The 72,089-nt window shown below is 43.8% G+C and overlaps 1 protein-coding gene across 1 annotated transcript; it reads right to left on the minus strand.

Annotated features, from left to right (window-relative positions):
* Positions 1 to 16,213: 16,213 nt before the first annotated feature.
* LHX2 (LIM homeobox 2) lies at positions 16,214 to 42,878 on the minus strand. Its single transcript, XM_020967508.2, has 5 exons — positions 41,616 to 42,878; positions 38,604 to 38,806; positions 37,107 to 37,519; positions 26,879 to 27,084; positions 16,214 to 17,100 (listed from the first exon to the last, which is right to left on the minus strand). The coding sequence occupies exons 1-5, from the start codon at positions 41,733 to 41,735 to the stop codon at positions 16,813 to 16,815; spliced, it is 1,230 nt and encodes a 409-aa protein (XP_020823167.1). The 5' UTR covers positions 41,736 to 42,878; the 3' UTR covers positions 16,214 to 16,812.
* Between the last annotated feature and the right edge of the window lie 29,211 nt (positions 42,879 to 72,089).

Below are 72,089 nucleotides of genomic sequence, written 5' to 3' on the forward strand. Positions count from 1 at the left end.
TTCTGATCTATTTCCAAAGTCCTCAAGTCTTTCTTCTTTCTATTCAGGTAAGCTGCACTATAACTTGAAGACTTCTATTTCTCCACCCGCTAATTTCATCCAAATGCTTTCCACCATACTATTCCTGAATTTCCTTACATGAACATACTATATATATATATATATATATACATATATATATATATACATATATATATATATATACCCTTCTCTCACTTATCCTATTTTTTTTCTGAATAGAGTATACCATACACTCATCCAGAATACAATTCTAGTCATCGTTTCTCTCCTGCCAAGTCTCAATGACACCAGTGAGATCAAATTTGCTTTTTTACATTAGGAAGGCTAGTCATGCTAGTTTATTGCTTAAGCTGTGGTCACTTGTGTGTAGATATTTGAATCCATTGGTTTTATTATGGTCCCCTGTAAATTTGTGAATATCTCTGCAGCTATTCTTCTTTCATGGTAGCTACTCATTATATTATTTAGCTTGGTGGATGTACATAAGTAATTTTGATTGGATTTTCAGGAAAGCAAATAAATACATCCTCGTTAGCCTTTGTAAGGTTTACTTCATCCTGGCCAGGAGTCTGTCATCTCTATATTTTAAATTAAGGTCTAGAAATCCTAATGAAGTTCTCAAACACTGCCTTCTTAGCCAGCTATTTACTTCTTAAATCATTTTTTTCCTTTTGCATCCTTCGTTATCAATGGATAGCACTGAGGAAAATAAAACCTGTGTCCCTGTGGTCTACAGTTTCTTGCCTAAGACTTCATAATCTTTGGCAACACTTTTGAATATCATTTGTGCCCACATGAATCACCAAAAGTGGGTAGTCATCTGTTTCGACAAGTCTTGGGAGGTCTCTGTTATGTCTTGAATGTATGCCCTAGGAAGACAATAGACCTCTATTGTTGTTAGCAGGTTGACAGATAACTGCTTAGTTATCTCTTATGGAATCACAAACCACCACTACTCTTCTCTTCTTCTGATTCTTACTAGATAATTTCTCACATGATAGTTTCTGTGACTCTATTAGTCCCCTCAGGACAAATAAGTGCTTCCTCCTCAGAGCATCCATCTCATTCTGCTTCAGGAAGAGCTCTAAATTTGCTTTTGTTTTCATTTTATTTATTTATTTATTTATTTTGCTTTTAGGTAAAGCAATCAGGGTTAAGTAATTTGCCCATGGTCACATAGCTACTAAGTGTCAAGTGTCTGAGGCTGGATTTGAACTCAGGTGCTTCTGACTCCAAGGCCTGAGCTCGATCTACTGTGACACCTAGCTGCCCCTGTTTTTGTTTTTAGCTACTAGAACACTGTGGTTCTTTTCTTTCTCTTTTTGTGTGTGTGTGTGTGTGTGACATTATTGCACTATCTAATTTCCTGATAAAGGGTGAAATTTCCCCTCTACTATTTTGAATGCTTTTTTCCCTATTAAGGCTCATTTCCATTTTATTTTAAGGAACATTTCATTGTCTCTCATAAACTGTAAAGAGGTATACCTTGGGTCAATGACCTCCAAGGAAGGAGAACCCACCAACCCTCTAGATTGCCCATTTCACTTTTGGACAGCTCCAACTGTTAGGAAATGATTCCTGACAGCTAACCCACTGGGGCCAAAGAGCTCCTCTATAGAACAGCTCTTCAAATACTTGGAGACAACTAACATGTTTCCCCCAAGTCTTCTCTTCTTTTTGAGCACAGCCAGCTAACTGGTCCTGAATTCATCTGATTATATCATCCAATCCATATCTCTCCATTTCTCCACAAAGACAGTATGAGAAACTTTACCAAAAAAAATTGTTAAAACCTAGGTAAACTATATCCACAGCAGTTTCTTCATCTACTAGTTTAGTAAACCTGTATGAAAAAGGCATTTTTTCCTTTTATCTCAATAACTTTATAATCATACCTTATTTCTTTTCTTTTTATCACTGACCTATTTGCTCCACCATTTTTCAACTTGCATTTTCTTATTTACCTTGCCTTTCTCTCTTCTCCTCCTTAAGTCCTTCTCTTTAGGTCCTTACCACTTAAATATCCTTCTGTTGCAGAAGCTGGAGGTAGAATCTAAACTTAAGCTGGTCATGTTGTTTCATGCCTGTGATCTCTACTACTGGGGTAGGCTGAGAGTGAAGGATAACTCTAGCTCAGGAGTTCTAAGATGCAGTGGGGCTGAAGTTCATCAACTGTCTTCTCCAAGTCCAGTGTCAATGTGAGCTCCCAGTAGTGGAGGTCCACCAGGCTGCCTAAGGAGGGTTGACCTAACCCAAGTAAGAAAAATGGAACATGTTAAATCTTCTGTAACAATCATCTTGGAATTAGGTTTATGAGGCTACTTATTTCTTTCAAGAGTAGGAGAGACTGTAAGAGAGATAATAAGAGAGACTGAGTCTCAAAAAAAAAGGAACCTATAGACATCTCAACTTCAAATTTTCCTCAATTTGTCCCAAATTTCTACTCCCCAAATTCAATCCCTGGCCTTTTTCACAAGTCTAAAGACCTGCAAATCACCTTTACAATTTCCTTCTCTCTAGCGAGCTCAAGTTCTTTTCTGTTCTGCTCTTTCTCTCACTACCTATTCCCACAGAAGTATAAAGTTGGCTGTCTCTATAACCACCTAACTTCACCCTCTCTCTCCTTCCAATTCATCCTTCATACTTCTTCTAGAATGATCTTTCTGATACATAGTTCTGATCGTGTCACTCTTGTGGTATCCCTGTTGCCTATGGAGTAAAGTTCAAATTCCTTGGTCTGGAATTCAATGCTCTCCACAGACTGGCACTGCAGTACCTTGCCATTTTTATTTCACATTGTGTCCCTTTGTGTACCCCATGTTCCAATCACATTAGTTTTATATCTTTCCTCTAATCAGACCATGGCATGCATTATCCTCTCTGTACCATTACACATGCCTTTCCTTATTCCTTACCATTTTTGCCTGTTGAACCTACATCCATTAAACCTACCATTTTGCCACCTCAAATGCCATGGAAAGGCTTCCATGAATATTTCCCTCAGCTCCTTGGTTGATAATAAACTCCCACCATCAAACTCATGTAGCATCTTTTATAAAATTCTCTCATGAACTTAGCATTGTCATATTGAGAATTATCATTATCTATGTTGGTGTTTTATCCCCTACTAGACTGAAAGTTTCATGAGATCAGAGACTATGCCTTATCAAAACTGTGTATCTTTCTGAGTCCCTAACATATTGCTCTCTATATACAGTCAGTATTTAATAAATATTACAGTGACATACATGAATTATAAATTATTGATCCTTATCCTGTCTATCTCACAGGGCTGTAGTGAAGAAAGTACTTTGCAAATTGTATAATACTGATGAGTGTGGTGGTCAATGTCTATAATTTCCATCACTAGAGAGGCTGAGGTTGGTGGATCACTTGAGCCAGGGAGTTCTGAGCTGCAGTGGGCTAAAGTCAGCTGAATATCCCAAAGTAAGTCCAACACTAAAGCTTCAAGTTTCTGGGAGTAGAAGGCTACCAACCTGTCTATGGCAGGGTGAACTGGGCCAGGTCAGAAAAACAAACAAATTAAAAGCTTCTGTGATGATCAAGGCTATATATGGTCCGGCCCGTAAGTAACTGCTGCTTTTCCAGCCTGGGAAAGATAGGAAAACCTCATTTTTAAAACATTGTATGGCACTGTAGAAATGGGAGCTACCATTTTAATCAGTAATATAGCAAGAATTTTGTTTTCTCTAAGTTTCAGCTTATTTATACTACCTACCTCACAAATACATGATGAGGAAAAGTATTTTGTAAAACTTGAAACACTAGAGAAATGGCAAAGATAAAAATCCGTTTTATTTTGGTAAGGTGAGAGATGTCAGGTCCTTGCTTGCTAACTGGTAAACAATGTCCTAGTCCTACGGGTGGGGAACCTTCAGCCTCAAGGCCACCCGTGAGCTTCTAGGTCCTTGGGTGCGGCCTTTTGACTGAGTCCCAAGTTTTATAGAACAAATTCTTTTATTAAGGGGATTTGTTCTGTGAAGTTTGAATTCAATCAAAGAACCGAACTTGAGGACTAGAGGGCCACATGTGACCTCAAGGCCAAAGGTTCCCCACTCCTGGTCGTAGAGCTGGGAGGGACCTCAGAACAAAGAGCAAGCAGAAGAATGTTAGAATATAAGATGCAGGGTTTAGAGCTAGAAGGAATCAGAGACCATTTCATCCAGCTCCTTCATTTTACAGATGAGGAAACTGAGGACCATGGGGTGAAGAGACTTGCCCAGGTTCACACAGGCAGTAAATGGCAGTTAGGATTGGAACATAGGAGTCCTGACTCCAAATCCAATATCTTTCTGTGTACCTGGCTCTTCTTTAACACACTCATTTAAAAAAAATGAACAAACAAATAAAACAGAGACTTGTTGGAGCTAGATACTTAGAATCTCCTAAGTTTTACAAATGAGGAAACTAAGGCTAAGAATGTGGGAATCACTTGTTCAAGGCTACATGGGATATTAGTAGCAGAGCCACAGTGTTAGAACCTAGAGTTTATAACTCCCAGACCTCATGACACGACACTATTAGTAGTTCTCAGGGTATCTGTGCCCATTAGCTCTATTGCTAGAGGGTTGTTGGGGTGAGAGACATTATTTTCTGGTGGGAAGTGACCCCTGCAGTCTGGAAACAGACCACTACTACAAGGTGACAAGGATAGAAAGAAGTACAAGGTCTGAGTTACTACTTACCAATCACCTCCTCCCTCTTTCAACTCCCTCTCCCCATTGTTTCCCTCTGTCTTCCTCCAGGGCCATATCCTGCCCAAGCAGAGATACTACCCTGCCCTGACTGGTCTCACATTACCTTCTCTTACCTGGCCAGGTTCTGGGGGAAATAGAGAGTGCGTAAACAGAGAAGAAGGACAGAGGTGAGGATTGCCCATCTTGGGACAGAAAGAGGTATACAGGTTGTCCAAGCAATATTCAAGCAGAGAATGAATGATCATTTGACAGGGATTTTGTAGGGAGGCTTTATGCTTCAGGCAGGGCTTTTGGATTCGATAGTTTTCTTTATTCTAACATTTGATTTTGTTCCAAAGTCTCTTCCAGTTCTAATATTCTAGATTCCACCCAATATTTTATGAGCTATTTTTTCCTCTCTAGTACTATACTTCATCCTTTATGTTCTAACATTCTGATCTCTGTATATCTCTCTCTGCATGTGTGTTTCTCTTTCTGTCTCTCTGTTTCTGTGTGTGTCTGTGTCTCTCTTCTCTCTATGTCTGTCTTCTCTCTCTCTTTCACTTTCTCTCATGTCTCATACCTCATCTCTCTCTCTCTCTCTCTCTCTCTCTCTCTCTCTCTCTCTCTCTCTCTCTCTCTCAACTCTGGAAGGAAAAATCCCTCTTTATACCCTCCCCCCATCTCTAACACACTATTACAAGCTTCTAGCCATGTTCCTTTGTTGAGAGTGTGGGGAAGGGGAGGGGGCACCCCCAGGCTGTGTTCCAAGAACCAGACTCATCTGTGTGGCAGTGCTGACAGACAGAGATAGAGATCAGGCTCTGTCCAGGCCTGAGCAAGGGGCATAACTCGGCTGTCTCTGTGCATGTGTGTCTATATCTTTGTCCATGTGAATACTTCTGTATGTGTACGTGTTTGTGTCAGTGCAGGTGTCTCTGAGCATGTCTTTGTGCACATATTTCTCCATCTCTGCATGTATGCAGCTGAACCTCTGAGCATGCATATTGTATATATTTCTGTGTATATATTTATGTCTTTGAATGTGTCTCTGGAGTGTGTCCGGACACACCTGTGTGTCTTTCTGTGTGTACCACTGTATGTATGCATATGTATGCGTACCTTGGAGAGGGCTGTTGTTGGATGGCCATGTCTCCAAGTCTGTGTCATACCATGAGAGTTAGTGATCTTACTGATGAAGGTTCTCTCTCCAGCAGTAAAAAAGCACTACCTCCAGCACAATTTTTTGTCCACAGTCTCCCCTAAATGCTATAGAGCATAGGATCTACCCAATATGATAGGATTTGCCAGAACATCACTCAAGCTATCCATCCCTTGCTCTTGATACGTGACTATTTCACCTTATTTTGTAATCCTACATTTTCTTGATGACATCATTTCTGGCAGTTCTTGTGGGCAGGTCATCATTGGTCATATGTAACAGCCTCCTTATACCTACCATCTGTCTTTCCATTGCTCTTTGAGATGGCCACAGTTTGGGTTCTTAGAATGTTGTGGTGTTCCATTATTCTTAGTCATATGACACTACTAGAAACACATGGATGTTTTTAAAAAGACAGGTTTGGGGGCCTGGTAGTTAGAGAACACATTGAGGTCATAGAATTAGATCGTTATGTCTTGAGGGCAGAGAATGTCTTTTGTTTCTTTTTGTATTCCCAGTGTTTAGTTCAGCGTCTGGCATGCAGTAGGTACTTAATAAATGTTTATTGATTGATCTGCTAATTGATAAGAAAGTATTGTCCAGTTTCCCAAAAGCAAGCCAGCTTATTCAATTCTTCCCGTTTAATTCTGGTTCTCACTCATTACTGGCTTCATTTCTCCGCCAGGACCTGTTCAAAAAAAACCTGAAGATACAACTCATTGGATTATCCCTTCAATTACATATCATAATCTGGGCTATATGTACTCGCTAAATGCTGTTTTTATTTCCCCTGTATGGATCACTAAGATAATCTCCACTGAATAACTGAGGATCTTATTGAGGAGGTCATCTGAAAATAGGAGTGACTGTAGGACCTTATCATACAGAGGAATTTGGACTCTGAGAAAGCCATTCGTCATGACACTGTCAAATGCCTTTGGCAAGCATATGCCTTGTTTGGTATTAATAATCAGGGAATGGTTGAGCAAAGTTATCTCTGTGGTTACATCTATCAGGGAATCTTGTATGATTTCACCATGTGCGTGGGAGAAGCCATGTTGGAAGAGGCCTTTAAGGTTGCATTTTGCTCTGCAAAGGCAAATTTTTTAAAAAATCAGCAAACAACAAACAGTAGGATCTTGTATTCACTATACTTTTTAATCCCACTACATGCAGCAACACTGGCTTCCTTGCCATTCCTTGAACATAACACTCCATCTCCTGACTCCATGAACTTTCCCCAGCTGTACCCAATGCCTGGAGCTCTCTCCTTCCTCATCTCTGCTTCCTGGCTTAGTGCCTTCCCTCTGAAATAATCTCCAATTTATCCTGTGTTTAATTTGTTTACACATAGTTGTTTGCATGTTGGCTCCCCCATTAGACTTTGAGCTCCTTGAGGGCAGGGACTGTCTTTTGCTTTTCTTTGTATACCTAGCATTTAGCAGGGTGCCTGGCACAAAGTAGGCACTTAATCAATGTTTGTTGGCTTATCCTGAATTGTGTAACTATGAGGATGTGGTCTGGGTAACAAAATAATTTGCCAAAGCCTTATGTCTCCTCATATATTCAATAAGAACAGTCTCCACATGTGTAAATACTATTCTCACAAGGATATTGTAGATATGAGAAAGTCAGCATGCAAGTTGGTAGTTGCTGAAGTCTTGTCACCTTTTAGGAGTAATATTAACAGCCATAATTTTGTCTATTCTTTTGTTTTTTTACCATTTCATATATCTTGAAAATCAGTTATTGAGCACCTTATTATAAATTAAGAGCTAGAAGCTCAGAGACAATCTAGTCATTTTACAGATAAGGAAAATGAAATCCATGGAGGATAAATGACTTGTGCATGGTCATAAAGGTAGTAAAGATCAGAAGTGATGTCTGAACCCAAGTTCTCTGGCTCCAGAGTCAGCACACTTTCTTCTAGAGTGTAGCTCAGATTTCTTCTGGGTGTTTTTGGAAAAGTCCAGCCACTCTTACCGGCTTCATCTTTTAGACATCTGTATGTAGCACAGATAGTTTTAAGGTTCATCTCCTTTTTATGTGACCTCTTAGAATCTTTTACATCCTCCTAGGCTTAACTCAGGTGCCACTTCCTATATGAAAACTTTCCTGATTTTGCTAGGTGTTAATGGTCTCTCCTTGCTCAAATTATCTTATATTTACTTATCTATTTATATATCACTTGCTCCAATAGAATAAAAGATCCTTAAGGGCAAGAACTCTCTGGTGTTTTTATCTTTGTACTCTAACATAGTGCCTTGCATAAAAATATTTGTTGAATTGAATTGAATTGAATACAGTCCAAATGTAGTGGTTCTTCTATTACTGGCCATGAACACAGATCACTAGAGAAACACTGGCAGATCTGTGCCATTTTATATCTATCTGTTGTCTTCTTTCCAGTTACATCTATAAATGCATTTAAGGTGATTTGACCTGGCTGAATCTCTCATTAAGCTTTCTGCAGGTTAATTTTCTTCTTCAATATCTTTCAATGTTCTGTGAGGTGATATTGCTCATCATCTTTTGTTATCATCCTCTATATGGTCATACATGTGACCTTATACTCTAAACAGATGTTTCCCCTAGCTTCCAGATCTATTCTCTTGGTAAAGATATCAAGCATTTGCTAGGTTGGCTCATTTGGGAACTCTTTTGTTCTCCTCAGTGTGATGATAACTTTGCCTCCATTAAACTTCTATAATAAATAATAATCACAACCAATGTATTTACTTTTGTTGGCTTAATATTTTTCAAAGTCAGTAGCTCACTTAAATAGATTGATTTGCATGAAATGTGCTTTCTCATCTTTATCCTTTCTTCTAATTTGGTACAAAGTTTGACTTTTGGCCTAACTGATCAATGGTCTGACTGTACATAAACAATTGATTCTGGAATGACTCCAAAGCAAGTCGAGTCTCAATTTCTTCATCTGTAAAATAAGAATAATAATATCTGTACCAAAGATGACAAAATACAGGACAGTCAACATTGGAGGTGTTGTAAGAAGACAGGACTTAGAGGGGCTGTGAAATAGTCCAACCATTCTGGAAAGTAATTCGTAATCATGCTGAAAGAGTGACTACAATGTCCATATTCTTAGACCCAGAGATCCAGTTGCTAAGCATATATTCTAAAGAGGTCAAAGGCAAAAAGAAAAGTCCCATATATACCAAAAATTTTATAGCAACACTTTTCATAGTATCAAGGAACTGGAAATAAAATAGATGCCCATAAACTGTGGAATGCCTAAACAACTTGTGGGAGCATGCAGATTAAAGCATATTTTCCCTTTATTTTTCTAGCTTTTTTCCTCCTCATAACATGGCTAACTTGGAAATACGTTTTGCATGATTTTTGTATGTATAATAGGCATTATATTTCTCCCTTTCTCAATGGCTGGAGGAAGAGATTGAAAGAAGAAGACAATTTGGAACTGAAAATAAAAATAAATTGTGGTGAGAAACCTAATGGAACATTTAACTTCACATAAATTTATTAATTTAAAGAATTCAGAAAAACAAGAGAAGACATATTCACTGATGCAAACTGAAGTAAACAGAACCAAAAAAACCCAACATACACAATGACTTATAACAATGTAAATTGAGAGAACACCAAAATAAAAAAAATTTAATGCTGTGTGATCATGGTGGCCATGCTTGGCCTCAAAGAAGATATGGGAATGCTTCTCCTCCTCTTCTTTGCAAAGGATTCTGAATGTAGAACATAGCATGTAATGTCTGACTTGATTTATATGTTGGTTAGTTTTTCTGAACTGCTTTTTCCCCCTTCTCTCTTTTTTATTCCTTATTATATGGGATGGCTCTCTGGGTGAGGAAAAGGGAGAGAGAAATTGAGAAGTAAAAGTGATATCTCTGAGTGTCTCTGCATGCCTATGTCTGTATGTTTATTTCTCTGGGTGCCTACGTCTTTATGTGCATATTAGTCTGTGTTTATGGAAATAATTTATGTGCAGGTGTATGTGTCTGGATGTAGATGCATGTGGTATATTCACTCAACAATATTCATTCAACAAATGCTTATGGAGAGCTTACTTTCTGCCCAGTTAAATCGAAGATCTTAGTAGGTGCTGAATAACAATATGTTGAGGTGAAATGGCATAGGATCAGGACACTGAGAACTATAATTTCAGTAGCTGTGTGAAAGGGCCAAATGATTAGTACAGAGGGTAGGGGCAGCAAAGGGGTGGGGGGATGCTACGAAAAGTGTGCTGGTTCTGTGCATGGTTTTACCGTTGTTTGTCATTATCTGTTCTCTGCTTGCAAAATGTCCCCCATTGAGCATTTCCTCTCTACCTTCACTCCCCCCACCCTAGACTTCCCACTTGCACTTTAGTAGGGGAGAAAGCACTGACCCTAGAAGCATAAGACTTGGATTCAAATCCCAAGTCTGGGGGCAGCTAGGTGGCGCAGTGGATAGAGCGCCAGCCCTGAAGTTAGGAGGACCTGAGTTCAAATCCGGCCTCAGACCAAACACTTGACACTTACTAGCTGTGTGACCCTGGACAAGTCACTTAACCCCAATTGCCTTAAAAAAATGTTTCAAATCCCAAGTCTGATACTTAATAGCTAGATGACTTTGCCCAAGTCACTTCCTTTCTCCAAACTTTAGTTTCCTCCTCTGTAAAACAGAAACTTCCTTAATTTAACAGAGTTATTGCAAAATATTTTCCAAACAACCTGGTGAAATAACTAGTATTACTTATTATTTCCACTTTACAGATGAGGAAACTGAGGCTCAGGAAGTTTAAATAATTGCCTGTGGTCACAAATGGATTAAGTTTCTGAGTCAGAACTGGAATGTGAGTTGTCCTCATCAAGTTAACAACTTAAGAACTAATTTCTCTCCCTCTAGTCTCTCCTCTTCAGTTCATCCTTCATGGAGTTTCCAAATAATCTTCCTAATATATAGGTAGCCCCCAAAGAATGAGGGTCCCCCAATCCCAAAGTCCCTCCTTGAGACCTGAAATCATGCCTTCACAAACTTCTAAATCCCCATAAAGAAAGTAAAGGTCAATTCCTGGACCAATGAATCCACTTGCATCACCTCTCTCCCCTCTTCTCTCTGAGCCACCAAAGGAGGGGAGCCAAAAGGTCATTGGCATCCCAGCAGATAGGTGGCCCTGTAACAACCCTGCCTCTCCACCTCACCCCCCCTCAAAAAAAGGACATTCCCAGGACAATAGCAAACCAGAAGACCCAGAGGGAAATGGGTATGCAGGGAGGAAGAGGGCAGAAATGGGGGACCTGAAAAGTGTCCTGAAGCTGGAAGAGGGAGCAGAGGGATGGTAGAAAGGGAGAACTGAAAAAATGGGTGTAATGAAAAATGTATTGATGAAGGGAAGAGAGAAGCTGGGATTTACGAAAGGAGGATTGGAGGAAGTGGAGGAGTGGAGAAGCAAAGAATGAGGAAGGAAAATTGGGGAGGGTTTGGAACAAAGGAGAGAGCCTTCAGAGAGGCTTAGAGAGCCAAATCCTCTCACTCAAAGTCCAGGGCTCCTTCCACTCCGCCAACCTCCTCACTATACCAACCAGGCTGCCTTTGGAACATCGGGAAGAGCATAGCAGCTCTCTGCAAGAGGAATTTGTCCTCTCTGTGGGGCAGAGCCAGGATATGAGAATGATTGAGCCAGGATCTGAGAATATTCATATGCAAGGCTGCATGGGGTAGCTGGAGGAGGAACAGGTATAGGAGCTCTGACAGTGGAGCAAGCAGACCTGGGGGCCAGTCCCCGCTCTGCCACTTACACCTCCGTGATCTTCAGCAGCTTAGTTCACCTCTTTGGGATTCAATTTCCTCACCTGTAAATTCAAAAGATTGGGCTAGGTGACCCCTAATATCCCTCAAGCATCCAACTCTCAGTCTACGATCCTCTTGTCTCTCTGAACTCGTCTCTTCCTATGGAAAAGCTCTATGTGAATATGAGCTAGTATTAATATTCTAGAATACTGGGCTGGCCAGATGAGCTATAGGGAAGACGGTGGGAACTGTAGTCCCAAAGGTTGGGTCGTTGGGGGAAGGGGAGCTCTCTAAACTCCAATCTGGCGCTTATCCTAGGGGCCCCCACTCGGCAGGTGATTTTTGTCTTTTGCAATTGCCTGGAAGCCAAGCAGCATAAAAAGTGAAAGGATTCTCTCATCGAATTTGTGGCAGAAACTTGAAGTTCCCCATGGGATTGAAACTCCCCACACCTACGCTTACACTTTGCCTGGCTGCAGGCTATAGTGGAGTAAAGGTAAGTTTGACCCTAGACTCTGCTCCCCCTTTTCTGATATGTACAACCAATGTCCTTGAGCTAGTCACTTTCCTTTTTCGAGAAGGAAAGCCTCAGTTTCGTGTGTGTGTGTGTGTGTGTGTGTGTGTGTGTGTGCAAGCACACATCTACATATATTTAAAAGAGGGAACTTAGACTAAGTGTTCTCTAAGGCCTGGTCTAGATCAAAATCCCTATAATTCATTGGATTCTATGACCTCTACTCATCCCTTCACACACACCCCAGGTCAGTAGCCCAAGGCTTCTATACTTACAAAGGAGTAAGATGGGATGCAAGGAGAGGGAGATTCTGTAGAAAAAATGAAAGAAAGAAAAAAGAATATTACAGGCCTTCTGGTGCTACTGGGGCCACTTGCATGACTAAGGAGGGAAAAGATTACTTAATTGTAGGCCTGTGCTTTGCTCCTTATTGGCTCCCTGAGGGGAAACACTTCCTTTCCCCTCCCCCTGCGCTACAGCCCCCAGGCCCCCAGCCCCGGGTGTGTATTTACATAAACTGAACTTCTAAATTCAATTGGACATCTATCTCACTAACCTTTTATTTAAGAAGAAGAATTTGACTGGACAGAAGTTCTCCTAAGAAGCCTCTTATTGGAGTGACCGTGACTCCACAGTGCCCTCCTAGACAAGCCATCGGAGACCAAACCCCAACTGGGACAACCCAGCTGAAAAAGATGATGCAGAGCTGTATGGCTGCTGCAGAGGGCCAGACAGTGTGGAATGGCCTGCTGGTCCTGCCTGCCAGGAGATGAACTGTTTGGCCAATGCAGCTCACTCAGACTGGAGGGGAGGAGTTTCGAGCAGCGTCTGTAAGGGTTGCATTCTCCCCAACGAAATTAGGGATCCTAGAAGTGCATAAAGAAGAAGGGGCACTACCCTCATCCTCTTGGCTTAGGTGGAAGAAAGGGTTAGGAGCTCAGAGAAATGATATAGTACGAATTGACCTACACTTTGGTGTAGCGCAAAGCACCCTAAATTTGTAGCCCAAAGACCTGGGTTTGAGTTCTGACTACCAAGTAAACTTTTGCATGACTTTAGGCAAACCACTCCTCCTTGCTGGGCCTCAGTTTCCTCATCTGTAAAGTAAAGAGAAAAAATTTGCACTAACTCCTCCAACGGCTAGTTGTGAGGCAAACCATAAAAACACTGTAGAAATATGAGTTATTATCAATAAAATTGACAATATTTTTAAAATAAGCCTCAGTTTCTGCATCTGTAAAATGGAAATAATCATAACTACACACAAGGTTGTATCGAGGAAATCGCTATACAAAAAGTAAAACGTTATAGAAAGGTGTTATTAGAGAAATTTGAGCCTCAGTTTCTTCACTTGTAATATGGAACTAATAATCCTTGCCCTGTGTAGCCATTAAAATCCCATTTCTAGAAAATGGGAGTTGACGTTATTACAGCTCTCTTGGGAGTAGTGAGACCGGAGGGGGCGAGGTTGAGTTGATTCTCCTCTCTCCTTTCCCCAAGGGTTCTGAGCTGTCTCGAACCCTTACCCTAGGGGACAAGGACAAGGGGACAAGTAGGAAAAGAGGAGTAGCTTATTGGGCAGGAAGGCTGATTGACAAATCCCTGAAATCGGTTACTGTGTCCAGGGTCTGCAGCTGTTAGGAAAGACTGTTTCCATGCACTCAGTCGTTCTTCCTGCGCGGTCTTAACCCCGCAGAACCCTCCAGAATGAAGGGGTGTGGGGTTTAAAGAGGTAGAAAGGCAACCAGACTCCATTCCAGCTGTTTCCTCTCTGAGTACATCTGGTCCGGAGAAGACTAGCCCTCCCATCTCAGTCACTGTCCCCAGTCTTCCGAATTTCTGCTCCATCGAATTCACAATGCGATGGGGCTGAAAGCCTTTTTTCTTTCTCTTTGGTATGTAGCTGAGGAGGAAGAGGACTGGGGAGGATCACTGATGTCCACATTTCCTCTGAGAGTTATTTACACCTGCCTGCATGGCTGGGATCCCTTTAACCAGATACACGGATTCAGACCACTTTTTGTTTTTAAAGGACGGAGATCGCTCCAGTCATGATACCCATACATTTTAAAGTTGCAAGGGACTTTAGAAATCATCTAATGCAATCCTTTCTTTTTACCGGTGAGGAAATTAAGGCTTCTCCAAAAAAAAAGCCAAGTCAGTTTTCCGAGATCACACAGGTAACAAGTAGCAGAGCTCTGTTTCAAACATTCAACACATATTTTGAAAATAGGACAAATTTATGAAGGAAAAAAGAAAATGAATTCTGTAATAATAACATTAATAACACATTTATACAGTACCTAAGTGCTTTCACATACATTATCTCCTTTGACCTAAATAAAGAGTGTGGCCAAAGGAATATGCAATCTATCACACACTTATTAAGCACCTAAAGGGTGGGTGTGCGTTGAATAAGAGTGCTGCATCCAAAGAAGACTGAGGTTCAAATCCAGCCTCTGACATCTATTACCTGTATGACCATGGGTAAGTCATTTAAACTCTTTGAGCCTCAGGCATTTCTCTTGGGACTCTAACTTGAAGAAAGGGTTTCCACCTGCCTGGAGGGATATGGAAGGAGTGATTCCCACAAGATTGAAATCGCAGGTCCTTGATATATTGGAGTGCCCTATTATGCATAGTAAGTGCTTAATAATAAATGTTTGTTGAATCCCCAGGGCTATATTGTAATTCATAGCAGCAAGAGCAGCTGACTGATGCCTCAGATAGAAAGAGATCAGGACCTGAAGTTAAGAAAGCCAGAGATTTGAATCCTGACTTTGGCACTCAATGGTTGTGTGACCCTGGCCGTAGTCACTTTTATTCTCTGAATCTCAATTTCCTCATCTGTAAACTGAAGATAATATGCACCTTACAGGATTGTGAGCAAAGTGCTCTATTCACCTTAAAGCATGATAAGGATAGGGACTAAACCTGTTATTTAACTAGCATACGGAACTCCTTAGAGAACAAACTCCTTCTACCCATGAAGACTGGCACCTCCTCCGTAATTTAGTCTTAGACAGTTGCCTAGAGCACTAGGCGGTTAAATGACTTGCCCAGAGTCACACACATCAAAAGGTGGGACTGGAACCCAGGTCTTCCTGTTTTCAGGGCTAGCTGCCTAGCCACTAGGCAAAACTGCCTCACACGAATGCTATAGAAATGTGAATTATTATTACTGGTATCTCATTCCGTTTTATATTTTCCACCCTACTAAATTTGGCTCTGCCCATCTCTTACTTCTCCCTGCCAAGCTGGTCTCCTATCTGCTTCTCATTTTTTAAGAGTGGCTAGGTTGTGTTATTTCTTATAGGACTAGGTGCTTTGTCTTTCTTCTCCTGCCACAATTCCCCCCACCCCAATCTAAAATTACCTGGAGCTCCTAGTGACTACATTTTTTCCCTTCTGTTGAATGTTTAGCAGACGTGTCCTTGAAAATTTTTGAACCTAAAACACTTCAAAGAGTCACAGAATGTTGTTACAACTGGAAGGGACCTTAGACTGTAGAATGTTAGAACAGAAAATGTTAGGGCTGAAATGATCCCAAGAACCCAGAATGTTAGAACTGAGGACTGTACAACAGAATGTCAGAGCTAGCAAAGAGACCTGAGGACACAGAAATTAAAGGTTGTAAAGGACTTTGGAGATCATATGTTCAACCCCTTTATTTTTGCCGAGAATGGAAGTAACTTTCCAAAGGTCCCCGTGCCTGTTAGTAGCAGAGTGGAGGAATTAGAATTCAGACCTCCTGACTCCTGTCTCATTTCTCTTTCCACTTCGCATTTCCTCTCTGGATGTTTTCATTCTGGGGCAGTGAAAATACCTTGTCCTCTTTCAAACAGGCTCTCCAGCAGGCAGAGAATCTTCCTATCTCTACATGTATCCCAGACATCCTAGGAGGCAGGGAGAAAAGAGACTGGGAAATACAACCCCCAGAGCCCCTGGAGGGAATGGCTGCAGGCCATCTGTCTGACTTTCCAGTTGAGCTGGAGGTTATTAGTCCCAGGAAATCTTTGCTAGACTGAACTGCAGCCAGTTACCCAGTAGTTTCGATAAGTGGTTTTATTACTGGTTAGATTTTACAAATTCTGATATTCGAACAGACGTCCACCTTAAAATTCTAAAACAACAACAGAACCAATGAAGGGGTGTGGGGTGTGTGTGTGTGTGTGTGTGTGTGTGTGTGTGTGTCTGTGTGTTTTTTGTTTGCTTGTTTGTAGAACTATTCAAAGTAACAAACTTTTTTTTTTAAACATTTTTGCTCTGGTCATAAATATACAGAGAGAAAAGGAGGCAAGAGAGAAAATGGACATGGGAAATCCAGTATGTAGATAAAACAGTATATAAGGCACGTGGCAGTCTTTGAAATACAAGAAGCTCTAGCCAACTTAAATTAATTCTTGTTTTCCTTGCTCAGTCAGTCCACAAAACTGTACAGTTACACAAATGTTGTGTTGCGGATAGATCTTCCAAGTTAATTTTCAGTCCACACTCTGTAGTTACCAGAACACTCATTTTTCCCCCTCTGTTTCCAGGCGAGATCCTAAAATGTGGTTAGTTAGTTGCTCAAAGCCTCTATTTAAAATACACTTGGAATTCAACTAAAGGATAATTTCTTTTTTAAAGAAATTATTGGGAAAGCGTCATCAGAAAAGGTTTGTAAGAGTTGTCTGTGTAGGACTCCTGGACTCATGGCCCTCCAGGCTCCCAGGCACGGAAGTTAAGACAGATGTCACAGTTGGCATTGTGGGATTAGTCAAGTCCGTGAGGGTGGTGGGGGTGCTGGAGGGGCTCATGGATGCGTTGGAAATCTCTGAGGCTGGGCCCGATGGGGTCCCCGTCTGTAGTGTGGAGTCTGAGGTCTTGTCCACCCCTGTGTTCTCCTGGCGTAGAAGGTTCCGCCTGAATTTAGCTCTGGCATTCTGAAACCAGACCTGAAACAATTAGACAGAACAGCCAGAGTTTACAAGTCTGCAATGAAGAAAGAAAGAAAGAAAGAAAGAAAGAAAGAAAGAAAGAAAGAAAGAAAGAAAGAAAGAAAGAAAGAAAGAAAGAAAGAAAGAAAGAAAGAAAGAAAGAAAGAAAGAAAGAGAAAGAAAGAAAGAAAGGAAGGAAGAAAGAAAGGAAGGAAGAAAGAAAGAAAGAAAGGAAGGAAGAAGAAAGAAAGAAAAAAGGAAGGAAGAAAGGAAGGAAGGAAGGAAGGAAGGAAGGAAGGAAGGAAGGAAGGAAGGAAGGAAGGAAGGAAGGAAGGAAGGAAGGAAGAGAGAGGGAGGGAGAAAAAGCGAAGAAAGGAGCATAAAAGATAATGAGAAAGAGAAAAAGAGAGAGAAAAGAGAAACAAGAGGAGAAGAGAAAGGGAGAAAAAAGAAAGAAACCCAATCGACCAGCTTCCCATGGGATCATTTTTTTTTAAGCCTCTGTCAGCTGCATTGTATAAGAGCAACTTTCTGGCTTGTACCCAATTCTGTCCACCTGATTTTGGCCCATGGCTGCTCTTCAGGCCCACCTGTGTAGATTCGGCCCAAATATCCAAGGGAAGAGGTGAGTTGAGGCAATTATCTGACTAATTCAGGCCCAAGAAATCTTGCAGTTGGAGGAACAGTATCATGAGGAAGTGAATAAAACAGAATATGTATCTGAATATGCACAGAATTCAGCAGAATAAGGGCCCTGAATCTAAGAAGCCTCCCCCATGTCTCTCCAGTTATCTTTGGGTAAGGGCACATCATACTCAAAATACCCTCTGAAAAAAAATATTGCTTGAATTTACTTTTTATATGTGTATACACATAAATACACATACAAACACATTGCCACATACATAGTACATATTGTATAGACACCTATATGCATATATACATTCACATTCACATTTATCTACCTACACATGTCCAAAACATGTGTATGTGTACATGTATATCCCTATGTAGCTGTGTATTTGTGTATAGACATATACACACAAACCCATGGGTATCTCTACACATATACATATGCATATATAAAGTGCATACACATGCATGCAGATTGTCCCTGTATTGCATGAGGATATATATTCATCATGCACATATATACATATATGTGGATATTCTACTGTGTCTGCATATACATTTGCATGTGCACAAAGAATATGTTCATATATCCCTGTGTGTGGTTATATAGATACATGTACATGTGTACATGCACATCTATACATACAAACAAATGTTTAAAGACAAACATAAAAATTATAACTGGACACATACACATATAAACAAATACTTATAAGCACACACATGTAATACTTTGGGGAAAATTAGTGAAAATAAACGATGCTGAGATGTGAAAACTCCAGAAAGGTCAGGGATCACTGGTCTAGATTTTTTTTTAAAGTTTCTATGGGGCGTTTCTACCATGACCACTCTCCCCGCCACTACTACATCCCCACCAAGGGAGAGACAAAGCAAGGACTTTCAGAAAGGATGCCAGTGTCTGTTTTCCTGTTTCCATCCATGCTGGTGACTATTTTTACCTTTGTGAGACATTGAGAGAAATTCAGTGTTTCCCCTTGTCTCTCCTTTCCAGTTCACTGTGAATCTTTGTTCTTAGGACCCCTATTGTTCCCCAAACCCTTGATATGGAGGTTGCCTTTCCAAAAGAAGGTGATGTTCATTGTGCTTTCATTATGATTTTGTTTTAAAATCCTATCTGATCACATCTGGGGGCTTGAGAGATTCTTTTAACAAAGCTCTCTCTCCCTCCATCCACCTTCCTACATATATATGTCCAAGGGCTGAACCATGGCATGAATGATGGCAATGGTGGTGGTGGTGATCATATGATGATGACTTCACAGCAACAATGAAGACAGCTCACATTTCTAGAGCATTTTAAGATTCACAAAGCACTCTCCTTATAGCTATCTTATGAGGTAAGAAGGAAAAGTATAATTATTATTCCCCTTATACAGATGGAGAAGCTGAAGAACAGAGGAGTTAAGTGACTTGCCTAGGATCATGTAGTTACTAAGAATGGAAGGCAAAATTGGAGCCCAAATCTTTTGACTCTAAAGCTATATCTGTCTTTTATGGAAGAAGCCAACACTCCCAGCCGAACCTCAGTTCCACTCAGAGTTTTCCTTTGCTTTTAATCTAACGATGGTCCCATACCCCAGCATCACTTGTGGTGTTTTTGTTTTTGTTTTTTTGTTTTTTTGGCAATTGGGGTTAAGTGACTTGTCCAGGGTCACACAGCTAGTAAATGTCAATTGTTTGGTCTGAGGTCTGATTTGAACTCAGGTCCTCCTGACTTCAGGGCCAGTGCTCTAACCACTGTACCACCTAGCTTCCCCTGCTTGTGGTTTCTTATGTCCTCATGGTGCTCCCTGGCTGGACTTCCACCCCTGCCTTCCAGACAGGTTGTTTCCTTACAGAAACAAACAAGGAAACAGTTCCTTCCAGGTTGCTGTTACTCAAAGGATGCTTCTTGTATATTCAAGGGCCTTGTAAATAAAAATATACAAACATTAACCTGCCTGCCCCAGAGGTGCCGTTCTGGACCTTGGGGAAGCGAGCATATCAGTGAAGTGAACATTTTTTTACAGCTCTGTCATGCAGAAGTCATGAAATCAATGGCTTTCGATGAGAGTAAGTGCTGAAAAAGAAAGTACTACAATGAAAAGTAAGGATACTTGGATTCTAGCCCCAGTTCTGCCATTAAATTACTGGATTACCTGGGGCAAGAATTTTGCCTCTCTAGGCTTAGTTGCCCCATCTGTAAAAAGGGGGAGTTAGATGATCTCCAAGGTCCCCTCCATCCTTAATATTCTATGTTCAAAATTTCTTAGTGTTAACACTGTATGTTCTAAAATTCTTTTCCCTAAGGTCCTTTGCCTTTGAATGCCAGGTTTTCTAACAATTGCCAATGGTTGTTTTCATTAGCTTCGCACTTTTATTTTTGAGGCATAAATGAAGGGTTAAGTGACTTGCCCAGGATCACATAGAAATTACATGTCTGAAGCTGGATTTGACCTGAGGTCCCCTTGACTCCAGGACTGGCTCTCTATTTACTGCACCACCTAGCTGCTCTTAGCTTCACATACTTATTAACTGTCATTTCACAACCTTTTCCCCAGATATGGTACTGGCTCAAATATAGGCCTTCCACAAATAGGCCACAACCCCCACAATAAGATTTCCTTGAAAGAAAAAATATAAAAAGTTTTTTAATTTATCATATAAATTTTTAAAAATTATACTAATTATTGGCCCTGCAGTTTCAAACAAGCTATATTTGGAAGGGGGGGAAGTACAGCCTATATTTGGACCAATTTGGGCTTCAGATTCCCATACAATTATTATTAGCCTTCTGTCTAAGCAGTTACACTGTCTTTGAGCAGCAATCACGCTTTTCAAGTTAAACCAGCCTAAATAGGATTCTGGGATACAAGCTGATCATTAGGGGTGATGGTTTCTTCTTACTGTCATGTTCATCTTTGGCATGCATTCAGCTCTCTGTAGATTATTTAATCTTAGAGATGATCTAATGTAGCCTCCAAAATGAGGCGAGAAAATTGAAACACAAAGAGGAGAAATCACGGGCTTATGGTAAAGTTGTTGAACTGGGATAGACCCTGTTTTTGGCCTCTGGACTGTCAGTCTAGTATTCTTTCCACTATGGGATGGTTATTATTGACTACCTCTATGAGATGGATCTATGGTTCACTTCTCCCAGTTTTCAGCTGAGGTGATAAAGGGCCAGAGAGTTAAATCAACTACCCCCAGGTCACAGAATGATAGAGGCAAAGCTTAAGCCCTTAGAATCCACAACTGGTCAGCTGAGCTATTCATCTGTGTATGTTTACAGGGACTACCTGGCCTGATCTGGAATGGGAAATGAACCATCCTTCCTTTGGGAGAAAAGAAAAAAAATGCCATTTTATAAAAAATAATAACAGTAATCACCAAGAACTATTAAAGAATCTGCCACTGTAGATGCTGACTAACTCAGTCTAGGAAATAAAACAGAATCAGAGGGACTCACTGATGGAGTACAGCAACTGAAAGATCTCCCAGAGACTGAGGTAGTTATGGCTAGCAGAGAGCATGATGGCTTCTTCGGAACTGACCTGAAAGGGGAGGAAGGTAGGTTCCTGAGATGTTCCTGCAGACTGGGAAATGGTCTCTTCTTACTTATGCTCCTTATTAGCTCTTTAAGCCTACCCAATTTATTTCTCCTCACAGAACCTCAGTTTCCTCATCTATAAAATGGGGATAATAATCCTTAGACTACCTCCCTCTTGAGATTATGAGGAAAGTGATATGTAAACTGTAGAGTGCTAAGGAAAAGTGAACTAGTAATGTTATTACCATTATTTTTGCTGTTATTGTGCAAAATTGCTGGAGATTTCTTCTTTCCCAAGAGCCTTTCCGACATACTTCTATGCCAGTCTGGGATATTGCTTTCTGCAATTAGACCATGACCCAAGAGGCTAAATCCCACACCTACCACATTCCAGCTGATCAAAAGAAGTGTGCTAATATATAACCACCTAGAAATCACAATAAGCAAATAACGAAGGATAGGAGCAAGACCTGTGATTCTACTAGCATAAGAAACTCCTAGAAAAGGATATTATTCCCTCTACCAATATGGGCCAGCACCTTTTCTGCAACTTATAGTCTTAAAGAGTAGCCTACAATACTAAGGGATCAAGTGACTTACCTAGGGTCACACAACCAAGCATGTGTCTGAGGTCTTTCTGACTCTGAGATAAATTCTCTCTCCACCATGCCATGCTGCTTCTAGAACAAATAAATGTGATCCTGACATCTGAGCTTCTGTCCATAAACTAGTGTGCAATTACCCATCTACGTACCTCCACATCGACATTGCTCTCTACTCCTTAAAATCTCTTCTCCGCCTTGTGAAGGGTTAAAAAGGGAGAAATAAAGATCTCTTTGGGGCAGGTAGGTGTTGAAGTGGACAGCATGTCAGACCTGGAGTCAGCAAGACTCATCTTTCTGAGTTCAAATCATGCTTCGGAAACTTACTAGTTGTTGTGACCTTGGGCAAGTCACTTAAGCCTGTTCTCAGTTTCCTTGTCTGTAAAATGAGCTGGACAAGGAAATGGCAAACCATTCCAGTATCTTTGCCAAGAAAAGCCCAAATGGGGGAAGCTAGGTGGCACAGTAAATAGAGCTCTGGTCTTGGAGTCAGGAGGACCTGAGTTCAAATCCAGCCTCAGACACTTAACCCTTATTAGCTGTGTGACTCTGGGAAAGTCACTTAACCCCACTGCCTAGCCAAAAAAAAAAAAAAGCCCAAATGGGGTCACAAAGAGTCAGACATGACTAAACAACTGAAGAACAAAAGATCCTTTTTGCAGGGGAAGCAGACAACCCTGAAAGAAATGCCCAAGACTAAGCATGGATGCAGCTGGTGGACACAGCCCCAGTCTGCCCAAGAAGGAGAGGGAATGTCATAATGGAAAGAACACTGGAGTGCACAGTCAGGAGGCATGAATTCTATCAAGGTCTGACTCTGCCACTAACTTGTGGTTTACCTTGAGCAAGTAAGTCACCTCTTCATTCCTGGCTTCAGTTTCCTCAACTGTAAAATGAGTAAACTGAATTAAATAACCTTTTAGGTCCCTCCTAACCCTAACATTCCATGCTATATGTCAGTGTTCTAACAGTCTATACTAATCTCTAAGGTATTCCATGTTCTAATGTCCCTTCCTAAGGTAACATTCCTACAAGCTCTTCACAGTCTATGTCCTAAGAGCTCTTTCAGGCCTACTGTCCTAACACTGTATTCTAACATCCTATACTGTAAGGCCCTTCTTGTTCTAATATTCTAGGATTTTAAGGAAGAATCTTTAACAACTTCTATAGTCCTTGAATTCTATGAGAAGGGGCAAGCCAGATTATTGGCATAATGAATTTGGATTGAGTGCTCCAGAGAAAAGTAGAGTCTATGAAGAAGGAGTTTGTCTTATTTGCCCTTTATAGGGAAGAGAGAACAGCACCTGAAAATTCTGGTGATACATTTGCTCAGCTTTGGGGATTTCACCACCCCTCTGCCATTACCTGCTCTAATAACTCAGGGTTGAATGGAGCAACTGGAATCTAATTGCCAGATGCTCTGGGATCTCTTCCTTTACCTCCCTGCTCAATATTACTTCCATCATTGGTCAAGAAGGGTCAGAGAAAAAGAGCTCAAATCTGTACTTTTCTCCCACCTCAGAGGGGCTGGCTAAGGAAGGAGGATGAGTCAAAAGAAAATTTGGACATCTGGGGATTTCATTGATTCTACTTCTTCATAGCCAAATATCCTTGAAGGTAACTGCTCAGCTGAGCTCTGAGTAGCAACTCACAGAATCGCAAGATCTCGAGCCAGAAGGGGACCCTTAACTAAAGCATGAGTCCCCTTGAACATCTCTTGACAAGCGGTTATCTAACATCTGTTTGAACACCTGACAGAAAATCCACTGTTTCATGAGGCGACCAGATTTAACTTTTAGAAAGTCTTCCTTATTTTGGGTTGAAATCCACTTCCCTGAAACTTCCATCTATTAGTCCTACTGTTGCTCACAGACATCAAATAGAATAAGTTCACTCCATTTCCCAACAGGCAACAGGGCAAATGCCCTTTCTGGTCCTCCAGATTAGGTGAGGAGGGAGAAGAGATGAACAGACTCCAACTTTCCTAGTCTTTCTTTTAAGACTCCAAAGTGGGAGACACCAACTCATCAGATCAACACCAGGCATAGATTTTGAACCTACTGTGTACAGCAGCTCATTGATCGGGCTTTGAGTGGCAGAAGGTTCATGGCTCATAGATGGTTAGAGGTGGAAGGAAGGGACTTTAGCTGAGGGAATATTAGAATTTGGAATGCAGGCTGTTAAAGCTGGAAGAAAAGTGGAAACATAGAATGTTAGACCTGGAAAGGATCTGTTTGGAATGGGTCTACAATTTAGAATGCTAGAGCATAGAATAAGAACTGCCAGAGCTGAAAGAAACCTTGGATATATATCTCTCTTCATTTTACAAAGAAGGAAAGCAAGGCTCAGAGAGAAGTGACTTCAGTTTAAAGCCCAGGCTTCATGGGAAATGACAGATACCCGATGAGTCTGAAAGCTCTAGCATCCCCCTCATTGATCCTTCCCACTTCCTTGGGAGACGTTGGGAGCACCTGCTTGTGGTAGGGGTGGTGGGTGTCCCATGGGCTGTTCCATCAGTGAAGCAAATACTCCCTACCTCTCCCAAATTCCCTTCCCCCTCCTAAGCATGGGTAATAAAAAAAAAAAAACTAGAAGAAAACTTGAACAAAATCCTAAACGATCCTGTCCCGAGCTGAACTCGGTTGTTCGAGTCTCCTGGGCAACTCCTGCGAGCTTCCGTCTCTGTTTTCTCTCCCGCTTGCCCTTCTCTCCCCCTTCTCTCTCTGTGAAACACTCCTAGTTCCCGGAGGACATAAGGGAACGGAGGAAGAGGTGAGGTAAGAGCTCAGGCAGAGAGCTGATTTTGTGAAATGGGTCAAGGGTCAGTGGTCTCGAACCCAGACAAAGGCAGAAAAGGGAGATAGAAGTAGGTCCTTGTAGGGGCAAAGAAGCCCAGCAGCTCGGGATTGGCTTTTGGGGAGTTCACTCAGCTGACGTCACAAAGTCATCTCTGGGGAGTCGGAGAAAAGCAGGTGACATCTCTCTTCTCCCCTTAAAATAGTTCTTCGATCATATAATAATTGAAAAACCTTTTTTGACTGTGATTCCGCTTTCAGTCACCAGACTCCATCTCCCCCAACACTCCAATACTCAGAGAATCCAGACCACCTACTACAATCCTCCATTTTAAAAATGAGGGAAATGGGGTCCAGAGAAGAGAAGTACCCTACACTTAGTACGTATTTAATAAATGTTTGTTGGGTTGCCCAAGGTCTCCCAGATTTTTAAGGAGAGAGCCGGATTAGAACTTCATTCAGACTGCAGATCCAGCGCTCTTTCCACTACGGCAGCGTGTGAAAGAGTAATTGGAAAACTTTCCTAAGTCATTCCCTCCCATTATTCCCAACTCCAGACTCTAGTGACCCCAAACTCCCTTCTCCCGGGCTCTGAAACCTCTGAGCTTTCGTCTCTTTCTACAACCCTTCTCCTCTACCCCCGGGACCGCAGCTCCCCTAAGAATTGCAGAAAAGTCCAGCGCCCGACCGAGAGCCTCTCTGTGTTGGCTGGAAGGAAACCTTTGAGCAGAAAGCTGTTTTAGGGGCACCCATAGCCAACCCGCTCCCCAAGAAGGTATCCCAGCGATCGCTTCTCGTCCTCAGTCGGAAATTACAAAGCTGCGCATTAGAAATTAATGCACTTTAATCTTTGAAACACTCATTTATTATTCATTTCCACCACGGAGGCAAATATGTTCTGTCTGCCCCTGATTGACAAAACAAATGCAAGTTTCTATTTCGTTTTTTCGGGTAAATATTCAAAGAAGTCTCTGAACTTTCTTAGTGTCTTAACTCAGCAAAGGAGTCATTTGGCTCAACTCAACTCACTTTTGCCTTTCTCTGGAGAGCCTACCCACCACCAAGGTAGGGTGGAGGATTGAAAGGGTAGGGGAAAAGGGGAAAGGCTAAATTAAATGAATAATTACAATCATCAACATTAGAGGAAACTCAATCCTGAGAGTTACAGGGACAAAAGAGTAAGAGAGATACTGAGAAACAGAAAGAGACCCCAAGACACAAAACACAGAGATAAAGATACAGACGCAGACAGACGCGGAGAGAAAGGGAGGAGTAGAGACAGAGAAAAGGTCGGAGTGCAGAGACTTGTGGGGGGTGGGGGTGGAGCCTCTAGTAAAGAAGGACTGAAAAGATAAAAACAGAGGAGAGGGAGCAGAGAACCCGTGCGGAGGAGGGCAACCACAGGCAGAAAGTGTGTGTGTGTGTTGCACATTGTAGGCACATAAAATGCTTTTTGGATTGAATTAAAGTGAGAAACAAAGAGGAGGGAGGAATCTTATATTCTTCAGAGTTCAGAGGGACCTCGAAGCCCAGACCAAAAGACACAGGGAAAGAGAAATTGATTGATAACAGAAGAGTATAGCATAAGGGAAGAGAAACAGGAAGAATTACTCTTCGGGCCTCCTTTCTCCTCTCTATAAAATTCCAGAATTAGACTAGATTGTCTTTCAAGGATCTTCCAATTCTAAAATCCTATGATCCTAAGGAGGAGTGTGGGAAATAGATAAAGAAAGGGACAAAATAACCCCAATGACAGAGAGACCAAGGTGAAAGAGAAACTGAGACAGAGAAAAACAGAAAGGAGGTGGGAGCAAAAAAAAAAAAGGGGGGGGAAGGAACAGGATGCTAGAGGAAGTGATCCAAAGGGAGCAGGACAAGGATTTCTCGGGAGCTTCTTTGTCTTTTGTGTTTATCTGGTTTTTCACCTATTGGGAAGATTTCTTCCTGGGCTTCCTCAGAGCTGGCCTTTAACATCGGGGAAAGCTTGAGCCTGTGTATGAGATCTCAGGGAAAACTCCAGAGGCCCATGAGCTTGGATATGTGCGCGTGCACTGTGGGTGTATTGTGTGTTCTGTGCTGTGTGCACTGGTATGTGTCGGGTGTGACACATCCCGAGGACTACTTACTGTGGGTTGCTGTTTTGTGTATCACATTGCACAGTTGTTTAATCTGAGGTAGCCACGGTCCTGCCTCCCATTACTTCCCCCATCCCTTACCTGGAGGACTCTTTTGGTAAGACCGGTCTTCTGTGCGAGCTGTTTCAAGTCCTTGGCATCGGGATTATGGTTAATAGCAAAATAGGACTTCATCGTCCTCAGCTGGTGATGTTTGAAGGAGGTCCGCATTCTCTTAGTCTTCTGGCTGCTGGGGTACTGCTGGTCCCTGTCCAGATGGTCCCCGTCATTTTCATTGCAGCTCAGTGCTAGAGGGGAGAAAGGTTCAGAGGTGAAGGGTGGAGTGAGGAGGAGGCTTATGTTGCCCTCAGATTAGGGCAGAAGACATTTCCCTGGAGGAAGCCTGCGTCCTTCAAGGTCCAGGGAGCCAGGGGGTTCCTCCCAGGCTAAGCCTAAGTCTGCAACAGTGCCCAGCCACTAGACTCCCCAACCAAATGGAGTAGAATCCAGGTCCTGAGATGTCAGGCTATTGTAAGTCAGCTTCAATCTGACACTGTTCCTTCCAGGCCTTAAACAAATGTACAGGAAAACTATAGTAGCCCCTCTGGGTCTCATGGTCATCGCTTCTTAGATCAAAGGATTTAGAGCTGATTCAAAGGGCATAGAGTCCAACCCCTTCCTTTTATAGATGGGGAAACAGAGGACTGGAGAGGGGAAGTTATTGGCCCCAAATCACAGCTCTAGAAAGCAGCAGAACAGGCATTTGAATACAGGCCCTTGGATGCTAAATTAAGTTCTCTTGCTACTACATCAGCATTTGTGAACTTCAGGTGGAGTTTCAATAGTGTGTTCCTATGTTTATGGTCTATCTGAAGCTTTGGGATAATATAAGAGACCTGACTGATCATAAAAATAAATCCTTATGAGTCAGAGATTGAATTCTTCTGGCAATTCAAAATACATGCCTCATAGTAAAGAATGGAGAATCTAAAATATATGTACAAATACATATATAAATATATAAATATAAAATACATATATAACAATTACATAAAATAATAATAGCAGTAACAAAAATACACAGAATAAAAAGGGAACAGGAAAAGAATATGGAAGCAAACAAGGTATTTAAATTATTTTTGTCAAGATTAATATACATTTTAAAAAACAAATAATTTGGAATTTATGAGCTTATTACATGCATCTTATTTTGTTTTGTTTAGTTGACTAAGTTCAGAATAAATTATATATATATATATATATATATATATATAAGTGAATTTATTTTTTAAAATCATGTACATTATAAAGTTTCCTTCTGTGTTCTGAGTGGGACCTAGACAAAGCTGCCTGCAATATATTCCCTTTTAGAATTTGGACCTGGAAGGGACTTTGTCAATTACTGAATCCAATATTCTAATTTTATAAGTGAAGAAACTGAGGTCCCATGAGAAGAAATGATTAGCCCAAAGTCATTCAGCTAGGACTTGTCAGAGCCAAGATTTGAACCCCAATATTCTGTCTCCAGATATAGAACATCTTCCATGCCTTCCTATTATCACATCTCTGTCATGAGCTGACCTCAGGCCCTTTCAAAGGAACCAGCTACCATAGAAAAGGATAAACTTCCCTAGCCTTGGGTGAACCAGCTTCTCTATAGCTAATAGACCTCATCTCGTTCACTATTTCCATGCTGTCCTGAAACTGATCTGGGCTCACAAACACTCCTCAGCCAGGAGCAGAGAGGTGCCCTACTCTCTAGACACTTTCCAGCTAGGGACTGAATTCGGTGGTTTCCACAAAGCTTAGCTATTACCCCAAATGGGGTAGGTAGTAATCCTTTCACAGTCAGTGAGAAGCTCCTTCCACAAAAGGCCAGGTCATAGCTTGGTAGGGGGTTCAGGTCACAACTGCCACCCACTATAGGCCCTCAAAGCAGGATGTCCTCTGTACCCCCTACCCCAAGGACCCACAGAACAGAGTCCTTCCCTTTGCCAATAATCCTCAGAGAAGAGCCCTGCTCCACCACCAAGAGCCTACAGAACAGGCTCCCCCCACCATAACCCACTGAGCAGGGTCTCCCTCTTCCAAGATTCCTCAGGGTATAGGCCACCTGGGAGAACCCTTAGGATCAGGCCTGGGACTAGAGCCAAAGAAAGGGGGAGAACACAAGGGTGCAATTTGGGGGATGGAAGGGGAGGAGGAGCTTAGTCCTTTAAAACAAGTTCCTGCCATTTAACAAGGAGTCAAAGGATAGTCCTTAAATGTGGTTTCAGAGAAATAATAGCTCCCATTCCTATAGTGTTTTAAGGCTCACAAAGCTGGAGCCGTTTCTTCACAATGGTCTTATGAGGTAGAGAGTACAAGCATTATTATTCCCATCTTACTGATGAGGAAACTGAAGCTCTGAACAGAAAGTGAATTGCTTAGCTAGTAAGTGTCAGAACTGGGACTCTGGCCCAGCTCCCCTAACCCTAAGTTCGACCCCAAATCTGCCAGTTACCTCCAAGGTGCCTGAGAAAAGGGGTAAGCTCAGGAACATATAATTCCTTTTATTCTCACTGATCTCAGTACCCCATCTCAGGTGATATGAAAGAGAGGCAGGACAGGGAGAAAGGGAAGCAGCTCATAATGTTAAGAATAATGGTTTATATGTACATAGGACTTTCAAGTTTGCCAAGTGCTTTCATATGCATTATCTCATCTGATCCTCACAACAGCCTTGTGAGGTGCTCCTGTTTTTACAGATGATGACATTGAGGCTCAAAGTGGTTAAATAACTTGTCCAGAATTACAATGCCAGGAAATATGTTTTGCAGTTTGAGTTAAAGTCTTACTCACAAGTAAACAAGTCTCAGAGAAGGCGTGGGCTGGGGTCAGAGGTGAAGGCTGTCTCTTGGGAGCAGAACTAGGGCATAGCCTTTGTGGACCTCAGACAAAAAGTTGAAAACTCTACCAACCTGATGTTTGAAAATTGTGCTCACGTGTGTTTCTGACCAGGAGCCTTCTCTACAATCATTGCCATTTCTATAGCACTCCAAGATTTACAAAATGCTTCTCTCCTGTGAGGCAGGTAGGTAGGCCATATTGATCAAAAAGGGACCCTGGATTTTGTTGGTGTGGGAATTCCCTCTATCAATTCAGATTCCAACCAATCTACAACTTAGAACCTTAGAGTGTGGTTCTGAGGTCCAGATAGGTTAAGGGATGCACCTTAGGTCCCTCTACTAGTGAGTGTCAGAGGTGAGATTTGAACTAGGATCTTTTTTTTTTTTTACTACAAGTCCAGCCCTCTATTCACCATTTCTCCATTCTTCTGTTATGGGGATAGTATAGAATTTGTTATCCTCATTTTGCAAATGAGGAATTTGAAGTTTAGGGAGCTGAAAGGACTTGCTCATGGCCACAAACTAATATATCATATATGATACTCTAAGCCAGATCTCATTCCCTTGGACCTTGATCTTGAGCTCAAAGGAACCTTAGAAATCATCCAGTCCAACTGATTGTCCCATTCCATAGATGAAGAAACTGAAGCCCAGAGATATGAAATAAATAACCTTAGGTCACTAAGCAAGAGACAGGATTTGAACCCAGGTCCAAAGCACAGTAGTGTGCTTCCCAATATATGGCTCTGTCTCTCATAATATATGCTATTTTATTTGTCACCAAATAAGTATGCAAGGGCCATAGAGGGCAGAATTTTCTGGCATAAAAAGGACACACATTTTGAAAATTCATGTCTAAAGAGTCTCTTCATATGTCTCTTTGCCTATCCTTAGTCCCAGGTTGACTTTAAGGGAGGGAATGGGGAGGAGGGAAAACAGTGAACCATCCACAGCTGCTCCCTCAGGCCTGTTCTCAAGGGGTTTCTCTCAGTCCTTCCCAGGACAGTGCCCCCTCTTTCCCTCCTTCTCTCCTTCCCTCCCTCCTGGACTTCTGTTAATGAGCTCTGCTGGGGGCCTTTGCTGGCCCGTTGTGCCCTTGGGAGCCTTCCTGAGACAGGCCTGGAGAAGGGGTGGGGGGGAGGGTTGGGTAGTCTAAAGGGAAAGAAACTCCTTTGAGGAAGGGAAGGGCAGAGTGGAATAGGAGGGAGGTAGGAGGGGCCTGAAGAGCAAGGCCCCCTCAAAAGTTGGAACTGGGGAAATGGACAGAACAAGAATGAAATAGGAATAGGGGCAAGATACTAAGGAGGTATAAGAAAGTGAACAAGGGATAAACTGCCAGTTGGTTGCTACACACAAGATGTTCAGAAAAAGGGAAGGAGGCAGTGTAGTTTAACAGAAGGGATCTGGCTCTGATATGTGACCTTTTGGCAAATTCATTTATCCTCTTTGAGACTTAGCTTTCTTATCTGCAAAATGGGCATAATACTATTGACACTACCTACCTAACCTTTAAAGTGGAACAGAATTAATAATTTTTTGGGCGCAAGAGAAGCTGCTCTGGATAGCCTGGCTGAGGCCTGGCCTAGGCTGGGGGAAAAGCCAGGGGAAAACTGTACAGGAGAGGATGAAGGGAGGTAGGAAAATCGGGAGATTGTAGTTAAGAGGGAGTGAGTCAGGGATCCAGAGAGTGAAAAGAAGCAGGCAGGTGGTGGGGAAACCGTGAGATCAGATAGATGCTGAAGTTGGAAGACGAGACTGAAGTCCCAGGAAAGAGAGTATGAGGGAGAGTGGGGGTTAAAGGGAAGTAGAATGAGAGGAGGTCAGTGTAAAGAGAGAATGGGGCAGGGAGAGAAGCTGGGGGATGGGGGAAGGGATGGAATGAGGAAGGGAAGGGGGAGTTGAGGGATTAGTTCAGGAAAGGGGAGATTGGGCCGGAGAGAGAGGTCGGGGAAGGGGGAGATGGGGTGGGGGAAGCGTGGGTAAATGGGAGAAGGGTGGGGAGGGCTTTGGCTTTCTTTTTCCCTCTCAATTAGGTCAATTCAATAGAGCTAAAGAGCTCGTAAAATCATGAATAATTTACTCGTGATCTGTTATTAACCCATCGGGTTTCCAGCTCTTGTCGCGGGGACTGAACCTGTAATCAAATCTGACTTCGCCTCATTTTACTAAAGACGAGATCGTAGGTTCAATTGTCTAAATAATGGATTGGAATCAAATCAGTAATTACGCCGCCAGGCAAAAAAAAAGGGGGGTGGTGGAAGGAATAAGTCACCGCCTTCCGGCCAGAGCTGTTTGCCCGGCCCCAAAGTCTGCCCGCCAAGCTGCTCCCGAGCTGCCTTGGAGCCCCCGGCTCGTCCAGGCCAACCCCATGCTGCGCTGGGCTCAGAACTCCCCAAGGGACCGGGTGTGGCTCTCCTTCTGGTTACCAGCAGCACCAACTCCACCCCCCAGCCTTCCCTCTCTTCTTCCTGGCCTCCCCCGGGGTCTGGCCAAAATCGCCCAACCCATAACCCTCCCCTCAACCCCCACCACCTCCCAGAGCGCAGGCAGGCCCCTTTCCCCCTGCCCGCGTTGGGGCCCAGAAAAAGGGAGGGGGGAGAGCTGGAGAGATTTCTGAGGAGCTGGGCCACAAGGGTCCTGCCCTTTTTCATGCTTTACCCACACTATCAGAACAGTGGGGGGAGATAGAAAAGAAGAGTTTCTGATGAATTTCTGTGCAAACTCCGAAGGGTAAGTGGGACTACTGTGCCCTTGACAAACCTGGTCCTAACAAGAGTTAGATCTATAGGATCGTAAAATGTGAAGCTGAAAAGGAACTTTAGAGACCATTCTAGCCCAGCCTCTTTTACATAGAGGGAAATGAAGAACCAAAGAGGGGAAGTGACTTGCTCAAGATTACACAGGTAGCAAGTAGCAGAGACCAAATTTAAATTTAGGTCATCACACTTGATTTGAATCATTCAGCCTGATTTTCCAAGATAGCTTCAGACAACTAAGGAGACCCCCCCACACACACACACACACAGACTACAGGCCAAGGACCTCATATACATATAATATATATACATATACATTTATCTCCATAGCTTCAGGCAGGCTGCCACCTCGCCCTAGATTTGCTCCTGTAGGGATTAAGGACTCCCATATCGACAAAGTTTACAAAACACTTTCTTCCAAATGGTCCTGGGAATAGGTAGAGCCTCCCTTCTCATTTCACAAATGAAGAAACTGAGGCTTAGAAAGAAGTGACTAGCCCACAAATCATAACATCTGGGTAAGTGTCAACTTTTGGATTTTAACTCGTCCCTGTTTTCTAAATTCAGCCCTTTCCACTACATAATGAGACCCCTGCTGGACTAAGTGACCTTGTGTCATCATCCAGGTAAACCTATATATTTGGGCTTCTCTGAATTCATTCTTTCCTTGACTAGGGCCTCCTGCTCCAAACCAAGCTCCCAGAATCACTTGCCTGTCTAAAGTCTCTTCACCACTCGAATGAGCTTTTGGCTGACGCTAGGAGTGAGGAGAGACATTGACTGCTCAGAGTCCTTGCTAATCTGACGGTCATATCTCTCCCCACTCATTTTCTGGGTACTTTTTAGCTTCTTTCATGCAAATAGGAATAGACATAATACTAACACTCATCTCACGTTTCTATCACATTGTAAGACACAAAGTACTTTCCTCAGAACATTCCCGTGAAGCAAGGAAGTAGTATCCCGTTTTTCATAGATAAGAAAACAGGTTTTCTTGTCCAAGGTCACAGAAAGGAAATGTCAGAGCCCCAATCCCAATCCGAAACTCCTGACTCCAAGCTCTGCAGTCTTTCCACTAAACCATTAGGCCTCCAAAAGGGGACAGAAACTAAAACGCAGAAAGAAAAATCTTCTGAATCGAGGGAGTCTAGGGCAGACCTGCAGAGATGCCGCTTTCCTGGGAAACACTGAAAAGTGGCCCCACGTTCAAACATCAATTCAGCAGTCCCTCTTCCACCTCTCCCACCGCCCCCCCCAGATAACAAAACAAAAATTCAAAACTATCCTCCAGCATCTCATTCCTTTTCAACAAGTGAAGGAGGATGAGCGACAACAGGGGCAGCAAACTCTTTAAGGGTGAAAAAAAAAAGAAACGAGAAAGAAGGGAGGGGGGGAGGGAGACGAGGGACGGGGGGGGGGAAGAATAGATCTTTTTGAAGTCTTGGCTTCCTTCTAAGCTATTCTCCACTTGTCAGCCTTCATCCACATCTCAAACCCGCCAGCCAGTCTTCTACCTCACTGAGATACCAGCCGGGGGGGGGGGGGAGGTGGGAGGAAGAAGCAAAAAAATCTCTCCCATTTACTCTACAATTTAATTCTCAACGCGGCTCCAATTGCTCCTCCCCGCCCCCACCTACCTTAAAGGGGGGGGGGGGAAATCCCACCACCACACACACCCGCCACCCGAAGGGAATAGTGATCTCAGTAACTGGTCCTAACTTCCACCTCAACCTGTCCATACTTAGAACTGTTTATAAACATATACAGATTTGAGTTTTATCTGAGAAAGTCAGGAGGCAGCTTAGGTTTCATCCTCACGGAGAAGGGAAAAACACCAAGCTCAGTGAGAGAAAGAAGCCCAGTCAAACCTATAACACTCAAACAAAAAAAAGCAACCCCTCCCCCCTTCAATTTTCCAAATCCATGTTCTTTGCATTCAAGATTCACGGATTTTGATTCTGGGTTTAATATTTCAAACAGAGGCACACGAAATTCATCCTCCTCCCCCCTCTTTAAAAAAAAACCCCACCAACTGTCCAACCCATTTCTCTCCATTCCATTTCTTCGATGGCGTGATAAAGCTTCAAAATCATCGCTGAACATAGATCATCTATACAGATGTGCTTCATCACATTTTAATCTAAGTAAACCCGCCTTAACACCGCTTCCCCGCCCCCCACCTCCCACCGTCCAAGATAGCTGAAAAGATAGTTTTGTTTGCAGTTGTACATCAGACTGAGAGAAGGAAGACAAAAACTTCCCGGAGCCGGTTATCTCGAAGACGAAATAAAAAATAATTGCAAATAAACTCTATCTATTTAGGAAGCCAGGGGGAATCGTAAAGCTTTCCGGGCTTGTCCATACCTCAGGCAGATGTCGACGGTTTAATTTACTAGTTCTCAGAACCTCAACATCTGCCTTCTAAAGGAAGGTAGCAGGAGGAGTTGGGGAGGTGGGGAGCAGAATGAAAGGCCGAGCCCTGCAAAAATTAGGGAAGAGAGAAGGAAGTACCTTCTGAAAGTAGGAAGACTAAACCGAGACCTCTGGGATTCTCCACTGGGGAGACGCATAGAGCGGAAAGAATGATGCACCCAGAAAACCTGGGTTCGAGTCACAATTTTTGTTAGCTATGTGACTTTGGTCGAGTCACTTCTATTCCCCGGACCTGTTTTCTGATGAGCAAAAATGGGGATAATAAAACCTTGCACTTCCTATCTTAGCGTTGCGAAGGAAGAGCTTTAAAAACCATAAAGGGTTAGAGAAATGGGAGTTGTAGTTGAACTGTTGAGGATCTACCTTTGCCATCTCTCCCCATCTCCAACACCCTGCAGTTCGTTCCTGGAGCTAGGGGTACGGAATCAGACCAGTCCCACCGCTTCCCTGGTCCCACATTTCGGGGAATACGTTCCCACTTAGTACCAGGCAATAGCTCCGCAGTGTAGGAGAAAAGTGTTCAGTGCTCCCGGCACTTTGGTTTCTCAGGTACCGCGGAGAGCGGGTGAAGACGGCGGGGGGCTGATCTTAGGGCAAGGGGAGTGAGGCGGCAAGACTCGGAGCCTGAGCTGAGGGGGCAGCTGGTAAAACCAGCCGAGGTTGAGAATGGGAAACAGGATGGTTCCCTCTCTACATCACTGATTTGGAGCCTTTTGCTCCCCCCAATTCGCCAAATCCCGCAAAGTGATCCCTTCCGCCTTCACCACCAGATGGTCATCGGGAAGGTCGAATTTCTTACGTTTAAATCCGCCGCCTCCCCCCGCCCCACCTCCAGTTGCCAGCCTGTGGTCCACTACTCCTCACAGTCTTCTGTCGCCTCCCCCCTGCCCCTCACGGGCATGGGCCGGAAGACCCTTCGCTGTCATCTATCTTGTTAGTGCCTTACTAAGTCTCGGCTTCTCTCCACCCAAGCTCGACCCTGTCCTTCCCAGGCCTTACGCTAACCAGGCCTTGCCTCGAGGTTCGCCTGGCTCCAGGTCTGAGTCCCCAGCCTGGGCCTCTTCACCCCTCCCCGCTCCACCCCGGGCACCTGCTCCCGAGCTCAGCGCTCAGCTTGCCACTGGCTCCTGCAGCTCCCAAGTCGCGCTCCCCCATCGTGGCCTGGGCCTCGGCCGCTCTGCCGCTCCCTTCCGCAACCCACTCCCCAAAAGCGAAAAACCAAAATCAGTCCTTGGCCCTCGGAAACTTGAGCTTCACATTTCGGGTTTCCAGATTTCAGCTCCAGCTAGACTTCTCGCTCCCTTAACCCCCAGCCCAGGCACCTGCTCCCCCGCTCGGCGCCAGGCTCTTAGAGCCCCTGCAGCTCCCTGCCCCGGCTGCTCCTGCGGGGGCTCAGGCATCCGCAGGCAGCCAGCATACTACGTTGTCTTGCGAGATCCCCAGAAAGGATTTCTGGTCCTCGAAAGTGAGAATTTACCATCTCTGGCCCTCATCTTTCAACTCTAGCCACATTTTTCTGCTCCCTCCCCTCCAGCTTCCCGCACCTGCTCCCCCGAACTTCCCGGCCCTCTGCAGCTCCCAGACCTGGCTTCCCTCACCAGGGCCGGCCCTTGAAGCCCGGGCTAACGTGACCCCCTCCTAGGCGAGCTACCAAAGGGAATTCACAGCCCAGCCCTCGGAAGTGCTAATTTACAAGCTCCGCCTGACTTCCAGATTTCAGTTCCAGCTACCCTTCTTTTCTCTCCTTTTACCCACTAATCATGAAAAGTCCCCCCTCCTGTTTTCTCCTTAACCAGATGACCTCACTTCCAAACTCCCTCCTTCCAGATGATGGGGGTTTCGGGTAGGGGATTGGGGGTTGGGGCGGGAGACCAAAAGCCAAACAACTTCCAAGACCAATTCATAATAAGTTCCCATAGCTTTGAGGTGCTGAGCCCCCACCCACCCACCCATGTCCCAGAGGACAGAAGCGAAAGGGCAGTTAAGGTGAGGAGGTCAAGAAATTAACGCGTCCCATTTAATCCCAAGGGGTTAAAGTAGGTACGGGAACAAGGCGGGGCAAGGTGGAAATAGGTGGTTGGAGTGTCTTAAGGAACTGCAGTCATGGACCATCTGGACAGGCCCACCAGCAGACACAGTCACAGAGCCCTCGCCCTCCCAATAACTACTGTCCCCCACTTCACTGAGCTGCGCCTCCCCCGAGGAAGTCAGACCTCTAGGGGGCTAGGAAAGCCGGGGAAACGCGCTTCTTACCTGCATTGTAGGCCGCCAGGTCCGCCCCAGGCCCTGGGCTCTTGCGTTTCCGCGGCCGCCCCTTCTGCACTGTGCCCACGCCATTGTAGTAAGGGAGGCCCAAGGTGTTGGCCCCGCCGGCGCCCAAACCCGAGCCCTTGGCTGCGGCTGCTGCTGCAGCTGCCGCCGCCGCCGCCACATCTGCGTGGTTGAAGTGGGCCTGGTAGTCACCCTGCAGCAGCGCCTCGAAGTGCAGCCGGCAGTAGACCAGACTATCCTTCATTCCACCAAAGTGGTCGCCTGTGGTCAGCATCTTGTTGCACGTGGTGCAGGTGAAGCAGTTGAGATGGTAAACCAGGTCCCGGGCGCGCATCACCATCTCTGATGCTGAGATGCCCAGGTGACAACGGGCACAGCGTTGCACAGAGAACCGCCTGGGGTAAGGAGAGAAGGAAAACTATTTGGGGAAGGTGGCTTCCTCTACTCCTTATCCGTCTGATCAAATCCTTCGCGCTCCCCGCCCCCACTCCCCTCGAGTTCCACCCAACGTCAGATTCTTCACTCTTATCCAGTAGACTATTGGGACCAAGTAGGCCTTAAAGTCTGCAAAGTACTGGGTTCCAAGAGTCTTTCCCTACCCTGGACCAAGTGTCCTAGTTTTCCCCAGTCTCTCTCCTTATGACACCTAACACGCCCATCTTTACCTGCCTTCACCAGAAAGCTCCTTGTTTCTCCAAGAGAACCCCCAGTTAGCTCCCACTCCTGCCCTACTCAAAGTTGTCAACACCGGGGACCAAGGGACTTGTCACATGCCCTTGCCCTTCCCCCACCCTCCCCCAGCACCTCCCACGCCACTGCCAGTGAGCAACACAGACCCCTGAAACAAGAGAGAATTTGAGAGAGCCAGAAAAAGAAAGATGGAGAGAATATAACAGAAAGTAAAAGGAGAAAGATGATTTAAAAAAAATAACAGCAAAATGGAAGACCCTAAACATCAAGTGAGAGGGAAAAATGAAAGGAGAGAGGAGAAAAGAGAGAAGAGAGAGGAGGAGGAGGAGGAGAGAGGGAGAGAGGGAGAGAGGGAGGGAGGGGGAGAGAGAGAGAGAGATTTTTCCATCTAAATTTATTTTCTGTTCTGTCCACACCCGGCAGCTCCCAATCACTCTGATCGATCCAGAAATCTCTGGAAACCTTTTCCCAAGGATCTCCCATCGCCTCCAACGCTAAGTTCAAATATGGCGGGGAAGAAGGGTGGAGGATGCCTACTCCTCAGTCTCCTGAGACTAAAGGGAGAAGCGAGTGGAGGCCAAGGGAGACGCTTCTTCTTAGTTTCATTTAAACTTCCAAGTGGGGCAAGGAAGGGAGGGACTCTGCCTTTGTCCATCCTTTAAGGAGTCCATCCCCACCCCCCCCTTTTCGTTTCAGAAAGAAACATCCCCCACATCCGCTCCCCCAGGGCAGCTCAGGCCGGGCTGAGTTCACCCCGCTCGGCTAGGGATGGGTCGCCAGCTCCGGTACCTGTAATAGTCTTCCTTGCAGTAAATGCTGCCGTCCTTGCTGAAGCAGGTGAGCTCCGATTCCAGGTTGAGTTTACACTCGCAGCACTTCAGGCAACGCATGTGCCACTGTTTGTCCACTGCCAGTAGGTAGTAGCGGTCGGAGATCTTACCTCCGCAGCCCGCGCAGAGCGCGGCCCGGTCACTGCTGATGGACGGCATGGTCTGTGGGGAAAAGAGGGCACAGTTAGTCCAAGCCAGGGTCGGTGTCATCTGAAGGCGGCTACCCCGATCTTTTCTCCCCGGGGCAGAGCACGCCTCCTCACTACAACCTACCACCGCTCCTGCTCCAAACGCTGCCCTCTTCTCCACTGTCTCCCCAAAAGGAGGGAAGGTACCCTACAGTTTAGTAAGGCCGATGGGCCCAAAGAAAGAGAAACTTTTACCCCGGGGCTGGTGAAAAGGACCCCAACCCCCACCTCGTAACCGGCGTGAAACCAGACTCCCCAAAGCGGCGCCTTGCTCGCGACCTCTGCCTCCTCTTCGGCCCTGGTCCCAGTCTCTGGGTCTCTCTCCTCCCCTCTCACTCCAGATCTCTCCCTCCCAATCGCCTTCGCTAGCTCTCGCCCTCTCCTTCCTCCCCCTCACCCCCCTTTCTCAGAGTCGCCCTCTCCCTCCCTTTCTCTTTTCCTCCCTCCCTCTTTCGCTCGCCCTCCCCCTCCCTTTCTCCAGGATGGCTTTGGGGCTGGGGTCTTTAACTCGACCTATACTGGAGGATGGCAGGGGGTAAGAGAGGAACCAGTGGAGGGAGTGAAGCACCCCCCCTCCATAAAATGTTTTTTCCTGGGTCTCACGAGTGACTTCAAAGGGGGTATTTAAAGAGCTTGTGTTCCCCGAAACATCATGATCTCCAGACTGATTTTCTTAAACTCTTTTGGGGGCGGTTTTTCTTCCTCTTCCCTTCCCTCTCCCCAACCCTGGATTTAAAGAGAGAGAGAGAGAGAGAGAGAGAGAGAGAGAGAGAGAGGAGAGAGAGAGAGAGAGAGAGAGAGAGAGAGAGAAAATACAGAGAGCCCCACACGGCTTTGGAAGTCCGGTGATAGAGAGGAGTCAGGCTAATATCGCCAATGTGAATCGGGCGTTTGCATTCAGACCAGGACCTGGAGAAATATAGCCTGACCCGCTTTCTCCTACTGCAAGTGAACCACAAATCCCTAGGCCCTATAGCTGAGACAGCACCTTCGTGGGACCTTCCTCCTCACCCACCCATTCCTACACACACATTACCAGATCAGACCTTTTTCCGCCACAGAAAGGTCCGGCTTTCACAGGAGGCCGGCTAAGGGGTTTGTCACCCCAACGACAGCGGTTCCGTGACCAACAACAGTCCGCTACTCGCAACTCCTTCCCCAGAGCTCTCTCTGCCCGGTAAAAGACCCCTTCCAGTGCCCAGGGGCAACAAGTTCTAGCGAGGAGGAATAGACAGACCTCAAAATGTCCCCGCTCTCTCGGCCCACAGCTCCAGCCCTACCCCGTGGAGTCTTTTAATTTATTTTGTCTAATAAGAATGAGCACTGGGAAAAAGAAGGCCGCCTTGCCCGAGATCCAGGCATAGCTCCGCAGAGAAATCGCAAAGCTGGGCCAGGTTATTTTTCTCTCCCCAAAGGTCATGCCCGAGCCGGACGCTGGGCCTGGCCTGCTCTGGGGACTGGGAAGGGGCCTGCCGGCCTGTCGGAAACCCTGGGATCCCGCGGCCTGGGCCAGCCCAGAACCCCAAGCCGCATCTGGGGCCCCAAGGAGAAGGGCGGGTGCCCTTTACAAACGCTGCCGCCCAACTTTGGGGCTCCCCCCTCCAGGGCTGGAAAAAGAAGAAAGGTGGCAACCGCCCGGCGCTTGTCTACCCCCCACACACACCCCTGACAGACACACACCCTCCCAAACCCAAGACCCCCGAGACTGGGATAGAAGGCGCCGAAAGACAGACAACGAAGCCCTCGCCCCCGAAGTAATCAGTCCTCTGCGCGAATAGTAAGCCCGGTTTTGCCCCTCCGATTCCACGCAGTGGCTGGAGGCTGGAGGCTAAAGGGAGCGGGGCTGGGGGAAAAAAAAAAAGGCAAGAAGCCAGGGAAGCTCCTACAGCCCGGAGTCCGGAGCCCGGAGCCCGGAGCCCTGAGCCCGGAGTCTGGAGCCGAGCGGAGGACACAAACTGACGGCGGATTGTGCCGGCTATTTCTTTCCTCCAAAACCCGGGTCCTGGCTGCCACAAGGACCAAGGCCCCTCGGGCTGCCCCAGGACAAGAATTAAAGGAGGGCTGAGCGCTGGGCACAAACCAAACTAGGGGGACGCCAAGGTGGGGAAGAGGGCGGGTGTTACCCTCCCTTTCACCCTATGCCACCCAAAGGAGGCAGGTAGTCCTTGTCCTGGGCCCAGTTGGGCCCCTGGCTCTCCCATATCGGGAGAAATGCTAGGCGTTTCTTTCTCTCGTGTCCTTCTTTCTCGTTTTCCATCTCCTTTCTAGGAGGGAGCCGCAGCCCAACAGAAAGCCCTCCGCCCTGGGGTGAGAGAATGTTGCTGAGGGCTCGGCTCCTTGCCGCTCCAGCCTGGGTTTCTGAACCCCGGGCCCAGCGAAGGGCGCTCCGGAAAGTACACAGCTCACTTTCCCCAAAACTTCGAAGAGCACCCAGAGGAGTAGGTGTGGGAATCTCCAGCCCCGCGTCTCTCCACACACTCACTCCAACCCCGAGATCGTTACTCCCAGTCAAAGCCTCTTCCCTTCTGCGCCATCCCCTCAAGCCCTTTCCTCCCGGATCCCTCAAAGCAAACACAGGGATGAAGTGGTTGATCTGCCTTCTCCTGTTGGCAGTCCTCGGCAAGTGGGGGGGGGGGGCGGCGGTTGCAGAAGTACTGGAATCAGCATTTGGGTTGATATCGTCTCCCTCCTTTGCCCCACAGCCTCCCCTTTTCCCTATCTTGTCCTGCCCTCGCTCCCCTCCGCATACACCCCTTTCCCTCCTCCTCAGCCCGTGCGCCTACCGTCTCCGTCTCGCCCCGGTCTATGGCTGAGCTGATGGCTGGCGCTTCGCTCTTGGCCCTGCGGTCCATTTCGTCGATGACCCCGTGCACTTCGGGGCCCGACAAGCTGTGGAAGAGCATCTCGGCGGGGCCGGGCCCCCGGGCCGGAGAGAGGAGGAAAACGAGGAGGAGGCTGTGGCTGAGACGCGGGAGAGGGAGCTGGAGGCGCCGCGGGAGGCTGGGGGTGGAGGGAAGGTGGGAGGCGGCTGGCTGGCCCACGAGTGCTGGGGGCTCACCCTGGACCCGAATTCCTCCGGGGGTCGGTTCGCCCTGCACTCGGGAATGTTAGCGGGCCAGGCGCATCCCTCCTCCCACCGCCTCCCGGGCTGGGCTCTCCTTCGCCCCAGCCCAGCCCCGCCCAAGCCCAGCTCCCCTCAGCCCCCCGGGCTGTCAGCGCCGCTTGGAGCAGCCAGCTGAAGGGAGCGGTTCTTTGCGCATGGTCTGCCCAAGTCCCCTCCCGGACGTGCCCCAGGCCGGGGCACCTACATAGCTAAAGCTCTCGGTCACTGAGGGGCACAGCTGTGGGAGACTGGGGAGAAAGGGAGGCTCGGAAGCGGTGGTTAGATGTAGAGCCCGGAGACCCAGGGAGTAGGAGAACGGCCAACGCCCCCTCTGAGCGGCCTCAGTCGGCTGGCATTGTCGCTTGGCCTAGGGGTCAGGGGACAGAGCCCTCGGCTATGGGCGCTGCGCGAAGCCAGAAAGAAGGTCGCAAAGTCTGAGAGGCTGGGCTACCTCCTCAAACTCTGCCGGTGCCTCTCCGGGGGGAGGGGAGGGAAGAGGAGGAGCTAGGGAATACCGAAAGGCAGGCAAGAGATAGAGAGTCAAGGGATGAAGGTAAAGATGAGCCCCTTTTCCAAAAGCGACTCCCTCTCCCCCACCCCAAGTGTCCCGCGTCTCCAAATGCGCCCTGCTCTGCTTATTGTGCCTCTGGCTGATCTAAAGTAGCTGGCCCTCTACGATGGGCGATCAGAGACGCTTGAGTAACTGGGGAGGAGCAGGGGTAGGAAGGGGAGGAGGAGGACGAGGACGAGGAGGAGGAGGAGGAAGAGGAGGAGGACGAAGCAGATCAAGAGAAAAGAAGAGGAGGTGGGGAGGAGGATGAATGGCGAGGGAGGAGGAGGGAAGTAGGAGGGAAGAGGAGGAGGAGGAAGAAGAAGAGGAGGAGGAGCCGGGATCTCTGCCGCTGCCTGGACCTGCTTGGAGCAATCCCCTTAAAGTGCGAGCTAAGCAGCTACCCCAGCTCTGCAGTCCGGGTGAGCACAAGCCTGCGCGCCTTTTCTACAGCCTCCTCTGACATCACGTCCTGCCATAGTCCCATTGGCTAAGGACCGCCTCTGGCCCTCGCAGCGCGTGCTGCCTGGAAGATGGGATGCAGGGGAGGGGTGATGTGATGGATTGGAAAGGGATGGAGTGAGTGGTGGGAAGGGGTGGGGGGGCACTGGCTGGTGTAGGGGAGAGAGAGAGAGAAAGAGGAGGTGGTATTGGCAAATTCTAAGCTGCTGATTCCTTCCTGTTTTGACTTTGACGAAAAGAAAAAAACCTTTCCCCATCGGTTCACCTCTCTTCTTTTCTCCCATTCCCCCCGCCCCAGTATATTTCTGCAAAAAAGATGTTGGAAGAACCCTCTCTCCAACCCTGCTGTGGCTACTGCTGAGTGGCCCTACCCCAGTCCAAGGGAGACTGTCTGGGTTGGAGGTAGGAGTAGGATGAGTTAAGAGAGGGAAGGCCCAGTCCCTGAAGCTAGCAGTCAACACAGCTTGAATTTAAACCTATTTCACTTCGGGTCACTGTAGGAAATCCACCAGTTTCCCGCCGCTGGCTGATGGGAACATCACATGATTCATCTCTAACATGAGCTGAGCAGGGAAAGGAAGAGCAGGATAAGGAGCAAAGGCGCCAGAAGGGAAGGGAAGAGGGAAGCCAATTTTTTCAATCTTTCTAGTCAAAGAGGAAATAACTTTTTTTCTCCTCACTCCCGCTTTAAAACCATCCCATTCTTAAAAACCCATTCATTTTTAACAGTCTTTAAACTCTTAGAGACCTTCCGCACAGTAAGTTTTTCCTCATCCATTGCAGCTAGACAAACTATTGAGGATGTTTACTGAAGATCATCAAAAATCATCTGATGTAGTGAGAAAATTCCAGGACTTGTAACCAAAATACCTCCGGTCTCTTTCACTTAATAGCCACGTGATTGTGGGCAAAGGTACTCACTTCAGCTCTCCTAAGTTTACACATCTTTAGAATGGGACTACAATCCTTTATCGACCTCAAAAGGTTATTGTGAAGACCATCATAAAGTGAAATAACGGACCAAAAAAAATGCTCTGTGAACCTTAGCCTCCCCTCTCCCTAAACCTTACATAATAATACTTTGTTTTGTGCCTCTCTGATGCTTTAATCACACTTCATATTATTTTATTGTTATTTGTATATGTACTCTCTTCTAGACTATGTGTAAGGACAGATTTTGTCTTATCTGAAATTTTTTCTCTCTCAATGTTTCATACAATGATATGCACTCAGTAGGCATTTAACATTTATTGTGTGAATGTGTACAATTGATGATTTATAAATGTTTGTTGATTTAAATGTGCAATATAGATGTAAATATTATTCTCTTCCCTGATAGAAGTGCTCTTCCCAGGTCTGCTAGATTTACATACTTCCTCTTTCACTGTCACCGCTCCTCTGGACCCTTGAAAAGCCTCTACCCACCACCAACTTTGAAATTCAGTGAACCATTTCTGGGGCTCCCGAAGTATGAATTGTGTCTATTGGGGGATTACAAATAAATGTGAATTCATAATTTGGTTGAATTAAAAGTAAAATCAGAGTGGCCAACCCTGACTGGTAACATCGTTAAGTGTATTATAATCACAAGCGCGCACACACACACACCCCTTGCTGGAAGGATGTTCAGCAAGAATCCTGCCTTTTCATTTATGGCATTGTGCTAGTGGAAACTATGGCCCTCTATAACATTTCACTTAAAGTTGTGTTTTCCCTACAACTCATGGGTGTGCCACTAGCAACCAGAGAAGTATATGGCAGAATGAAAAGAGAACTGAATTTAGAATCCACCAACTCAGTCTCTGCTTACATGTTAGCCATTACCTTAGTTAAGTTGCCTGACCTTTCTGACTCTCAGTTTTCTTATCTAAAAATAAGGATAGATTAGATGATGTTTAAAGTCTATTCCAAATCCAGATCCTGTCATCTTAATCTCTACCATGAACTGTATTATTCTCTGAGCTAGATCTCCAGCACATTAGAAGGAAAAACACCTAGTCACTGTTGAAGTGATTTTTCACACTTATACACATATGACTTAACCAGTTTTAACTCTGTGTGCTTCCAATGCCTAAAACGGGGCTCTGTCCATAGTATATAATCAATCACTAAGTAAACATTAAGTTCCTGCTCTGTGTCAGACACTGTACTAAGCAATGGAAATACAAAAAAGACACCAAAGGCAATCACTGACCTCAAGGAGTTTACAATCTAATCGTTGCTTGTGCAATGAGCAAATGTACACATGTGCAGAAATATGCATGTGAGTAAATGTTTATAGACAGAATTAGTACTATTCCATCAGAGATAGTAGCTTCTCACTACTTAATCTGAAGGCTGGGGGAAGGAGGAGGTGGTGGATCACGTAAAAGTCCAAAATGGGATCTAGAAGTCGAAAAGCAGGTTTTATCCTCTATTTTATCAAATATATTTTCTAGAATCAAACTACCCTGACAGATTTTAGTTCTGTAGATTTAGGAAACATGGTATAGTAGCATGAACTCTGACTTTGCCCTCAAGAAACTTGAGTTCAAGTCCCAACTCTGTCACTTCCCAACCATGAGGCTACAGGCAAGTTGCTTTACTTGATCCTCAGTTTTCTAACACTATTACACAGGAATAACATTCTTGCATTATCCTTCTTCCAAGGGTGGTTATGAGGAAAGCATTTTGGAAATAGGGAAAGAACTATAGAAATGCTAATTATTATGATGACCAGCAATTAATTTTACATTTTTAGAGTCTAAGAGTTGTGATTTCCATGAGGGGGAAGGGTTGAGGTGGAATAATTAAACCTGAGTGTAATCAAATATTCCTGTGGTGTCGTAATACACTGAATGGATATCTGGGAGTAAGAGAACAATAACAACAACTAGTTACATAATCTGAATCCTTGCTTATTTTTATTTACCTTTTTCTCTATCCAAGAGAGCAAACTGAAGCTGAGTTATAGCCCAGGGAATTCGGGGCCAACAGTTCTTATTACCACTGTGTACCTTGGCTAATGATCTCTAAAAGTTCGATTCTTATTTTTCAGTATAGCTATGGGGTGAGATTGCTATCTCCATCCAAACTCTTTCTACTTAGGATTCATTAAGAAGGTATGTTATTGCCCTCCAGTTCACAGGCCAGCAACTTTGATACTCTTCCTAAGTGATGTAAAAACGTGAGAAGACATCTAGTCCTGTCCACTGAGACAAAGCAAACAGAGTAATAGACTGTAAACACAGAGCTGGTGGTATACATCCTGACACATGAATGGCATTAACATTGTTCAGAATAAGAAGCTGGACATTGTTGTATAATAAACAGAAAGAAGTGAGGTGTGGGAGGACCTTCCTCCCTCCTTGACGATGCAAATTATGTTGCCACATGAAATCGGGAGTCCTGAAACAGAAAATTATTCACCATCTCAAAAGGGTCACTAAAATTCTCTTTCAATTGCATTTGGTTGACTAGAATAAAATCCTCTCAACCTGTATTTTGTAGTAGGTGACAGGTGAACTAATAGCAGGTCTGGAGTTTCTCTACTCTGCCTCACCGAGGTAGCGTCATCTTCACTACCATCTGCTACCTACCAGACAAACAGACCAACCACATAATGAGGTACCAGCTTCTACCCAGCTACCGTGACTAAACCAGAACAAAAGAACTCAACGCCTCCTTCAACAAAGGGACACAAGTCTAAGCTGTCTCTGCTAATTGCTGGGTTTCAGGTTGTCGGTTCCAGATTTCAAGTGAGCTGCCAACTTCCACCCGGACTTGCTAGCTGGTGGAGAAAGGTAAAATGGGCCTGGGAACAAGGAAGGAAAGGGATAGATAAAGAAGAGTTTGAGGAGCAAATATCTAGTTAAGCTAATTAAAAAGATGGGGGAATGAAGCTGCCCAGGAGAGCAAGGTCATGGTGGGGGGAGTAGGCTACAGAGGGACAAGGTGGTGGTGGGGGAATGATTGATAACTCATATGTTTTCTATGTTTCTTTCCATTATTAGGCTGCAATATATGGGACATAGCATAAACTATGAATTAAATCGTAATTGCAGCTTCAGGCGTCTTCATTGTCTGCTATGGTGTTACGTCTTCATGCACGGTGATTGACAAGGTGCAATTAATCATCTTACTCGGTTGTAAATATGGGCACCCTGCTCAGTAGGCATCAGGAAGTGTGTACCAGCAAAGGAAGCAATAGTTGACGCTGATATACCATTAAATCCAAATGAAGCCGTTTCAAGAATGTGTGTTTGGTGTGATGCTGTTATCGTTTATTTCTAAAATACTGTACCAACAGATTTACTTGATTTGCAAGTTAACTACAACATTAACTGGTTTTATTTATTTGGTCGCTCCTTCATTTTTATAGGCAATGATGTTGCTCTGCTTGAATGTGAGACAGTTTGCTTCGTGACAAGCAAGAGGAGCCCAGATCTGCAGCTTCCCCAAGTCTCAGGAGAAAGATTTCCATTTGGTAGCTTCCTGGAGCGCCTTGAAGTGATTACACAAAAGTGCTCACCCTTTCTCTCCCCCCTCCTCAACTCCTTCTGCCCCCAACTGCACTTTCTTATATCATTTTACACTCTGAACATCCCAAGTGATCCCTGCCCAGTGGGTCAGCTTAAACTCAAGGAGAATGGGGAAAGGTAGAGAACTCTCAGGAAATAACTTAGGGAAGGCATGGCGCAGTGGTAAATACTGACGTGGAAACTCACACACTGCCTTAAAGCAAGAAGGAATGTGTTCTTAGACATGTTTGCAGTAATGAAGGCCAATTTGGCGCTCTGTTTCTTGGGCAAAGTATTTCTCTGTCCTTATCCCCATCTTGCACAATTGAGCAAATTATTCTTCTTGCTCACACAAGTAGTTCTTGCCTAGGGAAATTTGTTGTTGCTGTCCCCCAACCTCCTTCACCTCACAATAAAGCTGCTGGGAGGAGAAATGGCAATTCATTTTGGACATCCCGAGCTTAGGAAAAAAAAAATAGCCCCGTTACATATTCTGAGTTGGCTTTTGTCTAGCTTCTCTGTCATCTCTTAATCACTGAATATGTATACGAAAGGACTGCTTATCATGTATAGAAAATGAAACAAAGACACACAACATACTATAGGAGGCATGTCTCCATGTAAATCCAGTTATAATCAAATGGGTTTTCTGTGCTACTCTCTAGGGCTGCTAATTTTTAAACCAAGTTGGTGGCTAGCCTGGAATACCAGCACTTATCAAAATGATGTTTCAGGAAATCCATTCTAGGATTCACTCCTAGATCTGATGACCTGGGGGGGGGGAGGAGAGGAGAGTGCACCAGGATTCACAGTCTCACCAATTTTGATTCTCCTTACCTACCCTACTTCCGTCCCTTCCTTCCCTGGAGACAGAAGGTAGTTGCACTTTGGAAGAAATGCACCTAGTCAAGGATGGATCTTAAACCTAATTTAAGAGATTGTCAGGCACCAAACAAGACTTCAAGACTGTATTTTATGAAATTGGAAGATTTTCTTTTTGAATGTGTGTAGGAAGTATAACGGACACAGTCACGCTGAATAGAAAACACTAGGATTTTTTTTTTTTTGAGGCAGACCCAGTGGTGCGAAGTATTTTGAGCTTGAACCCAGGTCTCCGGAATCCAGACCCTGCTCGGACACACAAGTTCTGTTGCCTTGGGCGATTCAATTAACAGTAGTTTCCATTTCCAAGGCACTTTATAGTTCACAAATCACTTTCTTCACATCTCTGAAGTTGGGAAAGCAAATATAATTAAATACATCTTAGTAACATGAAAACTGAGGCTCAGAAAAGTTCCTCATCTCTAACATGAGGGGAATAACCCTTGCAGCTACCTCCTTCAGGAGAGGTTGTATAAATGAAATGTCTTGTAAACCTTAGAGTGCCCTGGAAATGTGCTTTGGTATAATATTCTTCCCATTTTACAGGCAAGAATTTCTCTGACCTTCCATCTTCTCCCCAGTAAAATCAGAATAATAATACTGGTTCTCTGTACCTCACCGGACAGTTGTGAGAAAAGTGTTTTGAAAATACTAAAACACTCTACAAACAGGAATCATTGTTGTTGTTTTCTGTCAATTTACAGATGGAAGACTTCTCATCTCCCAGCTCCCAATGTCTTTATCTCTACTGTTTGCTTCACGGGGCTTTTGAGGAATAAAAAATAGTAAAAGGTTCTAAGTGCAAGCTATTATCAATCAGCATCAGTATCAGCATCATCATTATTTTGCTATCTCACTAAATCCTACCATCTTTAGGATATAAAGATGGACAAATGACTTGGGACTCAAATGGGTGCAGCCATATCTTTTGCAGAAACAAAACTGCTAGTAGTCAGCTCCCTCCCTTTTTCTCCTGCAGAACAATTCTAAAACTGCTTCTCTGGGTGTCATGAGAGCAGAGTGGGGAACTCACTGCCCGGCCCTCTCTCTAGGGCCCTGTTAAGCTTACTGAACTTAAAATCAAACAAGAAGTGTGAAAGGAAGGTTTGAACATGATGCGTGTCAGGGACGTGAAGGTTGGAAGCCTCTTTTCCTTTCTTTTAGTAACAGATATTAATATTGCATTCAATGGTATAAAAAGGTAGGGACTGGGGAGAAGCTTGTGCTCATATGCAATTTTGTCAAGGTTTTTATCTATGATTATGATTCCAGATGTATAAACTCCCAGAGGAGAGGAATGAAGGGAGGCTGGCATGTGACATGTGTTTTAAGGTGTTTGGCACCATTTCCCAAAGTGGTGACAAAATGCTCATTTTTATTACAGTGAATCGGTAAAAGAAATATGAATTCAGAGGTCACTGGTTGTATACTGCAGCTAAAGGATTTACTATTATTGTGTGTATGTATGTGGAGAGAGGGGGGAGGGGGGAGGGCTGTTAGCTGAGCCCTGAATCATGTTATCAGCATTGTACATCTGTCATATCAGATAATACTTAAGGAAGAACGATTTTAACAAACGACCCCCCAGCTAATTGTGCCCCCCCCTTAATTTTGCTGCAAAGATGTGAGTTTCCCTGAAAGTGAGGAAAGAGAATATTACAACAAGATGTGTCTTTTTTTTTTTTTTACGGTTGGGGCTGTGACCAGCGTTTTATGCTAACTTATTTTTAATCTAGTCCAGAATACTCCCAAGTCTTTTAATGACCATTTTGCTAATCTGGTTGCTATACAAGACTTTATAGTCCAAGCTCAAGTAACTACAATAAATTTCTTCACAGGGAAACACCTCTTGCTTGGGGGGAAACAGAAAGATTTTTTTTTTAACGGCCAAGCTATTTTGACTCACGGAAAACTATTATGTCTAAATACGTAGAGGGTGATTTTACGCTGGAAAGTTCCCCGATCCCCCCATCCCACCCCCCAGGCTCTTCCTACTCCCGCCACAGTATCAGCCATTCTTCTGACAGCAGGGTACCCCAAACTCCATTTCCAGGCAAACCTTCCCCCATAAACCTTTTACGAGTTCCAGATCCACCAATCCGAGCGGCGTGTAGAGCCTCCCTGATTGGATATAGTGTGGGTTTGGTAAACATTTCTACATAAAAAGACGGGTTTGTGGCAGAAAGACGCGGCGGCCAGTACCTCTTTCTGATTCACAATCTGAGAAAAGAATGTGGCTCAGTCCTCCTTGCTGGGGGCCTGGGCGGGGAGGCGGAGGGGAGGGGGGGAATAGAGAGAGGGAGAGGGGGGTAGTGGTGTTAACTAACCCCCACATCTAAGTACAGCAAATACTAGAAGTGCATGCGTGTCTATGTGCAGAGAGAGCCGGACCCTGTACACTATATGGCCAAAACAACATCTCTTTTGGCTTCTAAGCCAACTGCATTGGATTTACAGCGCGTCACATTCCTAACACACATATCAGGCTCCTTTCGTGCAAGGAAGCTTCCTTCGTTGGAAGAAATTGGGAACATTTTCTGTTTTATGGGTGCGTTTAAGAGGGTTGGGGGTGGGGAGGCGGGGGAAAGGCCAAGGGAGGGGGTTGGGGTAGGAAGTCGAGGTGTCATCTGTAGCAAATCTGTCCACAGCTGAGCTGCTGGGAGCTGGGGAGTGCTGAAGGGAATCCTGAGACACCCACATTCTTTTGTTCATCCTTCATCCTTTCACAACCGTCCCTCCTCACCTGCACATCCATGCTGAACAACAGAACTGTTTGCCTGTTTTTTTCCTTTTTGTTTTGTTTTTTATAATCAAAGGGAACTTCAGGTAGAGATCTTTGGGCCGGTCATTGACATCTCTGGTGAGGCTTAATTGTTTTCTGCATTTGTTGATTTCCAAGAACTCCACTCCCTCACATTTTTATTATTATACTAATTAAAACAAGGAATGTTCCGGGGCGATTATCTTTGCATGGATGAAAATCATTAATGACCTTGCAGGTATATGGGAAATACTGTTTGGTTAATTTCCTATAGGCTAATTTCCTCAGGCATAAATAACATAGATGGGTTAAAAAAAAAAAGCACCAAGCCCCTGACACTTCGCAATAAAACACAGGAACTAATTGTAATAGCATTCTGCTGATTTCCTACATGAAGAATTGTATTTATAACCAGGCTTTGACTTAATTTGTATTTGAATAACAGGTTTAAAAAATCTCCTCCAGTAAATATTTTTTAAAAATAAAATAAATGAAAGGTTTAGTTGTCAACAGACACTACAGAAACGTGGACTTTATATGGATGGGATACCCTTGTTGTCCAGATTTACTTTTCAAGCAATACATTTAAACTCTTCTAAGCAAAAATGGTCACATGTAATCAGATTCATTTGATATTTGCAAGATATATGGTCATTTAATATTTATTCTCCATTCCTGAGAGCTTCTATAATTATAGCTATCTATTTTGCATTTATTACTCTTTGCAAACACTCCATTATTCACTCTTTCTTGTGCTTATTAAACAGTACCACCTGCACCAAATCCGAGAAAGCTTTGCCCTTAATCTGCCCCAGCTAAAGAGCCCCCACTATCTATTATCACTCCTTGATGGTCAAAAACACTTGACGATGGTATAGGTCTGATCCCAAGAAAAAGTATCAACATTTTCAGGACTGGTTTCTCAACAAGTTTGAGGCCAAAACATTATAAGTATATGAAATCCACATTTTACCAAGTGTCTGTCCTGTCCTCTGCCAGAAAAATACAAAAACAATTAGCAAGTCCTTTAATTATTTTCTGTATGTCACCAAGATGTCTATGGCACAAATGTCCTTTCTCATGCACAAATGTCCTTTCTCATAAGTGTAGTCAATATTTGTCAAGGGGATCCTTGCAGCTGACCACCTCAGAACCGGTTCTAGAAATCATCTCCAAGAGAGAGAAATTACAGAAATATGGGAAAGCTCAGGGACAGCCTTAGGAACTCATATTTCTAGGTGATATTCATTCAGAGAAGAAAAAAAGAGTAGGGGCTAGAAACAGTTTTGGGGGTACTGAAATAGTCAAACAAAACAGAACAACAACAACAGCAAACAAGGAACAGAAAGTTTGGAGCAAAGCATAGATCCTCCCACAGAGATACTTCCCCCCCCCACCTCCATTGTTGTTTTGGGTTCTGGTTTGTTGGCTTCCTACTTTGTTAGCAAACTACTCATCCAAGTGGTGGTGATTTTAAAGAAAACACACACACACACACAAAATAAGAAAACAACACATACAAAAATGCCTAGTCCCACAAAACTCACTGTGGTATGTCTTTTAAAGTATCCCCTGCCTCGTTCAATACACTACTTATCTTTAGTATTGTCAACAGCTCTCCATGTAGGACAGATTAATTAAGTGGCAGGTCAGACACAATGAGGTGAAAGGGCAGTTCCACCCAATCAGGACCATTTCTTCAATTTTATGAATAAGGAACTCTTGTAGGGGGAGGGGAGGTGCCAGTTTTAGTCCTTACAATTTGATCAACAGAAATGCAAAAAATAATCTACAAATGATCACGGATATGGGGACCAGTTAGAGCATCAACTTAAGAGAGAACTCTATGTATTTCATAATATAATATATATATATATACATATATATATTTCAGTTCAGTCTAGCTGAAAAGGCAAATCTGTAAATATTTCACATTTTTTCAATCACAGATGAAAAGACTATTTATTGAAGCATTTGGAATAATGTATATTTTTTCAACTGCACATCTTATTTGTGACAATGTTTCCTGGGGGTGATTTAAGACTCTCCGATGGTCTTCAACATAACCCTTCTTCAAAAGAGCTAGCCAGGGCTTCCAACGCAGCTTCATAAGCAACATGATGAAATCATTAAATGAAAAGCACACCCCTGGCTGTCTGTATGGCACTGCCTTGTCCACAGGCAGGCATCTTTCCCTATGCTCAAACCCACGGGCTTACAAAGTTAATTTTGAATTTCAGGGAAGATTCTAAGAAAGGAGAGGAAGAAGGAAGGAGAGAGAGAGATGAAGGGAAAAGGAGAGAGGGGGAAAGGAGAGAGAGAGAGAGAGAGAGAGAGAGAGAGAGAGAGAGAGAGAGAGAGAGAGAGAGAGAGAGAGATTTTGTAGAGTTTCATATTTTGAATGTAATCAGGTCCTGGATGTGCTCTAGGTGAATGTGGGCAAGTCATTTCACCTCTGAATATCAGTTTCCTCGTCTGTAAAATGGAGACAACAAAAATTGCACTACCAATCTCACAGGGTTATTGTACAGGAAAAGCTCTTTGTAATCCTTAAAGTTTGGGATTATAGTGGGAATACCCTAAAAGCAGGAGACCAGGATTTGGATCCCAATCCTGACACTTAATGTCAGGCTGAACGTCCTTGGGCCAGTCATTTCCCCCTATTTGAGCCTCAGTTTCCTCACCTGGGGTATGGGAACAATCATCCTTGTACACAGGGTTGTAAGGGGAAAAGTACTTTTAAACTGAGGTTTACAAAGGTTTCAGCACTATAGAAATGGGAGCTATTATCATTCATCCCAATTACAGGTCATTTTTAAAGCTCCCTTTCTTTCTCATCCCTTTCTAAATATAACCATTGATCAATAAAAAATTAGTTAATTGGGAAAGGGTCATGTGCCGAGCTAGCACTGTTTCTTAATATAAGAATTGAAAGGTTTTAAGAGCTTTACACAGCCTGTGAAGCCAGGCTTTAAGTCCCCTCAAATCTCTTTATCAATCTCAGTCGCTGTTGTAGTGAGTGTCCAAAATGTTGCATCAAGTGTACAGCCATCATGGACAAGCCCTCAAAATACAGAGGAGGACTAGGAGCAACCTTGGACTCAGAAATGTAGGGTGGGCCCATTCCTTTTTCTAAGGAGATTCTTTGCTGATAAGAGCAAGCCCCTGGTGGTGGTGGTGAGAGTCATTTTCACATTTTCACAAACATTTGCCTAAGAACCCAGGTGTATGTGTGTTGGGGGGGGGGGGTCCTGTTCTCTGATCAGCCATGCAGTCACTCTGAATAGGCACTCAAGGTAGAATGCCAGTTTTATACAGTTCCCTAACTGTTCATTTCCTTGAATCATCTGGGATAGATATAAAAAAAATCGCTCAGAAATACTTAACAGTCTGATCAATACCCATTGATTGCTCAAGCTCCGAATACTCTAACAAGAACAGCTTGATCATATATATTTGATCACTGAAAAATTCAAAGCATCTTGGTACAGTAGATCGAGTCTGTGATAAAATATCTCTTCTGCTGTTTCATAAAGTGTGTGTAAATAGGTGGGTACATAGATGGACACAGACATCCACACACACATAGTGTAGTGCCTTTCATTGATGTTAATTTATTGCTCGTATATTTGATGGAGAACAAGGTAATTAACTACGATCTTACACATCTGTGCAGTATTTTACAGCAATAGTAATAATAAAACACCTTTCTAACATTTTAGGAGAGGAAAGGGTAGGTCTGCCCATGGATTCAACAGACTCGAGAGTATAAACTTGAAAAAGCCTTCTCCTTATAAATCCTGCATTCCTGCTAAGTGATGGCATGCATATCACACGGAGGTACACTAAGTTTATCTCTGTGAAGGGAGAGAGAGAGAGAGAGAGAGAGAGAGAGAGAGAGAGAGAGAGAGAGAGAGAGAGAGAGAGAGAGAGAGAGAGAGAGAGAAACAACTCTAACCAACCCTTTCCCTGCCTAGCTCTTGAATAGATGCTATGGACCTTTTAAAGACATATGGCTAGGAGTGCCCTTGAATTTAGTTTTATTCTATACAGAAACAAAAGCCTGTTAGAAACATATGTCCCCCAAACTATAGGCTATTACCTCACCTTTAACATTCACATAACATAATTTTGGGTTTCTGAGAGCCTGACAGTACATGTTCCCATGGGGGGGGACACACACACAATATATTAGTGGTATCATTAACTGCTGTTACTGGCTACGATGACACTCCACCAACATGAAATATTTTCTATGACTGACTTTTCTACCAGGGAGTCAAAATGTTCATTCTCACTTCCTCGATTCAGTTATTTTAGGCACAGATATATTAAATCTATCTAAATTGCCACACTCTAGTAAGGCAAGACAGAAGAGATCCCTTGACAAAGCAGGGAAGCTCCTGCAGGTTAGGACCAGGAGAATGCTTCCAACAGGATGGTGAATTCGGCAAGGGAAAGAGAAAGGGGGAAAAACCCCAAAACAACCCCACAAACAACAACAAAATTAATTACCTGATAAACTTCCCATTTCTGGACTTGCCTGATATGTCCTCCACACAAATTAAGTGGGGCTTCTAAAATTTCCAGCATCTGCCAGTTTAGGCCCCCTCTTTTATAAGGGGGGAAGGGGCTATTTTCATATGATAATACATGTAATATGATATAGAATGGCAGAATGCATGACAGTTGCCCATAATACGGAGAAAGTCAGTCAAAGGACAGAGGCGACATTTGGATAATTAGCATCCATTGGCCAGTCAATCATGCAGACAGAAAAAACTGAACTAAACCCACAATGGAGTTGGAAAACAAAAGAGACCCCAGCCAGTCTCAGGATTAACTGGTCTAAAGCGATCTAAATGCTTTTGTATCTGAGGCACTAAGGCTCCCTGTGCTGCCCACTCCCCCCTGGATACCCAGGGAACTAATTGTGGGGATCAAAGTTAAAGCCCTCTCACTCCTTTTGCCTTTCTCTTTGTAGACTGCTCAACGCATAGAAGGAAAAAAATGATTTCTCCCTCCGTGTTCATTAAACTATTTTAAAGTTCAAGGGGGAGGGGAGCCTCTGAATGCCATCCCCCTTCTGCAAAGTCGATTCTGTTAGGTAGCATTTTATAGAGTTCCCATTTCTTTGTTGGGGCGGGGGGGGGGGGGGAGGTGGAGAACCTTGTGGAATATGTTTTTATCCTTCCTGTCTTGGAACAAGTGCACTTAACCAATCTACAGCTTCCAGAGCAGACTACAACCTGGAGCCAGGTACTCGGCGAGAACCTGGCCCCAGGAAAATTCGATGTTTTGTTGTTCTTGTTGTTCTTGTTTTGTTTTGTTGGGGGTTTTTTTGTATTTTGGGTTTTTTTTTTAAATGGCCAATTTCCTCATAGAATAATGACCCTTTCTCATTAAGCACACTTCTTGGTCTTCTCCCCTACGACCCCCACCCCCATCCGAGCTCAAGCCCCAGAATTAGCTGGAGTTGGAGAGCAGCCACTTGGCAACCCAACTAAATTAAAGGGAGAGAGAGGAGAGAGAGAGAGAGAGAGAGAGAGAGAGAGAGAGAGAGAGAGAGAGAGAGAGAGAGAGAGAGAGAGAGAGAGAGAGAGAGCCCCCCCTTAACCCTAGGACACAGATAGTCATGTAAATACCTACCCCTGAGATGGTATTCCCATGGGGTCCTCCTCATACAAATTCCAACTCGCCTAATGCCCTTAATGAAAGAAGGGAGGGTATGTTGGAAAGGCTGGTTCTTGTAGGAGAGTGTGGATCAAGGCAAAGCGACAGCAGATATGCGAGAGGAGAAGCAGTACCAGCCCCATCAGCCGAGCAGAAAGGAAGCGCCCAGGGGGTGGGAGTGGGGGTGGGGCAGGAGTGGGGAAGGAGTGGGGAAATCTTCCCCCTCTCTCGAGCAATTGGCAAATTGACTCCAAATCACATCCCGACACCTTGGGATAATGGATGCCTTCTTACCTTTAGTTGTTCTCTGTAATTAGTCTGTGCAGCAACCCCGGCACTCCAGATACAGAAAAGGGGGGAAAGGGAGAGGGGATGGAGGTGGGGGAGGAGGGAGAAGCAGTGTGAATGTGTGTAAGACTGTCTGGGTGTTTGTGTCAGCATTGAGTGTGGAGTGTGAGTACTGGGGAAAGGGATGGAGTCTGGGGGTGGTGGGTTGGAAGAATGGTGAAAAGGGACGTTATCAACCCTCCTTTCAGGTGGTGAAGGAGGAGACCCAGGAAGGTGAGAGGTCGCTAGAGCTGGAGGGAGATGGAGGGGTGGAGGGAGAAGCAGGATGAGTGTGTGTGAAAGACTACGGCTATGGGTGCCCTGAATGTGGGCACTGGGGTGAGGGGTGAGGGTGAGAGCAATGGTGGGGTGCAATGAGAAGGGAGGTTGCATCTGCCTCTTGTAGGGGCCAAAGGAAGACCCAGAAAAACGGGAGGTATCTATAGAAATGAAGGAGGAAGGTCTGGGTGGCCTTTTGTGTTCCCTTCAGAATTCACTAGAAGAGACCTCCAATCCACCCTGTCAGGACTCTCTGGACCTCTTACCCAGTGCTGGCCTGCAACACCAGCCCTAGAGAATGGACAAGAGGAAAGAGGATAGAGGAATAGAGAGATGGCTATCAGATGGGCTGGGTCGTCGTCGTTGTTTTTTTCTTCTTCCCCAAATGGGCCTCTGCTGACAAATCAATCAAGGCCCATTCAGGCTAATGATGCAGCCAGACTCCACTCACTAACCTCACCATAGCCTCCCCCAGACACCCTACATAATACTCAGCTGATGACTGGAAGTACAGTCAGAATCAGACTGCTTTTTACAGTTTGATTTGTATATTCACATCATCTCTGCTCTCCCTCATTCTGCCTGCATGTGTCTCATTTGTCCTGCCCACCCCTCCATTTCCCTTCTTTCTTTCCATCTTAATCTTTACAATTTACCCTACACTTGTTTCCCCCCTTTCTCTTTCTTCCCCTCTCATTCTTCCTGCTATCATTTCCTTCTGCTCTTCTTTCTTCTTCACTCACCTCCCTCTTTCTTGCTCTTTTATTGAAAGCTTTTAAATTGGGAGGAAAAAAAAGCTCCTGACTGGAAGCTTATGTTGGAAAACAGACTGCAAAACAAACACCTGTTTCCACAGGTTCAAGTGTTGGGGACTACATTTGGTGAAGTAGAAAGAATGCTGGATTTGGGGGCAGAAGACTCAGCTACTTACCAGGCAGAACAACCTAAGTTCTTTTGTCTCTCTTAGTCTGTTTCCTTACGGGGGCCAATAGTATTTGTACTGTCTGATTCACAAGTTTGCTGAGCCTCACTTTCCTCATCTGTCAAATGATAATAACAATCCACATTCAGCATAAAAGGCATAAGGGAAAGATGGCTTGCATTGGAGTAAAAAAAGACCTGGGTTCAACTCCTATCTCTGACATATAAGCTATGTGACAATAGGTAGGTCATTTCACTTCTGAGTAACTCAGACAACTCTCTAAGTCTATTAAGTTATATACAAGTAGCTGATCTCTGCATAATTGGAGGGAACTTCCACAGTTGGAGTTCCCCATGCAGAAATGAATACAGGAGTTCCTTTTGGCCAGGACCAAAGGAGGAGGGGACAAATCCTTGCACCACCTATTCCTTAAGAAACATTTGAGAAAAGGGCTTTGTGAACTATAAAGCACTATAGCAATGGGAACTAAATAAACCACTTTCATTCACTTACCATATTGGCTTTGACTTCATGGGTCTATGCATTAGCATGGGTCCTGGGGTTGTCTGAGATGGGACAGTTCTGATTGAGAAGTTCAGGATCAGATATTTTCTGCTCTCCTCCTGACACTGACCAAAAGCCATTTTCTAGGCTTTGTTCTGTTCAACAAACTGAATGTTTGTTTCAAAGACATTTGTCTAAGAATCCAGATTATGTATTAGGTGCCTGTTATAGTAAGACACTGGGCTGTTTCTGGACCACAACATGAAAGAAATTTGAATAACATTTCAACCTGGGCTCTCCTAATATGTAGGTCCTTTGGGGCTACTCACTAACTCTCTTCCTTTTCACCCTTTTCAAGTATAACAAGGACCTCCCATTTCTCCCATCAATCTTCAAACACAATCCCCTTCTGAAACCAAGCAGAACTGTCTCTGGCTTCTGGCACATTGGACCAAGGAGGAGAAATCCCACCCACTTCTGTTCTGCTTTTAATCCTGAGCCATGTGGTCCTGAATCTTTCTTTTAAGAGCACTTGAGGAAGAAAGCCTTTAAAAGCCCCCTATTGGTATCTTCTGTATATTGGCCCGCCCAGACTAACCAGGGCGCTTCCCACGGTACCACAGCAAGGACAGAATGATGAAGGGAGAGCTGAAAAGTATCCAGTGAGTGCAAACATGGAGGTGGGGAAAGGTGAGGGGGGAAGAAGGAGGAAAAGGGGAAGGAAGAAAAGGAGAAGAAAAGGGGGAAGAGCATAGAAAGGATGGAGACTACCAAGCATCAAAAGAGAGGAGGATGGGAAAGATAGCAAAATAAAGAGCTTTTAAAGTAATTATTCAACTTTAAAACAATCCTTTTTAAACTCTTCAGAGCCCAGCAAAGCAGATCTAAGGCAAGGATGTGGGTCTCTGACTATAACCTGTAGCTTTGCGTGGTGATTATCTTCAAAGCTATCCTGCCAAGCTAAGAGTCTTTTAAACATCATAAGGGAAAGTTTCAGAGTCTGTTTTTTTTAACTTTGTTTTTAAATCAAGAGATGGGGAAGTCCCTCTAACCCCACAGTAAAAAAGTTCCAGCATCCTATCTTGTTGCTGGTGCCAGGGTTTGGGAGCTTGGCATACTGCCAACAAGGTGTTCTAGGCTTCTGGAGTTCAGGCTTCTCCAGTGGTGACTGGTAAGGGGTCAGGTCAGCTGCTTTCTCTAGGATAGTAAAATGACCAGTGGTGAAGAAGTTGGGAGATCTAGGGTCATGTTCTTGTTCTGTCACTTGCTATCTGCCCTTGGGCAAGTCACTTCTGAGCCTCATATTCTTTATCTATAAAATGAAGGGATTATACCTGGTGATCTGTAAGTTCCCTTCTAGATCTAAAACTACATGTTCTAAGGTACTTAAAAACTCTAGTAGTCACTTTTTTATGGTCTCTACTAACTCCAATATCAGGTTCTAACATTTTATGTTCTTGGGTCCCACATTTAGTCCTAATATTCTATATTCTAAGCTTCCTTCTAGTTTTAAAATACTATGTTCTAAGTTCCAACATGCTATTCTTTAAGGTACCTTCTAGCTTTAACATTCTATAATTCTAAGAACTCTCCATTCCTGTTGTTGGACAGTTTTGCCTTAGGAAAATTTAATGAAAATTGTGGGTGTGGACTTAGGAGACAGACCATCTACTCATCACTTTTGTGTTTCCAGTGCTGGAAAGCAGAACTGAATTAATAAGGCATCACTTCATCTGACCTCTTAATCTGCTTGTTTTCTACCTGCAACATTTACTGACAAGAAAATACTAATTCATAAAGGTTATAACATGCACAGTAATACTATGCTTTTTATTCTTCTTTGCTCAAACAGCATGAAATAAGGGCAGATCAAGCTTTGTTTTTAAGAATCCCCATCATGCCACTTTACAATAATTTATCTTGCTTTTTCAGATGAGACAACTCTGGTGGGGCACAAAGTACTCAGCTCTGAGAGCCAGCAGAATTGGCCTTAAGCAATGACTCAGTCTCGCCCTAGCCACATGATAGTAGGCAAGTCAATTTACCTCTCAAAGCTTGAGTTTCTTCTCCTTAGAAATGGGGGGAGGGGGGCTAATTATTCTTGTCACTTACCTTCGGCTGTTCAGATGTAGACAAGACTCTCAGTCTCAGAGTCTGTTTCCTCATTTGCAAAAATGGGGATAATAATGCCTGTACTACCTACCTCCTAGGGATGTGAGGTTTGTTATTTCGTTTGTACATTATTAAGTTATAGAAGGTAAGCTATTATTATCAAGTTCAATCCCCTCATTTTACAGATGTGAAAACTGAGTCACAGAAAAATGAAATGACTTGCTCTAGATCATGTAGCTTGAAATCGCACAATTCCAGGTGACACAGAACAGGGATTAGAACCCAGGTTCCTGGATTCTCAGCTCAAGTCTCTTCTAATTTGTAAAATGAGGATCATAACACTGCACTGGCTGCCTCACAGGATTATAGCAAGGAACAACTGATAGAATGTTACATAAATGTAAGTTATTAGGAGTGTCTTTCCCTTAAATCAGACTAATGCCCTATTGAAAATGTCAAGCTCTGTCTGAAAGCAAGCTAAAGAGAAAGAAGGAGACACTCAGATCAGGCTAAAGAAGGACTAGTGGTAGCTATAGAGAGATACAGAAGGGGCCACTCTCTTCCCAAGGGCTCTAGGGGGAAAGGGAGTTGGCCAGTAATGGTCAAGGATAGAAGATGAAGAAAATCCTGAGTGGAATTAGGCATGAGCTGATTTCTTCCTGCCTAGGGTCTCTTTACACCCAACTCCTCCTGCCTGTAACAGAGATCGAATAAGATAATGAATGTAAAGTGCTATAGAGATGTTAGTTATTATTATTATTTATAGATCAAATCTGGTTGATTTTGGAATTATGATTTGGATTTTGGATACACATCAAGACACTGGCTTCATGCATTTTAATTAGACTGCCTTTTTTCATTTATTACTAATACAACCCTCTTAACTATGATTTATTTGTTAAACAAAGCACTATAATCCGTCACTTATTCATCTTAATTTCAACAAAATTAAAGTAGTCTCTGTTATATTGCACCTAATTGCACTTGCAATGAAAAGAATGGAGATGTTAATCAAAATAAATTGAAGATAAACAATAAAATCATTACATCTTTGCTGCAGTAAGTGTAACTAATCAGTTTTGACTTGAAGCGACGGAACAGGAATAATGAATCTGTCACTGAAGACATGCTCATTAAATATAACCTCATCCGCCAGGGTCCTGCAGGCAGGAGACAGCAACACTGCCCTACACGACCCGCTGGCTCTCTAGTCCTCTAAGCAGAGAGGGGGGGAGGTGAGGGAAGCAAAGGGGACAGAAGAAGGAGGAAATTACAGGCTGTTCCAAGATTTAAAAATACTACAGCTTGGCTTGCTGGGAAGGGGAGAGTGCCACAGGTGTGAAGCACGCTGCAGACTTCCTCGGGCAGTGGGAGGCAAAGCTGGAGAGTGTGACTCAAGAGTTGTCATCACATGAAGATGAAAAAGCGAGAAATGGGGGTGGGGGAAAGAGAGGAAGGGAGGAGAGAGAAAGGAAGGGGGAGGCGGAGACAGAGGGAGGAAAAAGGAATGGGAGGTGGAGGGGGGGGAAGGAGAGAAGATAGTAGAGGAGAAAAAGAGGAGGGAGAGCGGGAAAGAAAGACTCAGAATGCACCAGAGCTGGAAGGAACCTTAGCATACAGGACACCGGAGTAATAGAATGACAGAACAGGAAATGTTAGAGCTGGAAGGGATCTAAGAGCATATCTAGTACAACCAACTCCTTTTATAGACAAGAAACCGGTTCAGGGAGGAAAAAAAAATGACTTGGTCAAGGTAACAAAGCCGGCTGTAAATAGAATCAAGACTAGTCCTAGACCTTCTGACTCTTGCGTTAAGAGAGAAATCATGTCTTGTTTTTGCCTAAAATATATCAGAGAAAGAGCAGAAGACAGACATAAAGAGAGACAGCCCTGACAGACAGACAGACTTCAGAAGTAAGGGAGCCAGAGACGAAGACAAATGGAAGGATTTGAAACCAGAGGAAGAGGAGTGCTTTAACCAGACAGATTAAAGTGGGGCAGGAGGAGGTTTGTCTTAATTAAATAATTTCCCCTGTGAGAAAAAGCCACACATACGGTTAATTTCAAGTCAGTTGAAGCCCAGGAGCTTTTTAGGTTAGGTTTGGTTTATCTGAGCACTGCCCTGAGGGGGAAAAAAAGTCTCTGGAAGTCTATTCAAGTAAACCTGAGACAAGCCATTTATCAGTGATGCTCATAAGAGTGAATTGCTAAAGACAAGAATCCCTAGAGTAGACCACAATAGCTCATGTTTATATAGCACTTTAAAACTTTTCTGACAACAACTCGAAGAGGTAGGTGCTGCAAATATTTATTATGTTGCCAGGAAGACATTGATGCCGAAAGGTGGAGGGACTTGTCTGAAGTCAAGAGGCTAGGAAGGGAGCAAGCTGCAACCCTCGGTCCTAGATTTGATCCAAGTCCAACACTCATTTCATGATACTGTTTTGCTACAAGACTGTCTTCCACATTTAGCCAGCCAAATGTTGAAGGGAGTTGCAGAATTAATCAGTCAATATGATTACCTTTGGTAGCCAAACGAAGACTAGACATTCTAGGCAAACCCTTCTCCTTCTAGCCTCACCTCTCTCCTTCCATTCCCCAACCCCCAGGTGTTCTTTTCTCTGTAACAAGGGGTGTGTGTGTGTGTGTGTGTGTGTGTGTGTGTGTGTGTGTAGCCTGACCTTGACAATGACTTTTTGGTCCATAGAAATACTGTCACAGTTCTCAGTATCAAAAGAGAGAAACTGAGGAGAGTTATAACACAGAAACCCAGAGAGAAAAACCCAGCCAATTGCTGCTTTGGATGAATATAGCTTTGTGGACATAGAACTTCTTCATCTCTCTCTTTTCCTCCCTCTTTCTTTTCTTTTTTTTCCTTTTTCCCTCTTCTTTTCTCTCTCCCTCTTCCTCCCCCTTTTTTTCTCCCTCCCCCTCTCACAATAGGAGGGAATCATTGTATTATGATGGATAACTCTGGACTTGGCCTCAGAAAGACCTGGGTTTTAATCCCATATCTGACCTTTACTAGCGTAATCTCTCTGAGCCTCAGTTTCTTCATCTGTAAAATGGGGATAATCATACCCGTAGGATCTATTTCACAACATTGTATAAGGCTCAAGTGAGATGATGTGTATTAAACACTTTGCAAACCTTAAGATGCTATAAAAATGTCGGCCCATTCCAGCTCCAAAATTCTGTGAGTCTATGATTCTAGATTAAAGTGAAAATGGGGTGATCAGGAAGGAGTTTTTATTAGCAAGTTCTTGGGGGATAAGGGGCTGGACCTTAAGTTTACACTAAGTTTCATAACCTAGGGAGTGTCATGACACCAGGGTTCTGGCCCTCTAAGATGGAGCCTTTCCAACTTGACTCAGAAGAGAGTGGTTTATCTACCCCAGGTGATTAACTTTTGCTTCCTTTATTATCCCTCTTCTATGTGTTTCTTCTCTCCCCATCCCTCACCAGCAGTTAGGGCTAATGCAACCATATTTGAGGCCATGAGACTCCATATTTGACGCAATGAGACTTTGCCTGGGGTGTAGTATCACTTTGGTCAGTTAGGTTCAAGAAAACTGTCTTCCCTCCCCACCCCCATCCACCACCCAGCCCAACCCCACCCACTCCTGTTTTGAAATGTAGGGTGCAATTCTGAGTAGAGTCATTTAGATAATTATGCTTCTCGGAGTAGCTTGGCTGGAGGTGGCAAGGATCCAGCCCCACCATGGGAGACCCATGACGCAGGAGGCAGCCCCCGTGTTTCTCTTTGAAGACTTTTCCAAACTGGGAACAAGTTGCCCTTCTGCTCTGCCAGATGGGTGCAGGACACAGTGTGCCAGGTGAAAAACCCTCCTGTTTGTTAGCCTTGGGAATCTGCCAGGACCTCATCTCATGGCTTGTTGGTGCCTCTGATGACCGAGAATCATAGGCTTTAGAGCTGGGAGGGATTTTAGAGATCATCTAGTCCATTATCCTTAATTTAAAGTGAAGGAAACTGAGGCCCAGAGGGGAGGGAAATGATTTGTTTATGATCATATAGCCCCAGAGTCAGGTTTTTAATTTAGATCTTCTAATTCTGGAGAGATTTTGTTCCACTGTATCTCGGTTGATGAATGAGAAGCTAAAGTCTCTGCTGTTTTCCTCTGATTATCTTGAAGCTTTCACAGTTAAACCAAGGTCTCTGCCTTAAAGCTACAAAAATGTGAAAAGCCCTTGGGCTTCTTTATATGTTATCATGAGAAGTGTTGGAGCTGATGGCTTCTTAAGGGGACTTCCATAATAGAAAGAACCTACAGATTTGAACAATAGATTTTATTATATTATGTCTATCAACCAATCAACAATCTACAAGCATTTATTAAGTGCTTACTATATTCTAGAGCCTTTCCTAAGTTAGTTGTTGTCCTTCTTGAAGAGGACCAAAATGACATCACTATGTTAGAGTCAAGTTACAGTGTGTCCAGACCAATACAAGCTTGGAAGACTTCACCACAGGTCAGGCACAAACATTCCATATGAACATTTGGGGTGGAGATGTCTCTAAATTTGCACATCTCATGTTTCTTGTGAGCTACTGCAATTCTGCTTTGCTCATAAAGCACAGAGCCTTCTTTGATGCGGACATGCCAGTCTGAGCCATCTTGTGCCAGTGATTACCAGGTCATACAATTCCAAACTTCTTCAGAGAGACTTTGAGAGTGTCCTTGTGTTGATTCTTCTGACCACCACGCGAGCACCTTCCTTGCATGAGTTCTCCATAAAAATGGTCTTTTAGGCAAGTGTGCATTTGGCATTCGAATAACATGGCCAGCCCATCAGAGTGCTAAGTGCTGAAGTTTACAAAGAATCTAAACGAAGCTTGCATTCTACAGGGGAAGACAGCATGCACACATACAAATATATGCCTAACATGTACAAAATGAATATAAAGAAGTTTTGAGAGAAAAGCTGAAGGTGGTGCTTTAGCTGAGTCCTGAAGGGATTCTAACAGTCTGGGGTGAGGAGAGAGGACATTCCAGTCATGGGAGGCAGACAGTGAAATGAGAAAAGAGGTGGGCAATGGAAGATCCTGTCTTGAGAATATCAAGTAGGCTAATATAGATGGATCAGAGCATCTATAGAATAATAATCATCATAATAACAATGATGATGATAATGATTGTAATCAGAGAAACAGAGACCGAATCTCAGCTTTGCTGTCTACTAGCTGTGTAACTTAAGACAAGTCACTTTTACTTGCTCAGTTTTCCCCTATGTAAAATGAGGGGGATTATACCAGATGATCTCTTTTGGCTCTAAATACTGTGAACCCTAATGATCAAAGCTACTTAGCATCAGACTGGGCTGCCTCAAGTGATAATATACTTGTATCCTGAGTGCCTGGGACACAGTAGGTGCTTAATAAGTGCTTGTTGATTAATCAATTGATTGACTGAGAAAAAGACCTGAGTTCTAGTTCTAGCTCTGCCATCCAGTCAATGTATGACCTTGGGAAAATCCCTTTTCCTCTCTGGCTCTCAGTTTCCCCACCTACAAAATAAGAATGTTAATATTAGCTAACTTCCCCTTCTAGCTCAAAATGTCAATAAACTGTCTAGATTGCAGAACTGCACATTGTAAATCTCTAGGAGGGCCAAGGACAGATGGGTGCTGGTCATTCCTTCAAGAGGTCCATGAGATGGTGTGAAAAAAAAATAACCAGACTTTCATCTTTAAAAAATTCCTGTGATGACTTCCCCTCCCTTGTTTTACAGCTTATTGAGAGCTGTTAGGAAAATGAGCATGGCCCATAAATTACTTACTAACCCCCCCCCCAAGTGTTGCTAGTCCAATATGAGCTATTCCTTGGAGAAGCCAAGGAAAACAAGGGGAGACACTTTCTTCCAGAGTATGGAGTTCAATGTGGCTTGTCCCATTAAAAAAAAAAAAGCATGATGTCTTTTAAAATACTCCTTGCAGATAATAAACTCCATCTTAAACCTTTTATGAGGGACCCAGTCTGTCTCCTTCATGATTCCATGTATTCCTTGTTTTCTCAGATGCCTTAATTGAGTATACCATGGTTCTTATGTTGCTGAGGTAGGGGAGTCCCAGGAACATTGATTGGGCTAATCCTGAGGAGAAAACTTGCATATATGACTGACCCAAAACTTGCACCCAGGTCTTCCCCATCCTAAGGCAGGCTTCTCTATCCATTGCACAGTCTCCCTCTTATACCATGGAAGAGAAAGTACTAGAAAACTAAAATGTCAGTCAAACAGGACTCATAATGTAATGTGGCATAAATGGGAGAGAACTCAGAAATTGTCTCCCCATTTGGGGTTATTTCCTCAAGAGTTAGTCTAGAAGCAGTCATTCACCTTCTGGTCCAGGTAAAAGGATGATTAATGTCATGGGAATAGAGACTTTTGTTCATTTTACTAGCAGAGAAGCTTTCCTGAGAAGACTACTAACATATTGAACCAATCAACAAAAAAATTTTAAATACTTACTTACTATGTGCTATGTTCTGTTCCACATTATGGGGATAACAAAAAAAGCCAAAAACCAGGCCCCGTCATCAAGGGATTTACATTCTCATAACGTGTAAAAGACTAGGCACACATAAGAGATGTACAGAAAAGATGAAAGTAACCTAGGAAGGGGAAGGCATTGACAGCTAGGGTGACTGGGGAACGCCTCGTGTGGAAGGTAAGATTTTAACTGAGTCTTGAAGGAAGCCAGGGAAGCTAAGAGATGGAGGTGAGAGGGCAGAGAATTCCAGGCACAGGGGATAGCAAGTACAAAGGTACAGAGAGGAGATGGTGCGTGATATTTCAGAAACTACAACTACTCCAGTATAGTTGGATCATAGGATAGATAGTGGGTAGAGCACTGGCCTGGGAACCAGGAAGACTCATCTCCCTGAGTTCAAATCCAACCTTAGACACTTACTAACCGTGTGCCCTGGACAAGTCACTTAACTTTATTTGCCTCAGTTTCCTCATCTGTAAAATAAGCTAGAGAAAGAAATGGCAAACCATTTCAGTATATTTGCCAAGAAAATCCCCAAAAGGAGTCATGAAGAGTCTGAAATGAGGCAATAACAGCAAAGTTGGATCATAGGGGGTGAAGAGCAGGAAAGGTAGTGAGTTTTAAGAAGAGTAGAAAGGTAGGAAAGGGCCAGATTAAAAAGAACTTTAAAAACCAAACAGAGGAGATTATATTTGATTCTAGTGGTAATAGAGAGTCACTGAGCTCATTGAGTAGAAGTACAGGGGATGAGTGGTTAGAGAGAGGGTGAGTGGTGGTGGTAACATGATTAGACCTATAATTTAGAAAAAATGATTTGGCAGGTGGATCAAGAATGAATTGGAATAGAAAGACTTGAGGAAGAACTCTATTGTAGTCATCTAGGTGAGAAGTAATAAGGGCTTGAACTAGACTTGGGGTGCTGTATGAGTAGAGAGAAGAGGACAATGGATTAGATATGAGTGAGAATAAGTGATTGAGGATAACACTCAAGTTGTCGGCCTGGCTAACTGAGAAGATAGTGAGAACTGGGGGTGGAGAAGAGATAATGACTCCTGTTTTGCATTGTACAATGATCAGCTATGAATAACTTCACTATTCTCAACAACACAATGATCCAAGACAATTCCAAAGGACTCATGGTGAAAAATGCTATCCACCTCCAGAGAAAAAAACAAAGGAGTATGAACACAGATCAAAACATACTATTTTCATTTTCTTTATTTTTTGTATTTTTTTCTTTTGGTCTGTTTCTTCTTTCACAACATGACTAAATGGAAATATGTTTTGCATGATTGCATGCACGCATATATATGAGGGAGGCAAAGAAAAAAATTTGGAACTCAGTTTTTTTAAATGCTTGTTAAAGGTTGTCTTCACATGTAATTGGAAAAAATAAAATACTATTAAAATGAGTTCTGTTTGAGATGTATGCAGGACATCTAGTTCAAGATGTCTAAGAGGCAGTGGGAGACACATAATTGTAGCTCAGCAGAGAGACATTAAATCATCTACACAGAGATAGTAAATGAACTCATGGGAAGTGATGAGATCACCAAGTGAGATAATGTAGATAAAAAAGAGAAGGGAGCCCAGGAGAGCACCTTGGAGTACACTCATGGCTAGTGAGCATGACATGGATGAAGAACCAGCAAAGGAGACCAATGAGTGGTTGGATAGATAGATGAACCAAGAGAGGGCAGTGTCATGAAAGACTAGAAAGGAGAGTGTATCCAGAAGGATAGGATGATCTGCAGTGTTAAATGCAGCAGGAAGGTCAGGAGGATCAGGTTTGAGAAAAAGCCATTCAATTTGGGGCAGCTAGGTGGTGCAATGGTTAGAGAGCCAAGATTGGAGTCAGAAAGACTCATCTTCCTGAGTTCAAAGGCAGCCTTACACACTTACTAGCTATGTGACCCATGGCAAGTCACTGAACCTTGTTTGCCTCAGTTTCCTTACCTGTAAAATGAGCTGGAGAAGGAAATGGCAAACCACTCCAGTATCTTTGCCAAGAAAACCTCAAATGGTTTCACAAATAGTCAGACAGAGCTGAAACAACTGAACAAGAAATCATTGGTAACTTTGGAGAGGGTAGTTTAAGTTAAATGATGAGGTTGAAATCAGAGTGAGAGGGAAGTGGAGGTATTGATTGTAGATGTCTTCCTCAAGGAATTTAGACACTAAGGAGAGGAGATATATAGAACAGTAGTTAACAAGAATGGTCAAATCAAGAGAAGGTTTTCTGAGGATGGCAAGACTTGGGCATTTTCACAGGAAGCAAAGAGGGAGAGATTGAAGATGTCTGAGTGATGAGTTGAGGAGAGGAGAAGAGGGAGCTCTCAGCAAATGGTCTCAATTTTTTCAGTGAAGTATGAGTCAAGGTCCTCAGCTGAGAGAAAGAAGGGAAGGGAGTGCTGTTGGAGGCTTGAGCAGAGACCAGAAGGTTTGGAAGAGCCATTGAGAAGAGTGGGATAGGGAATCAATTAGGAGGGATAGAATATTTCCCTTGCCACAGTGAATCTGTAGTTGAGAATAGATAGCATGAATTTGCAGTGGGCCCAGCCTGCATGGGCTCATGATCTCCAGCTCCTTTCAGCAGAAACAAAACAGTCAAAAGGTGAGAGTGACCTAGGGCTGGGTCTTGGCAAGTCATCAGCAGTGATAACAGGGGAATCAAGGTTGGAGTCAGTTGATAAGGATTTTGTAATGAACAAGGCTGGCTTCATCAATTCTTAAATTTATTCCACTAATACATAAAGGTCCTTATCCACACCAAAAATATCTTACCTGCCCCTTTGAATTGATTCAAAACCTACCTTCAAGGATCAATTTAAATTCTACCTCTTTTGAGAAGTGGCAAGTATATTAAAAAAAAAAAGACCTAAGCTGAGAGTAAAGAGACCTGGATGGTATAGTGGGCAAAACTCTGGACCTAGAGTCATATGGCTTGGATTCAAATTCTGCTTCTGACACTTAGTATATAGGTGAGATCTTGGACAAATCACTTCATATTTTGGGCCTCAGTTTACACATCTGTAAAATGTTGAACTAGATGGCCTTTGAGTTCTCTTCTCACTCTATATTTAAAATCTCCTTGAGGTATACCTATGAGTCAATCAGTTAATCCCTTTATGCCTCATTTTCCTCACCTGAAAAAATGAGGTAGTTAGTCTAGAACATAGGTTCCCAAAGCAAGCAGTACTGCCCCCTGAGGGGTATGCTGAACAATCCAGGGGGGCAGTAGTAGCCTTTGGTGCAATTGGGGAGCTTTGAATAAAAATAAGGAGGCAGTAGAAGCATAAAGAAAGAAGAAAACCATTTGTACATGTTTCATCTGTTGTGTAACGGAGTTAAAGTTGTAGTGATTACATTATTTTCCAAATAAACACACAAAATGCAAGTTATAACCAATCAGTGGTCAAGTCTGCCAACAGGTCTTAACAAGCAAGTGTTGGCAGGCAAGCATGTCGAGAATTATTGGGAAGTCCAGCATGCATCTGCAGGAATATGTGTGTGTAATGACTTGTTTACAATACAATACCATATGGTTACATGACACAATATTGCAACATCAAAATTTCAATGCAAGAAAAAAACCCACAAATTTACAATAAACTATTAAATTTAAGATGAATCATTCTTTTAAAAAATTTATATATTTTTTGAAATGATGTAAATTGTTAAAAAAAAAGTTAAAAGGTTAAAGAAAGTATTATATATAAATATATATAGAATACATATAAAGAATAATTTTTTTTGAAAAGGGGGTGGTAGGCCAAATAAGTTTGGGAACCTCTGGTCTAGAATATCTCTAAGATCCTTTTCAGCTCTGACATTCCATGATTCTATGCCTTCCCTGACAATCGCAGTCCAATGTAATCTTATTTCCAGCTGATCTCCTATATCAGTAATTGTTGGTAGCTCTCATTTGACAATCAAATAATGTTTTGTGACATTATTTTGAAGTGGTAATTAGCCCACATTATTACTTAACTTTTCCCATCTTTATGTCTTGTCATTTCAGTTAGGCTACGAGTTCCTTGAATGTAAGATTCTAACTAATCCTTTATTATCAGAGGTCAGACCTTTCCCAGTTCTGCTCAGCAACCATTTCAAAACATCTAGAGCAAAGAACAGGTCCAAATGTTCTTTAGAAAATGTTATAATGTTTCAGACAGAACTGTCTTAGAAGTAGTGAGCTCTGTCACTAGGAAAAACCCAGAGAGAGACAGATTTTGATTTGATATATATGTAAAAAAAAAGTCTTCCTAACAATTAAAGCTCTCCTAAAATGGAATGGACTGGCTGTCATGGGAGGCAGTTGTAGATGATAGAAATTTATCACTGAGAGTCTTCAATCAGAGGTGGATGATACCACTTTGGAAATCGCCTTCTTTATTCTCCGTCTTTACCTCCAATCTCTGATGAAGAAATGGCAATCTCTCTCTCTCTCTCTCTTTCTCTCTCTCTCTCTCTCTCTCTCTCTCTCTCTCTCTCTCTCTTTCTTCTCTCTCTTTCTCTCTCTCTCTTTCTCCCTCTCCCCTTTATCCCATCCTTTTCTATCATATCTAGCAGGTTGCTCCTACCATCATCCGGTTTCTAATTTTTAATCTTTCCCTATAGGTGGTACAGTAGATGGAGTGCCAGTTCTGGAGTCAGGAGGACATAAGTTCAAA

Source organism: Phascolarctos cinereus, unplaced genomic scaffold (assembly GCF_003287225.1).
Source record: "Phascolarctos cinereus isolate Bilbo 61053 unplaced genomic scaffold, phaCin_HiC Scaffold_2;HRSCAF=192, whole genome shotgun sequence".
In the NCBI taxonomy this organism is placed as follows: Eukaryota; Metazoa; Chordata; class Mammalia; order Diprotodontia; family Phascolarctidae; genus Phascolarctos; species Phascolarctos cinereus.

Coding starts and splice junctions, on each gene's coding strand:
- LHX2 (XM_020967508.2), bottom strand. CDS start 41,735: ATGCTCTTCCACAGCTTGTCGGGCCCCGAAGTGCACGGGGTCATCGAC. Junction 38,807..41,615: donor ACCGGGGCGAGACGGAGACG/GTAGGCGCACGG, acceptor TTTTCCCCACAG/ACCATGCCGTCCATCAGCAG. Junction 37,520..38,603: donor TGCAAGGAAGACTATTACAG/GTACCGGAGCTG, acceptor TCCTTACCCCAG/GCGGTTCTCTGTGCAACGCT.